Source organism: Leopardus geoffroyi, chromosome D2 (assembly GCF_018350155.1).
Source record: "Leopardus geoffroyi isolate Oge1 chromosome D2, O.geoffroyi_Oge1_pat1.0, whole genome shotgun sequence".
Taxonomy (NCBI): Eukaryota; Metazoa; Chordata; class Mammalia; order Carnivora; family Felidae; genus Leopardus; species Leopardus geoffroyi.
The window spans coordinates 78,708,301-78,766,239 of record NC_059334.1 but is presented as its reverse complement, the minus strand read 5'-3'; the positions used below and the strand labels follow the sequence as shown (position 1 = coordinate 78,766,239).

At 51.6% G+C, this 57,939-nt stretch overlaps 1 protein-coding gene across 2 annotated transcripts; it reads right to left on the bottom strand.

Moving 5' to 3' along the window:
• Nucleotides 1–5,209: 5,209 nt before the first annotated feature.
• On the bottom strand, nt 5,210–51,679 carry BTBD16 (BTB domain containing 16). 2 transcript variants are annotated; one of them, XM_045439736.1, is made up of 16 exons: nt 51,029–51,679; nt 50,492–50,567; nt 48,567–48,715; nt 45,041–45,114; nt 42,722–42,865; nt 38,981–39,070; nt 36,997–37,111; nt 33,178–33,247; nt 31,875–32,005; nt 24,213–24,332; nt 12,442–12,533; nt 11,477–11,559; nt 9,165–9,242; nt 7,924–8,022; nt 6,438–6,611; nt 5,210–5,358 (listed from the first exon to the last, which is right to left on the bottom strand). In XM_045439736.1, the coding sequence occupies exons 2-16, from the start codon at nt 50,507–50,509 to the stop codon at nt 5,290–5,292; spliced, it is 1,506 nt and encodes a 501-aa protein (XP_045295692.1). In that variant the 5' UTR covers nt 50,510–50,567; nt 51,029–51,679; the 3' UTR covers nt 5,210–5,289. The 2 variants fall into 2 exon arrangements, with proteins under 2 accessions (XP_045295692.1, XP_045295693.1); XM_045439737.1 differs by lacking the exon at nt 9,165–9,242.
• Between the last annotated feature and the right edge of the window lie 6,260 nt (nt 51,680–57,939).

The window sequence follows — 57,939 nt, the reverse complement described above, 5'->3', positions numbered from 1 at the left end:
CTCTCTGACCCTCCCCCGTTCATGCTCTGTCTCTGTCTCAAAAATAAATAAATGTTAAAAACAAAATTAAAAAAAAATAAAAATAAAATTCTGGTCTAAGTTCTCATGAAGAGAAGAGCTTGTAAGATCATCCCGGAAATTTTTTTTTTGGCTCAAGACCCACGCTCCCCAAGTTCAGAGATTTTTCTGACGTGAACACTGTAGACGTTCAAAGGACCAGCGCCTGACGTAGGCTGTGCAAAAGATCACTTTCAGCCACTAAGCAAGGGGGACTCCGCAAGGTGAAGTTTTGGGGTGCGAATTTCTGCGGCGAAAATCCCGGTTCCCCTTTTGGAGGCAGACCTCGCCCCCTAGTGGAAAGGGGTGGCGCCTCCTGAAAAGTCGTTTCTTTCACAGGACAGGAAATTTGGTTGTGAAACTAAAATCAGCGAGGCGAAATAGATTCACAGGTCTGGTGGAACTGTCAGATTTTCCCCACCGGGCAAGGAAGGCAGTCGGTTGTGTGTGTGGTGCCTCGGGGAACCCTGTGGTGGGAAGGACACCCTCAGGGTGGAGTCTCTGGGCGCAGGAGGGGGGGGGGGGCGTGCGCGGGAGGGGGGGGCAGACGTCCTGCGTTTGGACCTCCCAAGAAGCCTCTTCAAGCGCAGGTTCCTAGGCGTCCCCTGGACTGCAACGTCAGCCTCTGCAGCTGGGGTCTGGCCACCTCCTCTTGCACCAGCTCCCAGGGGATTCAGGTGAGGCCTTCCATCCAAGAGCCCTGGACTGGGAGACCCGCCTGCTCCCACCAGTGGGCCGCCTCCGCCCCCCCACCCCCACGCCCCGTCCTCCACCTGCAAGGATACTGCCCGCCCTCCAAGGCCCATGTATGTGCTACCTTCTCAGTGCGATCACCCTCACCCCGTCCCAAAGCCCCGGTCAGAATCACATGGCCTTTCACATGGGACACCGCCCTACGCGGCATGGTCCTGCATGCCCCGGATGTTCAGGGCACCGTTTTATTGAGAATAAGGTAGGCGTTCATTCAATACTTGAATTAAGTACCCTCAAACATTTCGCCTCTTCTCATTGGTCATGGAGGGAAGTGGAAACACATCGGCCCTGTGGCCAGCCCTGAGTGGCCCCCAGCTCTGTCACTCTGGGGAGCCTTGGACCCCTAAGTGCCTTACTCTCTGGGGCTCAGCTTCCACTCTTACCAGATGTGGAAGGTACAGCTAACTCATGAAGGGTTAGGAGAATTCCATGAGAAGGTGGGTGGCAAGTGCCTAATGGGTCAGAGGTGCTTGGTAAGCATCTGCCAACCAGAACTGTCCCTCCAGCTCGCTGGGCCTCGGTTTCCCCCACTGTACAATGGGCAGGTAGAAATGACATCCAAGGGCCCCTCTTGTTGCCAGTCAAGTGCTTCTTCCTCCTGCCCTTCTGTTGTTGGTCCTGGAGGCAGGAGATTCCTACCCTTTCATTGGGGGGCTGCCTTCCTCCTACATCCCGGGCTTTTGGACCCTCACGGCTTGGCTATGAACCTCAGGGAGATAGTTTTGGCATTCCTGCTTTGCGAGTTTTCTCGAACTCTTGGGGGGTCCGGGATCACGAGTTTGCACGTTCCGCAGGGCTAAGCTGGCACTGTTGCACCGTTTAGATGGTGGGCGATCATCCCTGTCTCAGCAGTGTTTCCAAACAGCCTCTTCTCTCTTGGACATCTGCAGACTCACACTCGCTTCTCAGAAGGTTTTAGTTCTCACGTTCGCTGTTATCCCACAGGACTCTGGAAAAGCGCCAGGAGGCCACTCTTTTTCTAGAGCCAGTATCATCACGCCCCCACACGGCTGCACAGGGGCCGGCGTAACGGGGCTGTCACACGCAGCAGTGGCACAGGCTCGGGGTCCCAAGAGGAACCGGCGAGGCTCACTGAGGGTAAGTGACAGGTGACTTTTAAAGTGACAGGCGACTTGTACAACTCAGCACAGTTTGGAGGTGACGCAAATGACACCATTCGCTGTCTTCTTCCCCAAATACTCGCTCCTTGGTTAAGGAAATCATTCTGTTTCATCCTTAAGAATAAAATCAAGGTTCTAAGGAAGAAGCGCGGCATAGTCCCATTTTGAACGGGAAAAAAAACGCCACAAAAACTGTAAGTGCGCCTACAACTGATTCCCAAAGGTTGCCTGCCAGACTTGGGAGTGATGGAGATAACAAAAAATAAAATCTAATACAATAATAATAAGTTACATAATAATTTGACAATAAATAACATTTTAAAACAAATAAATAACTTTATAATAAACATAATAAAATCCCGGCGGACTTTATTTTCTTCTTGGTATTTTCTTCTTTTTCTTTGACAAGCCTATATTATTAGAAATAACATTTCCTGTTCTAAAAAAAGAAAACTGAAACTATCACGCTTATTTGAAGACAAACCGTACCTCCCTATGAAAACATAAGTGAATCTCTTAAACAAGACGTTGAACACAAGAACGGGAGTGCGCTGTGTGATACTGTCGATTGAATATTGCAACTAAATGGCCAAACTAATTAATGGTGACAGTTGGGGCAGTGTTTACTTTCGAGGCGTAGTGACTGGGAGGGTAGTGAGCAGGGGTGGGGGTGTCTGGGGTGTGGATGATGCTCTTTTGGGTTTTGATCTCGGAGCTGGTTACATGTGCGTGCTCACCGTATGTAATTCATCAAACTGCATCATAGATTTTTAGCATTGGTTTTTTATTTTTTTCAAATATCACATCAGAAGGGCGCCTGGGTGGCTCATTCGGTTGAGCGTCTTACTGCGGCTCAGGTCATGATCTCGCAGTTTGTGAGTTCGAGCCCCACGTCGGGCTCTGTGCTGACAGCTCGGAGCCTGGAGCCTGCTTCAGATTCTGTGTCTCCCCCTCTCGCTGCCCCTCCCCTGCTCCTCTCTGTCTCTCTCTGTCTCTCCATAATAAATAAATGTTAAAAATTTTAAATATTGCATTAAAATATTATTTATCTGAATTTGAGTACTTGGGTGAGAGGGGAGCCCTGCAGGGATGGGAAGAATTATCCATATGGGGTTTTCCAACCACCTACCCCACTGGGGCACACTTACCAACTAATCAAAAGCTTTCCTATCAGGGGCTTGTCTGGAAAGCACACAGTACTCCAGGGATTTCAAACAGAAAGAATATAATACAGAGAACTGATTATGGGGATGAAGGAAGAACTAAGAAGGCAAACAGAGGATGAGATAACCCAGAGACTCGCAGCAGAAGGAAGCGTGCACTGTGGCCTCTTGGCCTGAAGGGACACAGAACCAGAAGCAGGGCCATTTCATGGACGCTGGGACCATGGCAGGAGGCAGGCAGAAGCCGCGAAAGAGACACAGCTGCTGCTGGAAAACGCCTGGCTTCTCCTAGTCTCTTGTCCTTCAAGCCTCTGTCACTACTTCCCATGGGCAGGACTTGGCCAGAAGCAAGCTGGTGAGGGAGATGGGCCAGGACTTGCAGACGGGGGGCAGGGATACCCCTGGAAAATGGATCCAACTCCCAGTTCTCTGCTCCAAGTCTCCCACCTTCCCACCAGCCTCCCTCCCTCCCTCCCAGGTCACTCTGCATGGGGCATCGGTCCTCTGCTGGGAAGGAGGTCCCTTCGGCCCATGTCTGATACTAAGGTGATCATTAGACAAAATTTGCCCACCTTGGTATCTGCACAGCATCAAGGATGCTCCGTCACTTTCCCAAAGACACTGGATAACATGCTGCAGTGGGTACACTTGAGATGACTCCTTGTATAACCCCCTTCCCTTGAATGTGGGTAGAACATGTAACTCACTTCTAGTCCAGACAACATGGGTAAGATGGTTGGATGTCACTCCCAAGATTACCTTGGTATAAGACTGTGTCTTAACGGCACAAGCAACACTCTCCTGTTGGCCTTGAAGGACAAGCAGCCATGCTTTGAAATGTCTATGGAGAAAGACTCCCAGCAGGGGACTGCAGGGGGGCCACCAGGACCTGGGTGACCTTCTCCCAACAGCCAGTGAACAGCCAGGCCCTCAGTGATGCAGCTACAAGAAAATGAATCTGCCAACACCGTCATGAACTTGGATGTGGGCTCTCCCCCGGTCATGTCTTCAGATGAGAACACAGCCCAGCTGCCACTAGACTGCAGACTTGTGAGACCCTGAGCAGGGGACCCAGCAAAGCTGCCTGGACTCCTGACCCACAGCAGTTGTCAAACAATACCTGTGTGTTGTTTTTAGCCACTGAATTTGTGGTCCTTTGTTACGCTGCAACAGAAAACGAATCTGCAAAGTGGGGAGAAAGGCTCTCTACCTCACTTTCTCCAAACCAGTGAGCACCATTTGAAAAGGCAGATGGGAAATAAGTCACTCTGTACATTGTAACGGCTCCCTTCCCTTCCTGCCGCCTGTTCTGGCTGAACCAAAGCTGCAAGGACAGTGGTCTGGTGTGTGCTGTGTAGCAGGCAGAGACGCACAAGTGCTCCCAACCGGAGTTCGGTGTCACTGCTGATGCGCCCGTCGCAGTGTTCCAGCTCAAGCAGCAAGTTAGGGCTGACCTCCAGCTGCTCTGAGGTCAAGGATGGTGAATGGACTCACGTCTCGTACTTTCCATCCACAAATGATACAAATATGGTGCTCTGGTTTGAAGGTCTCCCCAGAACCCCTATGTTGAATCTTAACCCCCAAAGGTGATGGGTATTTGGAAAGTGATTAGGTCGTGATGGCCCCATTCTAACCATTATAAAGTGACCCCACGGGGCGCCTGAGGGGCTCAGTCGGTTAAACATCTGACTCTTGGCTCCGGCTCAGGTCACGATCTCATGGTTTGTGAGTTCGAGCCCCACATGGGGCTCTGTGCTGACAGGGCAGAGCCTGCTTGGGATTCTCTATCCTCTCTCTCTCTCTCTCTCTCGAAATAAAGAAAAAAAAAAAAAAAAAAAAAAACGTGGCCCCAGAGGCCCCCTCGCCCCTTCCACCATGTGAGGGCCCAGCGAGGAGGCAGCCGTCTGTGAACCAGGAAGCAAGTTATCACCAGCCCCCACCCTGAATGTGCCAGCATCTTGATGTTGGACACCCCGCAGAACTGTGCGCAGTAAACGTCTGCTGTTTGTGAGCCCCCCGGCCTGCGGTTCTCTGTCACAGCAGCCCGACAGGGGGCCCAAGTTCTGCTGAGATCGCTCGCTGCCCACTAGGAAAGTCACCTGAATGCTTGAGCAGTCCCTTTAACGCCGTTTTATTTTCTTTTATGTAGACCCTGGCGAAAGAAAGAAAAATCCCACACGTTCTTCTGGAAACTGTCAAGACATTGGGAAGATGAATGAAAAACTTGCATAGATTGGAAGGCCCACGGTGTGGATTTTCAAGGCCTAGAAGATGAAACGGAAGAAAGCAAACGGGGCTTTTAGGATGAACACGATTGCTCTCTTGAGGGGGGGGGGGGAAGGCCTTAACAGTGGTGTAAGCAGCCATTCCCAACTCTGGCTGCACATTAGAACCGCCTAGGGAAGGTCTGTAAAGCAAACTTTAAAACATTTAAGTATGAATGACTTAGATACAATAAAGTGCACACATCTTAAGGGTTTGGCTCGGTGGATTTTCACGAGTACACCTGGGTGACTGCCATGCCAATCACCACAGAGAACATTTCAGGCACCCCCCGAAACCGTCACGTTCCCTCCTGGCCAATATCCTGGCGCCCCGCCCTCCCTGCCCCCACCTCCACAAGGGGAAATTGCGGTTCTGATTTCTGACATTGCAGAGAATAACTTGGGAAGCTTTAAACAACACTGATGTCGGGCCCCACTGCAGAATACATCGCCTCAGGAGCTGGGTGGCATGCAGGCCCGTGGACCTCGCGAGCAGCCCAGCGTGCTGATTTCTGATGCGCAGCCGGACGGGGAAGGACCCCCTGGCTTAAAGCTGAGTCCCACTCCCTGCGGGGCACCCAGGGCGGCCTCTGGACCTCCTGAAATTCACGCTCAGAGTTCCTCCTAGGACTACAGACAGGCTCTCTGGCAGACTTTGCATTTTACCCGTCAGGAGCCAGGCCAGGTACAGAATCCGCCTGGATGCTTGCGCCGGCCACTGAGGCAGGTGGGCCAGGCCACGGATCTTGGGGCACGTCACAGGGGATGTCCAGGCAACAGCGGAAGCGATGGTGGCAGGCACACTCCACCAAACCTCCCCTCCTCCCAAAACAGGACCCTTTGACATTTACAAACTGGATCTGGCGTGATAGTGATAGCTTTCCACAGCCTCAGCTTTTTATTCTAGGTTTCTCTTGAGCGTGACGTGGAGCTGTGACCATCTTTTAAGAAAGCGAGCAAGCTTCCCCTGTGGACCACTGGAGATGGAAAGCCAGTGATCACCCAAAAAAAGGAGTGGTGGAGAGAAAGTGCAAAAAAAAAGACATAAAAGAGAAAAGAAGTCAAAGGCAAACACTCACGTGACTTTTGCAGGACGGCTTGGAGAACCCAAACTTCTGGGTGATCTGGTTGGTCCTGAACTCCTGCCACTGGCCGTCCACCAGGGTCTGGGCTCTGATCTCGTACTTCACCAGGCGTTCTGCCCGCAGGCTGATGGGGCCGTGCTCGCAGACCACGTCACTGTGCCTCACTCTCTGCAAGGAGGGTGACCCACCTCAGGTGGAACTGAAACTGGGGTGACCCAGAGTTAGCAAAACGTGGTCTGTCGACTCTCCCGTGTAAGGTGTGCGGAGAGCAAGGGGGTGCTCCCCGCAGCCCCACCTCCTGAGAACGGCTGCCACTGCTGAGTCAGCTCGCAAACCACCCCCCCCAGACCACCGGCAGACAGACTGGGGTCTGGCGAGCCCAGAAAAATGCCACTAAGTCAGGCTGTACCGAATTGGAAGGTCTTCACTATCGCCTTGCCAGGATTTAAAAACCAATGGAGTGTGCACACGGGTATTTCGAGGGGTGTTGTTACATAATTCATCTCCTGCATCCAGTAAATTCCATCATGTAGGGAAATGCCTGAGTCACTGAAGACAAGAACTGACCCAAGGAAGAGATGTGACTCACTCAAGGGCATGGAAGGAGGTAGCGGCGAAGCTGGGGCTGAAGCTCAGGTTTCTGCAGGCGTGCATGTATCCATTTACCTGCTCACAATACAAACGCACCTCCCCGTGTTCCGGGTACTGTGATTAGTGGTGATAACAAAAAGACTAATGAGATACGGTTTCTCAAGGAGCTTGATGCCTTAGAGACAAGGCAAATCCTAAGGGGGACATAGCGGTCCCTGATGATAGTGGTCACTGTCATTGTCGGCATCATCATATAGTGCCTCATGCGTCAGGCCCTGTTCCACATGCTTTGCACAAATGAACACAGTAATATTGCCCACAACCAAGTCAGGTAGGTCCTATTACCTTCCCCATCTCAAGGCCCAGGAAGCCAGACATGGGGAGGCTCACGGGCTTGTCAACATCATGCGGCTCACCAGGCAGCTTGACTTCGACTCTGCTCTAAAACACAGCACTCCTGCAAAAGCCTGTAGCAGGATCACCGAGGCGAATCCCTCTGTCCTCCTGAATTCACCGGTGTCCTGTCCACCGCCCTGCTTTGCCTCTCTAAACAAGACTGTTACCTCTTCCCTCCACTGAAGAATGATCATCTGCAAAGCATCGCCCATCACGCAGGAACAGAGGAAGAACTGGGCCCCAAACGTAGAGTCGGAGTCTAGAACGGAACCCCAACTTTGCCAATAGGGGCCATGTGGACCCTCAAACCTCCCAAGGTTGTAAAAATCAAATGGCCTCACAGGTATGAGCATAATTAGCAGTAGGCTTATAACACATTTCATATTCATCATTAGCTAATGATTGATCAATTATTATTAATTTCATATGAATTGACTCTGGATGTAAAAGACTGTTTCAGAGACACAACTTTCCTGTGCGCTGTCCTTCTTACCTGCATGTAAAAACTGTAAGAGGTAGTATCATGTCTGACTCCCTTTATCTCAAAGAAGAATCCGTATATGGCAATCACTTCCGAATGAGTTGTATACTCCTAAGTTGGGAAGGATAAACAAACAACAAAGTGACAGGGAAAGAAACCTTCTGTCTTCAAAGGCAAGAGGACACAGGAAAAACAAATTCTAGCTGAAACAAAAGCGACTAATTTGACACACAAAAGTGACTAATTAAAACACAACAGCAATTTTAGCTCAGGAAGGGCCAAACAAACTGTAGTGACTTCACAAACCCCAAGGGTTGTACTCAGTGATGATCTTAACTGCTCTGCACATCCTCTAGTGGGGAGAAGGATGAGTTAGGCATGTTCTTAGATAATCTGTGGCCTGCAGACCTATGAAGCAAAGCATTTGCTCCAGTTTGGATGGGCCTAAGAGATACTCCATATTCATGGTATTGCAAGGTGTCCTCCTGGCCCCTGCGGTGTGCGGTCTGTCCACTTAGGCAGGTGTAGGCAAGCGAGGTGTAGACCCAGCCCATCCAGGCCTGACCCAGAGGGGAGTCTCTGATGATAGATTCAGAGCCCCGAGTCCCTGAAACACAACTTCTTTTGAGATCACTACTGGAGTGGCTTTCAACAACTGAGTACAGCAATTGCTTGGAGAACTGTGCCCATCCCAGGGAACCCAAGACAGAATGCAGCCACTAGCCCTGCATACACCCCTGGTGGCTGAGTGCCCACATACCTTGCAGCCAAGTTCCCTGACCCACTCTGCTTTGATTTGGGGGACCCATGAAAATACCCGCCCAGAATAGCTTCCCCTTTGTAACTGCCAGCACAGGCTTGGAGTGGAATCTCTCCCGGAACTGTTGGCAAGTCTTGATGTTTGCGGGGAAGAGAACGACCAATTCATCCCAGCTTGCCCAGGCCTTTCCTGGTTTCAGAACTGAAAGTCCTGCTTCCCAGGGAAACTCCTCCATCCCCGAAAAACGAGGAGAGTTGGTCCCCCTCAAGGAGAAATTTTGGATGTGCACATCAGATAAATGAATGGCCTGTTCCAGGCCCCTGTCTTGCGAATTGTTTTTCCCAGGGTGTGGTGGGAACATGCAGAAGAGACATGACTATTTTCTTTTCTTCCCTGGCCTTCCTAACAGAGGTAAGAAGCGATTATACAAATGTCCTTAACCAAGCATGGGAGAAAACGGTCCTTCCCCTTGCTTGGGCCCAGGGGTCTGTACCTGGTTAAAGAGCAGCCCGAATCTCACAGCCTGGGTGGTAAGATCTTTAACGTGGGCCATGTCACCCCCACTCTCCAGCTGAAAGACAGGTGCACAGAGTTCACTGGCAATCTGACCCTGGGACACGAGCATCTCTCCCCATCTCTGCGTCGGTTCATTGATCCCACAACCCCCACCGTGCTTGATAGATAGCTCTGTCTCTGGATCCCACACTTGGCCATGAATCCAGTCTGCAGTATTTGTCGACGCCGACTATGTGCCAGGTACTGTGCTTAATGCTTTCAGAGAACGAGAGATGAGAACAAGAAAAATTCCTGAGAATTTTCCCCGGGTAAATAAAATGTGCACATAAATAGCCTGATTGTGATGCAGAGAACGATCACGCCCATAAAGTCACAAGCGTCATCCCACATGGCGGGCTCCATGACATGGCGGGATCCCACAAGGGGCAAAAGGAAGGAGGTGGGCCAGGTCAGAAGAACATGAAGAGGGTGTGTGTGGGGGTGGGAGGAGGGGACCTTCCTGAGGAGTCCAGCCCCAAGGACTGTTTCCCGCCTCCACTGTGCTCTGTTAGAGCATAGTTCTGAGTTACGTCCCAGAGAGGCTCGGTTCCATGGAGTCATTATCTGTTGTGCAGGGGCACTGGGTGCTGTGGTTTGTACATTACAATAGGTATTTGTTGGGCTGAATTGAATTTTAACTAGTGACTCATAAATCTTCGGAACTCAAACACTGCCCTACTTCATCTCTAAAAATGCACAATTGGAAACACAAGAACTACAACAGTTGGCAGAGGACAATTCACAAAGGGGGAAATGCCACTTGGAAAAATATCCGTATTTCCTAGTAATAAAGGGAATGCATATTGAGAAATGAGATTTCGTCGTTTGCCTCTCATTTGACCCAAATGATCCGAGATAAAAACGCCCAATTTGCCGAGCATGTACGAAGTGAGGCAAGCTCATTCATTACGGGGGGAAGAGCGTTTTGGTCCCAAACTGTTACTACGTATCAAGAACAAAAATGAACATTCCTTTTCTGGGCCAGTATTTTCTGTTCTTGACAATCTCCTGCAAGAAAGTAATTCTAAGGATAGTAAAATAAACCATCACGTGCAAATATGTTCAGCCTACAGCCATGTCTAATAGTTAACAATTAGGAGCGTGGCAAATTTTCTGCACTAAAAGAGAGGCAAAGTAGTGTTGTTTATATAGCAGATGATCTTGGTGGAAGAGTTTGCGGCCAGTAAAACACAACGAGATCTTAGTAGTGGTTGTAGGTTGTCTTTGGGTGATGGGTCTGAGGTGAGGGGTATGTCTTTTCTTTCATTCAGTTTCTCTGCATTTAAAAAATGTCATGGGAATCCAAGCTGGTGAAGCCACTCTGGAAGACGGTATGGAGGTTCCTCAAAAAACTAAAAATAGAACTACCCTATGACCCAGCAATAGCACTACTAGGCATTTATCCACGGGATACAGGTGTGCTCTTTCGAAGGGACACATGCACCCGCATGTTTATAGCAGCACTATCAACAACAGCCAAAGTATGGAAAGAGCCCGAATGTCCATCGATGGATGAATGGATAAAGAAGATGTGATTTATACACACAATGGAGTATTACCCGGCAATCAAAGAGAATGAGATCTTGCCATTTGCAACTACGTGGATGGAACTGGAGGGTATTCTGCTAAGTGAAATTAGTCAGAGAAAGACAAAAATCATAGGACTTCACTCATATGAGGACTTTAAGAGACAAGACAGATGAACATAAGGGAAGGGAAACAAAAAGAATATAAAAACAGGGAGGGGGACAAAGCATAAGAGACTCACAAATATGGAGAACAAACTGAGGGTTACTGGAGGGAGGGTGAGAGGGGGGAGGGGCTACATGGGTCAGGGGCACTAAGGAATCTACTCCTGAAGTCATTGTTGCACTGGATGCTAACTAATTTGGATGTAAATTAAAAAAAAAAATAAAATTAATAAAAAAAATTTCAGTAACAAGCACAGGTTATGTGTGTGTCCATGGGGGAGGGGGGGGCTGGGTCAGGAGGGCGGGGCAGCCGGTGGTCCCAGACCCTGCCTCACTCCCCAGGTCAACAGTGCACATGCCTGAAGCGCCTGGCTCCGCCCAAGCCTCCTCCCTCCACCCCCGCCAGGCTTGAATCTCTCCACTCCCCTGAAGGAGGAGCCAGAAACATCCCGACCTCAAAGGCTCAGAGGTTTCAAATGCAAAACACGTCTCCAGAGAAAGCCAGGTCAGAAAAGCAATAAATTTCAATAATTGTTTCCTTGCTGAGCTGGCAACTCACTGCGTGGTAATGGTTGGCTGTAACCCGGATCAGCCAGGACTCCGGGAAGAAGTTAATGTGCCTTAACTCCTCCAGATTTTTGCCTTGGAAGAAACACAAAGAGAACATTTTTATAGATTTATTCATAACAGAGCTGCAGAAGTCTGATTTGCAGAGAGAAAAAGGAGGAAGTCAAGGGTTGAGGATTAGAGGGCCTGGCCAGGGCCCCCCGGGGGTCACAAGGTGCGTGGAGCCCAAATGGACCGGCACAGAGCACTTCCCCCCAGAGTGTTCATGGCCCCCTGGCCGAAATCCTGCCCAGGAAGGGAGGGCTGAGTTCGGATCATCAGTGTCTTTGGGAGCGTCTAGAAGCAACTTGGACGAAACTACCTGGGGTCCATCAACCATTCCTGGGTTTTAAAGCTATGCGTTTTATCTGGATAATTGGAAATGGCTTTGAAAAATTTCCCAAATGTGCTTTCATTCGCAAAGGTCTGGGAGGGGGGGGGCACCCGGGCAGCCCCAAAACCCACTCCCCAGGGGGCTTCCTCCTCTTTCCAAGTCACAGATGCCTTCCCCCAGGCCCAGCGCAGGAGGCTGAGAAAGCCAGGTCTGGCTCACAGACCGGGAGTCTCCTCCCCAACCACGGAGCAAGTGACCTGGAGGGGACGCCGCTCTAAGATGCAGGGCACGTGGCTAGATGACAATAACACAGCCCTTGGAGGCTGCACATACTTTCACAATCCATAAGTCCCTTCATCCAATATCATATTTCACGGAAGCTCTGACTATCCCCCATTTTACAGACCGGGACACTGAGACCAGGCAGTTATGTGACTTTCCCAAAGTCACACAACTTGGAGGTGACCATGCCATATCCCAGCTGATTCCTTTGGAAAGGCCTGCGGGGTCTTTCCTGGGAGTTGCTGAGGGTGGGGCGGGTCCCCAAGGGCCTTCCCAGATGCACTCACTCAGGCAGGGCTTACCTTTGATGATGCCGTGCAGGCGCAGGCAAAGGAAAAGTGGCACCAAGCTCTGTCCCGTGTCCTGATCCAGAAAGGGATACTTCCTGGAGAAGCTGAGCAGAGGTGCAAAGAAGAACAAGAGACTGTCATTAAACCTCCTTTCTGGAATTGGCGAGGGCTAGCGAGAGTCATGTCAAAGAGACTACTGGTTTCACCAGTCAGGGGTAGATGTGCTTGGTTCTCTCTGGATGGGTGAGGCGTGCAGAAGCAGAGGGCAGCTGGGACAGCCTGGGTGAAGGCTGACCCCACAGGTGATAACGAGACACTGGTCCTAGTCCCTTGCCATCCGTTGCCACGCTACGTACAGAGCAGGTGCACAGCACATACCGATGAAGTAAGTGACTGGCGGTAACATATGTTCCTTTACGGAGGGTTTCAAGATACATTTTCTCACTTGAGTCTCACAAACTTCTTGCGGGCCAGACAGGGCAGGTGTCATGGGCTCCATTTTGCAGATGAAAAAACAAAGGCTCAATTAGGACTTGAACGCAGGACTTTGTACTCCTCCTCTACACAAGCTGCCCTTTCAATAGTGGCCAACTTAGGTCCTTCAAAAGTGCCTTCTGGTAGGGTTAAAAAGAAGGAAAGCGGGTGACGAATTTCAGTAGCTGTTCTGCAGTTACCGTCGGTACTAAGCTCCAGTTAATTTCCATCCATGCTGAAGGTCAGGGCTGGGTTGAGATCAGATTCCCTTTGCGAACACGCGTACACGCAGACACACATCCACCATTCTTGTTTTGCAACAACTTGTTTCGTAAAAGGGTCACGTTTCATCAATGGGGACAACGGGAGTAATTTTTCCGAGTCCCTTTGGAAACGCAAAGTCATTCCCTCAAGGCAGACCCGTATGAGACCAGCCAAGGGCGCCCGCAGATTATTTTTCCATGAATCAAGAGTGATGTTCAAATCACACCCTGTCTCAGCCAGACTGAACGCACCATTGGCCCCGTGTCCCGCTGGAGGTGCCCACCAGCCTGCTAAGGACCATTTGCTTTCAGAAGTCCTAGGAATTTCTGGGACCCTCCGTGTCCGCGGTCCCAGGAGCTAGTTTAGGGACGCTGAGGCGCGTGGGGTGGGAGAGGGGCAACAAGACAAACGAGTTGATTCAATTCAGTGATTATTTGTTAGATGCCACTGGGTGCCAGTCTCTGGTGGTAGACAGATCAGGCGTAAATAAAGGAATGCTGATGCTTTCAGGCACAGTACAGTTCTACTGATCCCGGAACCCGCCCTCCGTCAGCCTGCACACATGTAGCTGGGCTAGTGTAGGCCAGGCCGGTACCCAGAGAACGTGATGTCTTAGCTGGACGGATAACACTCGCTTGTTCCCTTTCCTGCCTCTCTCTCACCATTTAACGGAGGAACAAGCTAGGGGACATCATACTGGGTGTAGGTGTCACGGAGGGAAGAAGGGGCCAAGCTGGCACAGCCCCTCCAGCCGAGTGCTCTAGGGAATGAGCCTGCGTCCCCGGCAAGGGCACCTACGTTCTGGTACTGCCCTAAGAAGGGAGGACTTGCTGGAGTTGCCGGTTAGAGACACTTTCAGCCCAGAAAGCCGAACAGTTGAGGACAGCACGTCCCCTGCGACTCAGAAGCCCCCAGGCACCAACTCTGCCGCTTTGTGGGACGGCTGCTGGGAGGGTACAGGAAGCCAAGCCGCAGAGTCTCCCTGGAAGAGGCGCTCGGACCCGACAGCCCATCAGCCAGGAACTCTCCCGACAGACCTCCCTTCCCAGAGGGTTCGGGAAAGAGCTTTGTGGAGACAGGTGATTGGACTTTAAGATCCCTCTGGGTCACAGGAAAGTGGCACCGATGGTGGCTGACTTATGAGCAGTCATGAGTCTGCTCATCCGTTGTCTAATCATGCTTCCGTGAGCTTGGACTAGCTTCCGGTCCTGGACCAGCTGGCCATCAGTCACGTGACTGAGCCTCCCCGAGCTCCAATCTCCTTCTCTGTCAAGTGGGGACAACGGCCATGTGAGCCTCCATGGGTATCAAGAAAGAGTAAAGGTGATGGTGCTGGGCACAGCTTCCAGTGCCCCACAAGCACTCCGTGCCTCATGATTACCACCACTGTCCTCTTGTCCCTGGGAAAGTGACCTGGACTCAAGCTGTCCAAGGGCATGGAGTTGCTTTTGGTGGCATTCATTGTCACTGCCAGCCTCTGAATTGCCCAAGCCTTGGGCCATCTCAGAGGAAGAAGGTGGTGGCTTCAGCTGTTGATTTTCTAAAATCCGAAAGCATCGGAGGGATGTGGTCCAGCACCTTGAACCAATGCACACAGCCCTGCCCTTGGAGACGGGTGAGGCCGACTGTTGCAGAGCCAGGACTCTACCTAGGCCTCCTGAGAACAGCTCAGTGCGTTTTCCATCGAACCCGGCTCCTCTCCACCGTCTGAAGGCAGAGGCATCCTCTACTCTCTGGCCCGATGATGGGCTCATTACCCCAACCCAATGTGACAGGAAGCTAACACAAAGCTGGGGGGCCTCTTTGCCCGGCTCTGTTGGTGGGATCAAATGCTGGCCTGGCTTCCCCTGGCACTCAATGCCATCCGTGCAAAGATCCCTTTGGGTTTAGCACTGACTTTTCTGGAACGAACGTCAGGCCATGGTGTCTGCCTCCTACCGGTCTTCAAGAAACCCTTGGGGCATGACCCCTTTGGGGAGGACAGTTCATAGGTCCCTGAGACTGAAAGACATGCCCAGGTTGGCTCTGGGTCCTGCTTTCAAGGGCCCCGGGGACAACCCCCCCCCCCCAGACTTCCTGAAAGGCAATGCCCAGGACAAGTGTCCCTCTGACTGGCACCAGTCGTAATTTTAGAGCTGCTTTTAGCCACAACCTTCTCACTTCCCCCATCCTGTCATCCGTCGGAGTCATTTATCCTTCCTGTGTGTCTGACTCAGGGCCCCATGACCCCAGCACCTCAAATTTTAGCCTTAAAATATCCACTTTGGAATTCCGACACATGATATTCCATGAATGAGCCTTGGAGACTTTACGCTCAGGGACATAAGCCCAACACGGAAGAACAAATTCTATGTGATTGCACTTACATGAGGTTCCTAGAGGAGTTGAATTTATAGAAGCAGAAGGAGTACTGTGCTTGCCAGGGGCAGGGGGACAGGGGAATGGAGATCCGTTAATTGTTCAACGGATAAAGTTCCAGTTTGGAAAGATAAAAACATTCTGGAGATGGAAGGCAGGGATGGTTGCACCACAGTGTGAATGTACTTAATTGCCACTCAATGACACACATAAAAGTAGTTAAAATGGCAAATTCTATCTTTTTTTTTAATTAAAAAAATTTTTTTTTTTTAATTTTTTTTTTCAACGTTTATTTATTTTTGGGACAGAGAGAGACAGAGTATGAACGGGGGAGGGGCAGAGAGAGAGGGAGACACAGAATCGGAAACAGGCTCCAGGCTCTGAGCCATCAGCCCAGAGCCGGACGCGGGGCTCGAACTCACGGACTGTGAGATCGTGACCTGGCTGAAGTCGGACGCTTAACCGACTGCGCCACCCAGGCGCCCCTAATTAAAAAATTTTTAATGTTTTTTTTTTTTTTTTTGAGAGAGAGAGTGCCAGTGGGGGAGGGGCAGAGAGAGAGGGAGACACAGAATCCGAAGCAGGCTCCAGCCTCTCAGTTGTCAGCACAGAGCCCGACGTGGGGCTCGAACTCATGAACTGCGAGATCATGACCTGAACCAAAGTCGGAGGCTTAACCGACGGACGGAGCCACCCGGCGCCCCTAACAAGGCCGATTTTATCTTAATACTTTACTATCATAAAAAAGAATTAGGATTAAAACATTACTTCATTTCTGTGAAAAAATATTTGAAATAGTAGTTTTAAATTTTAAGGTGAAGCGTGAAAAAAAAACTGCACTCTTTGAGGCAATACCTCGTGAGGAGAAGGGCACACCGCTTTTTTCCAGCCGTCCCTCAGTATAGACCTGGGTGCCTTCAGAAAGCCAGCAACCACGAGCCCATCCTCTAGCCTCTTAACCCCACGGTGCAGTAAATGAAACGCTTCTGATGGCTGCTCCCACTGTCACCTATCAGATGTCACTGCCTTTCAGCGCCTCCCGCCAAGGGCCTTTTCTTCGAGTCCAAACGAACTTGCACCTGATACATGGGTCTTGCTAACGTCCCTGCAGAAAGGTTAGGTTCTCCTCCAAAGACTTCCAGCCGGCTTGTGGCAGGAGCGGGACCCAGACTCAGGGCCACCATCTGCTAACATGCATCTTATTCACTGAACGTATTGTCTGTCTCTGCTTCCGAGGTCATAAACGCCGCGAAGCTGGGGCTTGGCATCTGTTTTGTTTGCTCTTGTCCTCTCGGCGCCTCTCGCAGGGCCTGGCGCTCAGCCGGCTTGCAATTTGTTGAGTGAATGAATTGGATGAGGAATCGATCCCGCCAACTCAACGGCCTCCGTCCTGCCATCCCCTCCCTCCATGCGCCCATGTGTCTGTTCAAGGAACGCCAGCTGTCCCGCCCCAGCGCATGCACGCACACGTGCACACACGCACACGCACACACACACACACACACACACACACGTGTGCACACAGACCAGGCTGCTCCAGGCTGGGTTTCCTGTGCTATGGGCCCCCCTGCTGTTGCCACGCTTATTTGCTGGGTCAAGTCCTACTAGACATTCATTGAGACCCAGTTCGATGTCATCTTGACAAGAAAGTCCGTCCTAACCTTTGCCCAACGGCAGAACTGGGTCTAGAAATCCTGTGTAACGATAACCTTAGCTGCCCTCTGGAGGGACCTCTTGCATTGGACGCTCTACACTTCTTGGGCTCCTTCCACGTCTCTACTCTCATTGAAGATGACACACTGGGTCCGCCCCGTTTGGGTGGCAAGCCAAGAAGCCATGTGGCCGAAGTGAAAAGTTAGTAAGGAATGGGGGTAATATTTAGGGACCTTGAAAAGAAAGGAGATTCAGCTTCCAGAAAGCCAGACTCTAGGGGAGCAGGGGCAATGTGGTCAGGGCAAAAGAAGAAATTTAAAAAAGGCAAGAAACACCAAAGTCCAGCGACGGGAAACCCCGTTGTCCCCAAATATACCTATCCCCCTCTATAGGGCTTGGCTAATCTGAGACCAAACAATTTAATGGCGCTCATGTCCGTGACTCATGGGATATTTCAAAATGAATGTTCCGGTTAAGAGATGAGAGTTCTCACACCAGGGGTGCCCGGTTTCATGATGACTCTGTTGCCACATTTCAAATGCCACTAATTAATCACAGTAGATGCATGGCTTCTGGCCGCCCCAGCACATGGGGTCACAAAGCGTCTCCCTGGAGACATCAGCAGGCTCAGGGGTCAGGGGCGCAGGCCGTGGCATGGTGGCTCTCCTCCAGGGCTCCCCTCACAGGGTCTGGGGGGAACATGGTGCTGGGTTTGTCAGGTCAGTGCCCACCCACCCAGTCAGCACACGTTCTTGTTCCCTCTGCACACAGGAGCTCAGAGGAGGAATCTGTCCCGTGTGCAAGTGAGATCTGGGAAGGCTTCCCGGAGGAATCCTCGGCTAGTGCTGTCAAGGTTGGATCAGATTTGGACAGGCCCCAGGAAGGAGGGGAGACTCAGCAGCAGCGGCCAGGGAAATCTAGGCGTTGGAATCGTGCAGAAACTGGCTTCACTGACTGTTTTCAGTGACCTCCTTCAGGAAAGGTTGTAAGCCCATTGCTGGGACCCATCCTTGTGTCTAAGAAGGACCCACTTAGTGATTAACAAATCAGTTAAGGGCCAGAATTACAATCTGGAGAACCTTAAAATAAAGGGATGTGGGGGTGCCTGGGTAGCTCAGTCGGTTAAGTGTCCATTTCTTGGTTTCAGCTCAGGTCATGATCTCACAGTTTCATGGGTTCGAGCCCCACGTTGAGCTCTGTGCTGGCAGCGTGGAGCCTGTTTGAGATTCTCTCTCTCTCCCTCTCTTCTGCCCCTACCCCACTCGTGTTGTCTCTCTCTCTCAAAATAAATAAATGACTTAAAAAAATAGAATAAAAGGACGTGTCCAAAGATCTAGAAGACCCTCCACCAATTCATTGCAGAAGGACCCTGAGCAAGTCCCTTGCCTTCCCTGGCTGTTCCTCCCTGGACGGATTTTATAGATACGCTATTGAGTGAAAGGGAAGGCAGACATTAAGACGTGTATATTGTAAGATTCTGTTTATGCAAAGTTCAAAAGCAGCCAAGACATCTTGAAAGTAAAGGAAGCCTGGATGTTGTTTTCCTTTTTCTGGGAAAGGTGGGGACTGAGATAAGACATTTTAGGTGACTGGTCGAGTCTGTCCCTCAGTCTGGGCCCTGCTGACACAGATGTGTGAGCTTTGCGGAAATCCACCTAAGGTCTGTGCACTTTTCTGTATGTATTTTATACTTTGGTTAAAAATGTACCTTTGGGGCGCCTGGGTGGTTCAGTCGGTTAAGTGTCTGACTCTTGATTTCCGCTCAGGTCATGATCTCACAGGTCGTGGGATTGAGCGCCCCCTCCGGCTATGTGCTAACAGCTGGGAACCTGCTGTCTCCCTCTCTCTGCTCCCCACCTTCTCGCTCAAAATAAATACATAAACTTAAAAAAAAAATGCAGTTTTAAAAAAGTGAAAAACTTGCCTGCCTCTGGCCCTACTCCAATTGATGAGTTTTTACAGTTTTCCTGGACTTCTCAGACTGCTAACTGGAAAGAAATGATGACTTCTCCTCTGTGGATGGAGTCTGTGTGAGCTTTGCTTACATTTTTTGTTTTTCCTACAAGGAAATGTTAAATTTAATTCTGGCCGGTCTATTTGTTTTTCTAAATTAACCACTGCCAGAAAACAGACTGTGGGGGCCAAGGGGCGTGTGCGTGCATGTGTGTGTGTGTGTGTGTGTGTGTGTGTGTGAATGCTCCCCTCCTATGCCGTTATACTCAGCCATGAAAAGAAGTTGCAAAGTGTTTGTACGTGTCTGGCTAGGTAGAGAAACTTCCCCTTCAGCTTTCTGTCAGGGTCTGTGGCATAGAATGCATGTTCTAGAACTACCGGTAGAATGAATAAAAACTTGAAAAAAAAATCAAAGAATGAAAGAAACTGGGAGAATAAACAAGGCTTGGACCTATGTCTTTATTTGCAGGCATTGCTGGTACTGGGGTCGACTGTTCAAATACCTTCACTCCTAGCATGCTTTCCAGACCTTGCTAAGACAGATAAGAAAAGGGGCATCTGATCTATTTAAAAAAATTTTTTTTAAGTTTATTTATTTATCTTGAGAGAGACAGAGAGCTCGAGCAAGGGAGGGGCAGAGACAGAGGGAGAATCCCGAGCCGGCTCCATGCTGTGAGGGCAGAGTCTGATGCAGGGCTCGAGCTTTTGAAACCGTGAGTTCATGACCTGAGCTGAAATCAAGAGCTGGATGCTTAGCCGACTGAGCCACCCAGGCGCCCCTACTTTTACTCAATTACCGTTCCAAACCCTCCGATGCGGGCGCCAGGCCGGCCAGGGCCACAGGCACGGCTGCAGCGTGGCCTTGTTTCCAGTGGCTCACAGGGCCCCACTAGCTTGTGTTCGGGCCACTTGTCCCACTGCTGCACGTTACAAAAGTACGGTCCCATTTGGGAAGTCCCCATATTGTGGTGGCCTCAAGATGTCCACTCTGACCGCTGGGAGATCCCTCATAGATCACTCTGTCATTTACATTCTTTCATCAATACACGTAACTTTAAAAACTGGGCCAAAGACTCAGCTTCCTTGATTCTCATTCCGAAGCCTATGTACTGTCTCCCAGGGGGTCTACTCCTCTGCCTCATCTTTTAGCGTCCCTGGCATGTCCCGTGGCCACAGAGACCTGACCAGCTGTTCCCCTTGGTGCCTCATTGAGCCGTGAAGGTCAGCTCCCCTGGTGACCCGACTCTGGCCCACGCTGGCTGTGACTCCCGGCAGCCTCCCTCCTCCACTGAGAGCAGAAGTGCCTTCTCGCAGCTCCAGCCTTCAGGCCACCAGCTCCTCTGGGCCAGCAGCCCCAAGACCCTGCCCTGCTGTGGGGCAGCCCCGGGGATCTGCAGGAAGGGATAGTAAACACGGAACAAGGCACCCAGTACCCACTGCCATGTCCGGGGTAGACATCACTAACCAACCGAGACGTTATTTCTCCCCGAGCCTACAGAAAGCCTTGGAACCCTTCCTTGTCTAGAACACCAAGCAGGCACCCGCCATCAGTCATCTGTCTACAGACCCTGTTACAGACAAGGTGTTCTCTGAATTTTGCATCAGCATATTACAACCCACTTCTGTGAGGGGAACCAAGCCACACAAAAATGATTGCTGGGGGCGCCTGGGTGGCTCAGTCGGTTGAGCGTCTGACTTCAGCTCAGGTCATGATCTCGCGGTCTGTGAGTTCGAGCCCCAGGTCGGGCTCTGTGCCGACAGCTCGGAGCCTGGAGCCTGCTTCGGATTCTGTGTCTCCCCCTCTGTCTTCCCCTCCCCTGCTCATGCTCTGTCTCTCAATAATAAATAAATGTTAAAAAAAAAAAAAAGCGATTGCTGGAAACTCATCCTCCTTCAGAAGCTCTTCCATGCACAGCACGGTGCCAGACAAGCTAGGGGTGTGATAAAGGCCCACAGACCCTTCCTTGAAGCTGCTCATGATGTCCCCGGGGGACATCAGTGGTCGTCAGGCTCTCAGGGGTCAGAGAGGCTCTCAGGGGAGGCCCCACCGTGGACAGACTGGCAGCGGGGGCAGAACGGGTGGGAGTTACATTAGCAGGAGAGGCAAGTGCTGATCCCTAGGCTGAGTCTGGAGACTCAGGGGACACACATTTGGGAGGTGGAGGCCATGGATGAGGGAACACCTTAAAGGTGCCACTGTTCTAGGGCAGAAGAGCGAGCTGGGATGAGAGGAGAGTCGCCCACAATCCTAAAAATGGGCACGTGGTCCTCAGAGTCGGGGGTGCGCCTGGACAGCTGCAGGGGAAGAGCCCCGAGGCCCAGACCATCTGTCTGTTCTCCCTGGGGCACCAAGCTTGCTGGCGAGGCAGCGGGAGGGAAGGCAGGCGCACAGGCTGCTGGGAGTCCCCCGCTGTGCTGCAGTCAGAGAACACGGGGGGCCCCCCAGTAGAAGATACTGGGACCAAAGGGAAACTCACAAACGGTTTCCGACAAGGAACAATGTAGCATCGGGGGCTTGGGAAATGCCAGGCGTGGGAGGTGCGAGGTCAAGAGGCAACCAGCGTAGGTTCAAGAGGAATGGAAAAGCTAATGATGGTGAGGAGGAGCCCTGGGACTCCAGCTCAGGAAAACCGTGCGCACCCTACTCTCAGCGGGGGGCCACCCCCCCTGAGCGCCTCATTCCCTCTGTTTCTACCGCATTAAAAACAGTTTGCACATTCCAGCTCATTTCCTACCTCCCGGTTCTAAGACATTCCCAGTATGAAAGTTAATGTGGAGCCAAAGAGCAAGTTTTCCTGGTTGTACATGACTCACTGGAAAAAGTGTCTCTTGGGCTATTAAAAGAGTGGGGGGTGGTTAGTAAAACATTTGCGCTCAAAGCAAATTATATAGAAACTAAGCAAAGCGCATATCATCCTGGCACTGAATACCGCTTTCCCCAAATAACGAGACAGGAAAAATGGGCTCTTTAGTTAACATGGTGCACAGATGTTCCAGAAAAGGATTCACTGCTTCAGAACAATGCAAACGGAGCTTGGCTTGATCAGGTCAAGCCACTGACCAATAGGTGGAAGATGTGTTTATCTGCTAAAGTCACACGTGCAAAAGGAATGGGGCCTCTTCGCTCCCTTGAACACGCCTTATGGTGCCTGGAAACCCCATTCCTGCTGAGGTGGGGAGCCGATGCCTAAACCCGACAATGAAAGTGATGCCGTCCGTCACTTCCTCCAGGCAGACCCCCTGCGGCCCGCCTGGGACTGTCTGTAGCTACAGGGCCACCACACTCCACAGCCAGCTTGCGTGATGTGAGCATACATACAAAGTGTTTTTTTTTTTTTTGTTTTGTTTTAACGTTTATTTATTTTTGAGACAGAGAGAGAGACAGAGCATGAACGGGGGAGGAGCAGAGAGAGAGGGAGACACAGAATCGGAAGCAGACTCCAGGCTCTGAGCCATCAGCCCAGAGCCCGATGCGGGGCTCGAACTCATGGACCGTGAGATCGTGACCTGAGCTGAAGTCGGACGCTTAACCGACTGAGCCACCCAGGCGCCCCCATACAAGGTTCAAATCGAAGCTTCATAAAGAGGCATGAAAGGGAGCCCATAAACTACCAGTTTCGCCCTGCCCCCCACCCCGCTCCCCTGTGCCCAGGCTGCCACTGCTAATGGGGGCACTCTTGATAGGACAGATAGAAAACACTCACAGCAGAGGGCAGCACGGGGAGGGGAAGGCGCACTCCAAGTCCCCTGCTAACAACAACACTGAACCTACAGGCAGCCTCAGGATCTTTCTGAACACAGCGCCCAGGGAGCTATTACTGAACCAGCTGAGTGGACACAAGAGAGGATATCCAATCGGCCATTCTAGGAATGGGCAGCAAAGTGTCTTGGGATTTCCGCAGGCCGAGTTCAAGTCAGACCCCGTCCCTTACCACGTGTGTGATCTCTGACAGGATAGTTCATTTCCACCTCAGTTTAGTCATCTGTAAAATGGGAATGACAAAGCAAGCCCCGGAGTCTTTTACAGATGAAATGAGATTACGAATAGAACGTGCTGTCATCGGGGCGCCTGGGTGGCTCAGTCGGTTAAGCACCTGACTTTCGCTCCGGTCACGATCTCGCGGTTCATGGGTTCAAGCCCCACATCGGGCTCTGCGCTGACAGCTGGGAGCCCGGAGCCTGCTTTGAATTGATTCTGTGTCTCCCTTTCTCTCTGCCCCTCCCCTGCTCATGCTCTCTCTCACTCTCTCGCTCACAAAAATAAACATTTTAAAAAAGAAAGCGCGTATCGGAATTAGTAAGCATAATTAAACGGTGTCCATTAAACTGTAGTTATTTTTTACTGAAATTTTGAGATACGCAATTATTAGAACTTATAAGTTTAGAGAGGATAAGAAACTTGAGTTAATTCTATGAAACTTTTGTACATTCAAATGCTTTTTCATTTGTTCAGAAAATTCAGAATTTTATATGCTGTTGTGAAATATGTGAGGACAACCTGGTCTAATTTAGGTACCTTTTTTAAAGTTTATTTATTTATTTACTTAGAGAGAGAGAGAGTGCAAGTGAGTGGGGGAGGGTCAGAGAGGAAGAGAGAGAATCCCAAGCAGGCTCTACACTGTCAGCGCAGGGCCCGATGCAGGGCTCAAACCCAAAAACCGTGAGATCATGACCTGAGTGGAAATCAAGAGTCAGACCCTTAACCAACTGATCCACCAGGCGTCCCTAGGTACATTTAAAATATGATGTTTTTAAGGTCAGTGTGGTTTGGTAATACATTTTTCTAAATAAAAGGAGTACCTCGTATAGCATGTCTTTTGCTGGACAGAACGTGTTCAGAAGCACATGAGTATCTCTTATGATTGCACCTACATGTTATTCACGTTTTCAAGTACGTGAGCCGTTTCCAGCGGCTCAAGGATACCCCAAAATCTTAGGCCCCATAAAGAAAATTGCATTCTGTGCACTCTAGATGATGATGCTATCCAAAAATCATGTCATTGACGCTTTTCCTCCATGATATTATGAGTACAGAGACCCAGCGTATGTGCGTTTCATCAATCAACACGAAGTCATGTTACCTGGTAAAAAATGCCAGCACCGTTTCCTGCACAGGAACAGTCTGCACTTTGGGGTTCAGTTGCAAGAAGACCCACAAAAGTAGCGTTTTCAGAAGATGAAACTCATTAAAAGTGAACAACCTGGCCGAAATAAGAGAAGACATTTCAGGAAGAGCAAAATCTCACACGATTTGTAAGAAAACGGCAAGTTAAAAGTGAGTTGAGGTCTGAGGCAATACCACCCCCGAGTCTGTCGGTCACTTCAGCCAGAGAGAGATGAAGTGACCTTCTCAGGGTCACTGGGACAGTGAATGGCAGCGCTGGGATGTGACCCTCAGCAGCCTGACGCCCACCTGCTGTGCCACCAAAGCCACGGGCAGCATTTAATGAGCCCTTACCACAGACAGGTGTGTGAGAGACGTGTTTGGATGTTTCTTTCATTTAATTCCACACGGCAATCCCGCAAAGTTGCGATACATTCCTTATATGGATATGTGAATTCAGACTGGCCCTGTGTTTACTTAAAATTTTAATATTTTGTTCAGCGTGGGTTTTGAGGGGGGGAGGGGTGAAGGGAAAGGGAGAGAGAGAGCATCGCAAGCAGGCTGCATGCCCAGCATGGAGCCCGACTCAAGGCTCCATCCCGGAACCATGAGATCATAACCTGAGCTGAAATAAACAGTCAGATGCTTAGCCGACCGAGCCACCCAGGCGCCCCATTCATTCATTGTGTTTTTTTGCATTACTGTCGATTTTGAAGTATCGCACTACAATATACTTTACCTGAAGACTGAGGGTTGTTTTGTGTCCCCTTAAATTTTGCACCCGAGGTTAGTGCCTCACTCATCACCTTCTAGTCCCAGCCCCGACTGAGGGCTAAATAGCTTATCCAAGGTCACAGGATCCTGGGGTCAGACCTGGCGTGGCTCCGTTCGGCCCCACGCTGGCTGTGGGCCCTCCTGCAGGCTGCTGGGCGGTCCCCCAGCCACTACGCCCTCATCTGCAGATAGTGGTGACAGCCAACGCTCAAAGTCTACGTGAGTGACAATGCTGAGTTTTCCTGTCGCTGCGGTAACAAGCTATGAACCAAGTGGCTTAAAACAACACGCATGTATTATCTTACGGTTGTGGAGGTCAGAAGAATAAAAATCGATCTCACTGAGCTAAGATCCCGGGGTGGGCCGCCTTCTTTCTGGAGGCTCTATGGAAAATCATTTCCTTGCTTTTTCCAGCTTCCAGAGGCCACCCACATCCCATGGCCTGTGGCTCCTTCCTCCACCCTCAAGCCAACAGCACAGTGCCTTCCAATCAATCTCCTTCTGGTTCTAATCCTCCTGCTTCCCTCTTCCATGTGGAAGGAGCCTTGTGATTATCCTGGGCCCACCTGGGTAACCCAGGACGCCCTCCCCAGCTGAAGGTCATCCATCCGCAATGTTTTTCCTCTTTGCCATGCAACCTGACAGATTCACAAGCTCTGGGGGTTGGGATGTCGACATCATCGAGCTGACCACACACGTACAGCTCGCTGAGTGCAGCGCCTGGCACCTAGGAGCGTGCTAGTGAGTGGCCACTGGGACTCGTAAGTGGCAGGGCCAGGTCCTGGCTGCAGAACCCACGCTTGGCCTGCAGCGGCATGAGACTTCTTATCAAGAAACAAGTGGTGAGAAGGAGCGAGTGTCGCTCCCCACGGTGTCAACTCTGTAAAGGAAGGGTGTTTCCCAAAGAGGTTCTCTAAACAGCCTCCAACAACTTGATTATCTGAGAAGTCATTTCGGTGTTTCTTAAACCCCTCGATATTTCCGGTCTTGACCACAGGAACGGCACACTGGCTTCGAAACCTGTCACGGCCTCTGCACCCGCAACTTTGAGTGGTCTTGGTGGGTGGGACCCAAGCTAAGTAGGGACTCTAAAGAACAATGGAAATGTCACCCACCCACCTTTGACACTATTTCTGATCACAGAATGTCTCTTTGCTCTGTTTTCAGGTTACCTACAGATGCCTGGGCTTTGACTCTGGCCAGACAGGACCAAATGTGTCACTGTCTGGGCAATGACAGTGAGGCAGGAGGGCGGATGTCACAGCCACTTGATATGATGATGTGCCCACAAAGAACTCCACAGGGACACCAACCACCTCTGGGCTGGGGAGCTACATGATTCCCGGTGCAGAATCCAAGCCCAAGGTTCCCAAGCCCAGAAGGTTCTTTGGGACCTCTCCAAAGAGGAACAGGCAGCAACACAGGAGGAGTAACTGGGGCTCCGTGAATCAGGATTCTGGTTTTACTTTCATTGTGAATGGTAATTGTTCAAATAAAGCCCTGTCTTTAGGCCAAGTACCAGTAAAGTATTGGCTCCTGCTCAGGACACTCAAACATATTTTCATTTACATAAGAGCCCTGATGGCCTCAATCAAAACAGAACTTACAGAGTTCTTAAACTTCCCTCGGGGAACATCTGGGCTGTTCTCCCTGTGTTTACTGGGGCTCACTAATAGCCATTGGGAGGCAACTGGCATTTGTTCTTTTTTTTTTTTTTTTTTTTTTAATTTTTTTTTTTTCAACGTTTATTTATTTTTGGGACAGAGAGAGACAGAGCATGAACGGGGGAGGGGCAGAGAGAGAGGGAGACACAGAATCGGAAACAGGCTCCAGGCTCTGAGCCATCAGCCCAGAGCCCGACGCGGGGCTCGAACTCCCGGACCGCGAGATCGTGACCTGGCTGAAATCGGACGCTTAACCGACTGCGCCACCCAGGTGCCCCTGGCATTTGTTCTTTAAGAGAAGAATGCTTCTAACAAGGCACTGTTTGTCTTTTTTTTTTTTTTTTTTGAGAAAATTGTATGTAAATAATAAAGGCCCCCCTTTGAGTATAGAGAACGCCGTCTCAACGCAAACAAGAAACCACGAACAAGGGTACCCACGGCAGCATCGATTGCCACGACAAAAAATGAAGCAAAATAAATCAAAAGGCCATTAAGAAGGGAATGAAAAATTGCTATCTATTCATTCTATGGAACCCTGTACAACATCAAATTTAAAATGCTAATCAGATAGGTAAGTATCAATACGGAGAGAACACATCACATCATGTTAATGAGTAAAGTAAGCGGCAGAACATTAAAGTCACTATGAGAACATTTATTTGAAGTTTAAGCCTTTGCAAAATGTTATTTATGGACACACATATATGTAGTAAGAATATAATCACACAGATGAGTTCACGCGAGCCCATGACAACGGTCTGATTGTCTTTAGGGAGGGAGGGAGGGAGGCAGAGAGAATGGAAGGAGAATAAGGCTGGGGAGGGTGCACAGTCGAGTCCTGCTTTATTGGTAATGTTTTCTTTCTTATGACAAAATGTCACTGTTCATTTTGGGAAGTGGGCCCAACTGTGTTTTCTATGATCTTCCTACATTTAAAAGTTTTTTCTACAATGAAAAATAGATCCATCAATATCCTTATTGATCTTGATTATCAATAAGGAGAAATGGGTTAGGCTGGTAATGACCTGGGGTTTTGAGGCCGCCCGGACCTGCATTCAAATCCCATTTCTCACGCTGCATGGAGGGAGCCTGGGTCAATCTTTGCATTTCCCGTAATCTCCATTCCACAGGTAAGAAAGCAGGTAACAGTACCCACCTCACTGGGTGGCTACAGGAATTAGGCTGATAACCCACTCAGAGTGCTCTGTATGCAACAAGTGCTCAATAGTTAGTAGGTATTGTTGCGATTAGCCAGAGAACCACCAGCTTCAGGAAGTATTACCTTTTTTTTAAAAAAAAATTTTTTTTTTTTAACGTTTAATTTATTTTTGAGACAGAGAGAGACAGAGCATGAACGGGGGAGGGGCAGAGAGAGAGGGAGACACAGAATTGGAAGCAGGCTCCAGGCTCTGAGCCACCAGCCCAGAGCCCGACGCGGGGCTCGAACTCACGGACTGCGAGATCGTGACCTGAGCTGAAGTCGGACGCTTAACCGACTGAGCCACCCAGGCACCCCTACTTTTTTTTTTTTTTTAATGTTTTACTTTTTTGAGAGAGAGAGAGAGAGAGAGAGAGAGAGAGAGAGTGCAAGTGATGAAGGGGCAGAGAGAGAGGGAGACACAGAATCCGAAGCAGGCTCCAGGCTCTGAGCTGTCTGCACAGAGTTTGACGCGGGGCTCGAACTCACAAACTGCGAGATCATGACCTGAGCCGAAGTCAGACACTTAACCTAAGACTCAGCCCCCCAGGCACCCCAGGAACTATCACGTTTGAGAGCCATGCCCCGTGGCGTTCCAGATGTTAGCGGGAAAGCTGTTGGACAGGCCTGATGTGGAGGACAGCGGGGGCTTCTCTTGGGAATTCTTGAGCCCTCAAGACGTGTGGTGTCCTCGACAGGAAGCCAGGGAGAAGCGGGCACACCCCCGTTGCAGGGACGGCAGGGCAGCCGTCCTGCTGATAGGAACCAGACAGCTTGCCAAGTTTTCCACGTTCCTGAGTCTACAAGGAGCTTGGCTTCCAGAAAACTCGGAATGAAGCTTTCATAATATTAGAGTTAGTGGAACAGGGTAACCTAGTGGTGACCTCTAAAGACAAAATGAACTGAAAACCCAAGGCCCAGGCAAAGAAATTAAAACCAGAGGCCCTGGAGGCTAGTAAACCGGTGTGTATTTTATGCGAGGCCATTTATAAAATGGAGAGCAAAACCCAAAGGGAGCTGAGGTCAAAGGGACTTCAGAAAGGGAAGGTGAACAGCCCAGAAGTTGAAGCACCTGCTGAGAAGGATGTTGTTCCGATGATGCTTAGAAACTCAAACACCAGGGGGTGGGCCACAGTGTACCTTCCTGGGCCCCGGGGATGCGCCATCCCCGACCTCAAGGGTTGGCGTGGCCACATGGCTGCTCTGGCGTCACGTGACTTGCCAGGACGACCCAGATCTGGTGGCGTTCCGGTTGCCGGGAAGCCTGGTCTCTGTGACGAATGAGGAGACGTTGCAGCATGGAGGGTGTGAGCCTGGACCTTGGAGCCTGAGTCCCAGGTTGGAGCCCAGCCCTGCCTTTTACTGTCCCTCTTATCTTAGGGGCAGTAACTACCTATCGCATAGGGTTGTGGTGGTTGAAAGGCACAGCGCACAGGGCTGCGCACATACCCCAGTGTGCTCGGTAACAGCGAACTCGTCCAAAGGTTTGTTCTTCATTAGCTGCGGTCCAAAGTGCCAGATCCACCAGCCAACAAGTGCGCCCAGATGAGGAACCTGAGCCTGGGTGAATGTCTAACAATCCCGCCGGGCACGGGGTGCGGCCAGGCCCTGTCTTCCAGCACCTTCTGTTCCCCACCTCCCTCCAGCTTTAAAGCAGGCGGTCACTGGACATCAACAGGGCGGGTGAGGAGAATGTGCCCCGGGGAACACGAGCACGAGTCTGGGAGCTGTTAGCCCGGTCTCTCCAAGGCACACGGGCCCCATGACATGCTCAAGGCCACACAGGGTCTCCTCCAGCTGCCGGGATGGCTCTGGGTTGTGTGGACACAGCTCCTGGGGGAGGGGCCCGAGGAGCAGGACCCAGTTCCCAGCTCCGTCATGTCTCTCCAAGCTTGTGAGTCTAGACGCTTGACGTGGAAGGTGCTTGACCTCTTTTCCTGCCTAGTGGACATTTTGTAAGGCCTGTTCCATCACCAAGGTTCTGGCTGTGGTCAGACAACTTTTCCCTTTTCATGGTCAAATACTACCAGGGTGCGACAGCTCAGTCTTTCCAAGGGAGGGACAGTGTTACGAAAAGTCTAAGGGATGCCTTGTTTACCTTTTCCTCCACGGTTGTGTAACCTTTCCTCTGCCGGAGGTTGGGGAAAAGCATCAGGGAGTAGGGCAGAATGACACCAGGAGTGCCTCCCCGCCCGGGGCCCCAGAAGTGTTCCTGGACTGGGTTCCTGAGGTCTTCCTGCTAATATGGTCTCCTTCCACACCAGAACTCTGTTCTACCAACCACATTTCTCTGTAAGTGCGAGGGCATCACAAGCCACTTAGTAAATTCAAACCAACAGTGGAACGAATCTTTGCAGATCTAATTTCTGATATCAGAACGCTTTCCGCCACACGACCACGAGTAAACATTCCATTTCTAACATACGGCTAAAATGTGTAGTGGAATTTACGTCTCACTTTTGAAACCTACCCAAAGGGAATACAATCTCGGTACCTTGGCAATGGGTATCGAGAATCTTTTCAAGAGTCCCAAAGCGTCACGGCAAGTAAATGCAATATGTGATCCTAAACCAGATCCTGCACTGGGGGGAGAAATGTTATAAAGGACGGCGCTGGGCTAATCATGTCAAGGCATTAACATCAATGCTAAATTCCCTGAAGTTGATAACTGCATTGTGATTACATTAAAAGGTTCTTTCTGTTAGGAAATAAACACTGAAGCATTTAGGAGACAGGGTACATGATGTGTGCAACTTGCTTTCAGAGGGTTCAGGAAAAACTATGTGGGTACACAGTTACACCTACAGATGCAGATCATCAAACAAACAGCAGAAACTGAACAAGATAGGGTAAAGGGTATAGAAATATTCTTTATACTGTTCTTGCCATCTTGATTTGTTAGCAATTATTTTCAAATAGAATATTTTTTAGAATGCTTTTTACCTGTGACAAAACCAGAAAGCCCTGCTGACTTAATAATGTCACTTCTAGAAATTTCATGTGGGAAGATAATCTGGGATGAAGACAGAAGGAGGTACATTGAAGGAGGTCACCCAGGTGCTATTTTCATATTGATAAAACACTGGAAATAAACCTAAAAGGCCAAGCACTGGGGACGTTTCTAGGAACTGGGCTGGAGGGGAGCAGACTGGTGGGTACCAAGGAGCTGGGCAGGGCTGAGATCCAAGGTAGCCCCCGTGGCTGGTGAGATGTGGGCATGCCAAAAGCTCTTTGGCTAGAGATGTTCTTGGAGGGGGTCAAGAGCTGACACAACACCCTGAGTCAGAGGTCCCTGCAGTGGTCCAGACAACAGATGACGGAGATCTCTGGCTGGTGCCTGTGGAGAGAAGCCCTTAGAGACGGGCTGGGTCTGAAAGTGCTACTGACGCAGTCGGGGCGGAGGGTCACGTGATGTTCAGAAGGCCCCCCCCCCAAGATTCCGGTTTGATCAGCCGCTAAAGGAACACAGGGTGGGGGCCCCCAGGGTTGGGTTTTAGCTCGAGCGTCAAACAGAGAGTCTGGTGTCTGGGTCACATCTGTTCAGGAGAGGGCTCAGGGCTAAAGGCAGGAATCAATTTAGGACGAGAGTGCTTATTTTCTGCTTTCTGCGTTTCCCTGTTTTCCATTTTCCACAGTGGGTGTATATTAATGTTGTCAGGATTTTTTAACATTATGTAGGCAATTACTGAATGAACCACCATGTGGGTCACGGGACAGCGGGCACCCAGAAGGTCCTCACCCCAGTGAAGGAGCGTGAAGGGATCTTGTCCCCATCCCTACCCACAGTGCCCCGCGTTTCAGCCCCCACCCCGGCCAGCTGTTCAGGATGGTGGGGAGTTTGGGATGGAGGACGTGTAGGACACCTGGCCTGGCCAGCAGGGGTGTGGATGCACCCTGCTGGAGCACCCCCCTCCCAGGACCGGCCCTGCTGCCCCAGGCAGGGTGGTGGGGGCTCCTGGTACCCCCCACCCCCAGCACAGCACCCCTGGGCACCAGCTCTGACCTGGGGGACCGCAGCACTCTGTGAAGCAGCTCCTGCGGGATTTTCCGGAGGTGGATCTGTGTCCCTACCAGAGGGACCAAGTTCATTTCCAGCCACTTCTCGCAGGCAGTGGTGAGCTGCTCTTCCTTGTACTGCGAAGGCAAGAAAAGCCAAGGATAGATAAAGCGATCCCTGAACTCTTGGCGCCCTCTGCTGGCCTGTGACGATGCTGCCTGGTGGTCCGACCACAGGACTTGCGCACTGAAATCTCTGGGCTGAAGTCAGTCACGGATCATGGAAGGGCCTGCAGGGTGTACCCCAGATGGAGTGCTGAGGCTGGTGGGGGGCACATACCCTGACATCAAAGTCCAAAGGAAGTGGGAAGGTTCTCCCAGGGCCAGGGACCTTGGCAGGGTCTCAGTACGCTTTGCACGTCCTGGGGGCTACAGTCCTTCCCAGGCCAAGAGTGGCCGGAAAAGAAAATGTTGACCAGAATGCAAAGACACTGCCCACAGAGTGACTTTCTAGTTACTGATGGACGGTGGGGACACTTATTGCCTTTGACAAAATAGGCACTTAGCACATTCTTAGCTGCCATCACGAGAGCACTGGGACCAGCCGATCATGAGTGAACCAGACGTCACGGTCAGACGGGCCTGTTTCACGGGGTGAGTGCCCATCCAGGTCAACGGTAGCCTCACAGAGGAAGGCAGGGATCAGATGGCCTGGGGTTCGAGCCCAGCACAGCCACTTAGAAGCTGTCACCCTGATCAGGATGGATCAGGTGGCGTTCTCCTCTGAGAATGAGACCATTAGATTACATCATTTATTCCCGATACTGACCGTCTGCTATTCTGGTGAGAAAGGCTGTGCTCGTATTTTTTCCCCCTTAGTTTTTAAGTTTTTGTTGACATTTATTATTGTTATTATTATTATTATTTAATTTTTGGCTTTAAAATGTCCTTTTGTTTTTAAATTTTTTAACACTTTATTTATTTATTTATTTATTTACTTATTTATTTATATTTTGAGAGAGTGAGCAAGGCGCAGAAAGAATCCCACACGGGGCAGAGAGAATGCGGAGCCCGAAGCAGGGCTCGAGCTCACCTGAAGTAGGGCTCGAACTCACGTACCAGGAGTTCATGACCCGAGCCAAAGTCGGATGCTTAACCGACTGAGCCACCCAGGCGCCCCTAAGATGTGGCTTCAAAATAAAATTATTTTTCATAATTGTTTGGAGCTGGGCCTGGCGGGTAAAATCCTAGAGGCTGGGGTGCTCCCAAAAGTCCCCAGGTGCCGTATGCTCTGTCCAGGTTGCTCTCACCTTGCAGCCGGCCAGGTAGAAGCTCTTGATGGTGCTTGGCGTGAGTCCCTTCATCATCACGGCCACACACCTGCAGAGAGAGAAATGCTGTTCCTGGAGGGTCTTGAGGCTGCTTTCAGAGAAGGGGCAGCCCCAGAGGTTTCATTCAACTCCAGGATGGTGGGAGAGCTGGAAACCGAGTGTTTGCCAGAGGTGCGAGTCCTGCCGGCCACCAGGCATGGTGTTCTTTAGGTGCTGGCTCTTACCAGCGACAAACGGGAACAGAATTAGCTGGGCTTGGAGTTAAGGCACAGAAGTTAGTGTTCTAAGAAGCTGACACCCTGACTCGTGCTCCCCCTTTCTCACGGTCAGACTCATTGGCCAGGCTGAACTGGAATGGCCAGGCTTCCCCAGACCAGGGGACACCAAGCAAGCCTGAAACACGCTCATACGTGCATGCACGTGACAGCCCTGAGCCCAGCTGGGCCAGTGCGCATATCTGATGCACGAAATCAAGGAACCGTACCAGGTGGAACCGACACGCACACTCCGCATCCCCCGAAGGGGAATGGCTTCTGCTACGTGTGATTCAGACCAGGGCAGCCATCTGGGTGATTCTGCCCTTGGCTGGGAGCTCAGCCAAGATGACCTTTGAGGTCTTGTTCACCACCTGGATTTGTGATGCTATCAGAGTGACCCACACGACATTTCTGTTCCCCTATACAAACACACCCACATGCACCCACGTACCACACACACACACACACACATATACACACACTGAGGCTTGTGCTGCCACATTGTGGCCAAATGTACCATCAGCCTCTTGAAGGCAGGTGACAGCCAGCCCAGCTGTGTGCCAGGCCAACCGGGATCTGACCTGTAAGATCTGGCCACAGCTATCTGGAGAATCTTGAGCAAGGTCCATATGCCCCCGTGCAATGACTGGTCTGGCTCATTATCCCCAAAGCCCTTGCTGCTCTGACCTTGAACCAAGTTGGGGCGGAGGAAGGAAAATGAAGAACCTGTCATTCTTGGCTTAGCCCCTAATAGCCAGGGCTAGGGTTCCAATCGTAAGATGGGCCCCCAATAGCCAGGCTAGGGTTCCAAGGAAGCTGGGCCTGAGGTAGGGCAGCCAAGGCTGACAGACAGCGGCTGGAATCCCTGCTCCGTGCGGGAGGCTGGCCTTCCGGCTTTGGGACCAGAGATATTAGGGCACTAGGAAAGAGCTGCTCAGAAGTGTCCTGAGCAAGGAAGCTGGGACTTAGCAGTTTTATGAAGGCTGTATGGCACGGAAGATGGGTGGTATATACAATACGAGGGAAATCTCAGCAAACCCCGACGATCAGCCATCACCTGCAGTCTAGACTGGACTCCTTAGTCAGCCCCAGACCCTACACAAGCCGGCACCTACACCTGCTGGTCTCCCACCTCCCGCCACCCACCGTCCAGGTCAGGCCATGCCGACATGCTGGAGCACCTTTTCAAGACTCTGGTCCCCTCAGTGTGCCCTCGGTTGTCACGTCCAGGCCCCCGAGAGCCTGCATCCCTCATAAGGCTTCTTGATACTCTTGATCGAGCATCTGGCCTGAGTCATTTCAGGTGCCCCAGAAATGAGACCCCTGCTCAAAAGTGTCTTTGGGGTTGAATCTGGCTGTGTGGACTCTACGAAAGTGGATTGAAACCTGCAAGATCCTTGGGAGAGATCCTACCCCTGCCCTCTACAGAGCAGCTGATGTCCTCTCTTGTCTTGGATGGGAAGTTCATCCATCCATCCATTTCCTCAAAAGAGGATACTGAGGCATAGAGCAGAACAAGCTTGGTGGACCATCCCTGCCCTAAATCCCCTCTCTATGTTGAATCCCAGAAGGTATTAGGAAATCAAAGACTACAAGACGCCAGCTCGATGTCCGGGACGTGACTGCAGGAGGCACACATCCCCGAAAAAGCCCAAGGGAAGGGACAGAATAGTCTAGAAGAGTGAATCCCATCAGCAATTTTCCACTCGGTTCACCTACCCTTTCGTAAGTTACTGGAATGGAGCAGTATTAGGGGATATGGAAAAGGGGGAGGTTCTAAGAACTGTTCTTGTTAATCACTGGGCCCCGTTTACTTGAAATTAATCACACATAACACAAAATGTTCCATCTGGGAATCCCCATCCTTCATTCTACTTTACTCATTTCCTGTGCCCTGGAGACCGTAGGGCAAGAAGCTTCAGAGGGCAGGGCCCTTGCCCCTCTGGTCCTGGTGTCCTGGAGACGCCCAAGACGTCGTTCTTTTTTTTTTTTTTATTTTATTTTTATTTTTTTTATTTTTATTAAAAAAAAAAAATTTTTTTTCCAATGTTTATTTATTTTTGGGACAGAGAGAGACAGAGCATGAACGGGGGAGGGGCAGAGAGAGAGGGAGACACAGAATCGGAAACAGGCTCCAGGCTCTGAGCCATCAGCCCAGAGCCCGACGCGGGGCTCGAACTCACGGACCGCGAGATCGTGACCTGGCTGAAGTCGGACGCTTAACCGACTGCGCCACCCAGGCGCCCCCCAAGACGTCGTTCTTAAAGGAGCAGATGAGTGAACGAAGGTGACGGAATGAGCTGGCAGGTGACTGGCCCCAAGCAAACCTCCCCTCACCAAATGCCACTGAAAGTCAGTGAACCCCTGAACGAGCAAGCGACACTACCTCCTCAGCACAGCAAAGCCGAAAAGGACAGTGTTAGGGGTACAGGTTCCGAGACCCCTGGCCTCCTGCATGTTCTGGCGGCCCTACTGTGGTCTTGTGCAAGTTACTCACCTCGTGAGGCCTCAGTTTTCTTGTCTGTGAAGTGGACATAATGATATACCACTTCCCTGCAGGGAGGATAAAGTGAGGTCACCCTCGCCAAAAGCTGAGAACCATGTCTGACCGGGGCAAAGGCCCCACCTCAAAGCCCTTCGTGCTGACATCCCCTCACCCTGAACAAAGTCCCGCGAAGTACTCAGGATGAATGTAATGAGCCCCATTTCACATCTGAGAACACTGAGGCCCAGGGAGACCAAAGAGCGGCTTATAGCAGGGCTCAGCACAGGCCCTGCTGCTCACGTCCTAGGCTGCTTCTGGCTTTGCGGAAAAAGTCTAATGAAAACTGGGAGCCTCTGAATGTCAGCCCCCAAGGCCGCATTGCACTCTTCTGCTTTCGGTACCCACACGTTCTCTTGGTGCCCGTGAACCCAGGCAACCCTTGGCAGGATGAGCAGGCTTTCACATTCGATGTCCATCCACTGTGAACGCCCCCTGGTTTCCCCTGCTCGGCCCCCCTGACAGGCAGCCCAGGTGGGTCAGTGGGGTCTGAATCCCCAAGAGACAGGCTCTGCCCCCGGTGGGCAGCTGACTTTGATCTTTGCCTTTTTCTCTCTTCTGAAAGATCTACCGTGACTGTGTGTAACATTTGTAAGAATAAAAATATTCCAGGGGCGTTTGGGTGGCTCAGTCAGTTAAGCGTCTGACTTCAGCTCAGGTCATGATCTCACATGACCCGCATCGGGCTCTGTGCGGACAGCTCAGAGCCTGGAGCCCGCTTCAGATTCTGTGTCTCCCTCTCTCTCTGCCCCTCCCCACTAGCACTCTGTCTCTCAAAGATAAATAGAAAACTTTAAGAAAAAGACTGGGTTTTTTTGAAGAATACTGAAAGAGACGGGTGGATTCGTGCCTCGGTCCCTCTGCAGACTCACAGCTCTGTGCCAAGAAACCCGGATGTTCTAGCCCGTGGATAGGGGCCATTCTATGAATGGGCCAGGGGGGCCCCCCTCTACCTTGCCCAGGGCTGGGCCTGGCCCGAGCCTTGCTATGTTTCCTTACCTTTGAAACAGGCTGCTGAACTGGAGAACGTGTGCGGAAGCCAGCACGGCCAGCACGTCGTTGACGTTGATCTCCACCTGGCTCAGGTAGAGGCTCTTCAGGGCCATGGCGAAGGCTGGGAGGCAGCATCCAAGAGAGAAAGCCGTCAGCCCGGGGCTCTGGACCCCGCGTCCCTCCCTTGCAGGTGCCCTCCTGGCTGGATGCTCAAGGGTCCCCTGGCTGTGTCGGCAGAGACGCCCTTAGAGGAAACGCACGTGCTCGGACCTGAGCACAGCTACAGCCCGGGCTCCCAGCCTCCACCAAGGAAGATGAAGCCAAAGAAAAGTGAGCTCCTGCTGAAAGAATGCGATTTTTTTTTTCTAATATGAAATTTATTGTCAACTTGGCTTCCATACAACACCCAGGGCTCATCCCAACAGGTGCCCTCCTCAATGCCCATCACCCATCACCCACTTTCCCCTCCCCCCCCTCCCCCCATCAACCCTCAGTTTGTTCTCAGTATTTAAGAGTCTCTTATGGTTTGCCTCCCTCCCTCTCTGTAACTTTTTTTTTCCCCTTCCCCTCCCCCATGGTCTTCTGTTAAGTTTCTCAGGATCCACATAAGAGTGAAAACATATGGTATCTGTCTTTCTCTGCCTGACTTATTTCACTTAGCATAATAAGTTCCATCCACATTGCTACAAAGGGCCAGATTTCATTCTTTCTCATTGCCAAGTAGTATTCCATTGTATATATAAACCACATCTTCTTTATCCATTTGTCAGTTGATGGACATTTAGGTTCTTTCCATAATTTGGCTATTGTTGGAAGTGCTGCTATAAACATTGGGGTACAAGTGCCCTATGCATCAGCACTCCTGTATCCCTTGGGGAAATTCCTAGCAGTGCTATTGCTGGGTCAGAGGGTAGATCTATTTTTAATTGTGTGAGGAACCTCCATACTGTTTTCCAGAGAGGCTGCACCAGTTTGCACTGAAAGAATGCTATTCTAAACCCATCCCGGGGTCTGCGCCTCAGGGGTTCTCTGCTAACCTGGGCTCCATAGCCTGTGCAGGGAGGTGACTGCCCAAATATGTACAGAACGCTGTGTGCGCGTGGCTGTGCTTTTTTCCTCAGGAAAATCTTGTCCTCAGAGTCTGGGGTCTCCCAAAAAGTTAAGGATGCCTGGAGGGGCACCTGGGTGGCTCAGTTGGTTGAGTGTTCGACTTCAGCTCAGGTCATCATCTCACGGTCTGTGAGTTCGAGCCCCGCATCAGGCTCTGTGCTGATGGCTTGGAGCCTGGAGCCTGCTTCAGATTCTCTGTCTCCCTCTCTGTGCCCCTCCCCACTTGTCCTCTGTCTCTCAAAAATAAATAAATGTAAAAAAAAAAAAAAAATTAAAAAAAAAAAGGATGCCTGGAAAGAGCCCGGATATTTTCATATCTAAGAACTAAGGTCCGGGGACCAGGGAACAGAGGAACTGGGCTATTCCAAATTTTCTCTGATCCCAGTCAGCACTATGTGGGAGCCAATGCACTCCGAGGACAACTGGTCTACCCGGTGCTTCTGTGGATGGCTTCCTGACCTGCACGTTTGCAGACCATGACAGCATGTGACAGCACACGTGCTTCATTAAGACTGAAGTCCATTTCCAGGTGGCCAGGGTGCAGTGGGAGAGGGTGAGCTCTCTGCTGCTGGCAGCCAGCCAGGGATGGGAGTTGGTGGGAAGGGGCACACAAAGTGCTCCCTGAGGGAGGACGCACCTGAGCCTCCCTGCCTTTGGGTCTAATGAGCCTGCGACTTCCTTTCTCCTCTGCACTCTCCACACCTCTTTTCCAGGGATGAGCACCTCTCTTTAGCTGCATTCCACCGTCTCTGCTCTGCTCAGCTAGTTTTAATCAGGAAGTACTGAACACTGCCACTCATCTGTGGTTCTGTTTGTTTTTAAAACCGGGGGGCCGTTTGTTCAATGGCATTCTTAGCCTAAGACAACAGGGGTACATTACCAACTTTAGTGACCACGGGGTCATTGATCTTCAAGGAAATGATCATCTTCTTCGTGGGGGGTCTTTCCTTGATCTTCCCAGGCAGCTGAGCTGGTAAGGGAAAAAGAAGAGGGATGTAGGGACCTGATAGCTGCAGCAAATTGTGCCGGGTACAGGGGGGAGGTCCCACGGCCCTTTTGCAACCATGACCTTGGCATCTATCACACCAGGTCTTGTTTCTGTTTGCTGGTTTAGAAGATGTATTTCTGAAGTGATCATTTATTTAGAAATAGTGGAAGAAGTATAACAAGTTGTAAAAATCGTTCAGAGTTCCCGTGCACTCGTTGGCTACCTTGCCCCCGGCTCTTAAACAGCCACTGTGACGGTCAAAGCTGGGAAACCGTTGCTCTCACTGCACGAGTTATTTTTTACTAGCTCCTCCCGAGCTCACTCTCTCTCCCTGCCTCCTCCCTTTCTCTCTTTAGTCTGGGAGCAGTTTGAGGGCAAGGGGTGGGCCACTGTCATCTCTGCACCCAAGCACCCAGCCCAGACCTGGCACAAGATGGGATCACAGTGACCCCCTGCTAAAGAATGAGTGTGGGAAGCAGGCACCCACCCAGTGGCTGCTGAAGCTTTGCCCCACAGGTGTCCAAAGAGAGGACCCCTGCCACCTAAGGCTTCCAGGAGGCAGGGGAGGGGCAGCCCGATTCACTGCCAGCCTCCCCCAGCCGCTCAGACTTATTCTAAGACGTGAGTTACAACACACGCCGCTCTCAGCTCTGCAGCGGCATCCCACACCCTTGGTACCAAGCTGAAGCCCCTCCAGTGGCCCCAAGACGACCAGTCTCCGGCTCAGAGGACCCCAAACCTGCCTCTTTGTGGCTTGTTCCACAGAAGAGTCGCGGGGCTCCATCCCTTCCCCATCAGGCACCCTCCTGCCTCCATATGTAACGTAGCACCCCACCCTCACCTTCCCCCAAACTGGCTTTACTTTTCCTCCTAGACTCACTGTTACCACCACCTGCGATTACGTCACGTGCCTGCTGGTTTTTCATCCGCGGGGCTGGCACACCGGACGGTTTACTCGCCACTCCATCCCCGGGACCCGACACAGTCTTGCCCACACGGGTCCCCAGTAAATGAGTGGATTCCATCCCCAGAATCCTAAGCCTAGTGAGCTCAAGGTTGTAGGTGATGAAAAATGACACGAGTCAGGATCCAAAAAAGGATGTCACGCTGTTCAACTACGAAGACCGCGGAGAGAAAGGGAGAATAAAGATCCATTTTCCTCAGACGTGCAAGGCCCCGTCGAGCCTCCCCTCACCACGCTCACGGCACCTGGCTCTGTTCAGGCTCCATTTGGCAAGTATTTATTGAGCCTTGTTCTCTTCTCTGAATCATTTTTCTCCAGATTTCAGCGCCGCCTCTCGCCTGCACGCTGCATTCTGTCCACCTCCACTGGGGGCACTGGCTGGGATGGCTGCACGGGTGCCGGGCACCGACGAGGCACTCCGGAAGTGGCAGTTCGTATCATCATGGGTCATGCTATTTATTGGGCTTTATCATCATTTTGGGTTGGCTTGTCTGTCCCCCAACCTCCTGACAGAGTTCCGAGGACCATGCTTAGGAGGGGTTAAGCACTTGACATTTGTTGAAGGAAGGAAGGAATATCATTGGCTGGGTCAGAGCCAGTGGAAGACAGAACTTCAACTTTCCCTCTGTTTTATGTAGAACCTCAAAATCGAATAGGAAAGTCATAGCTGAATCGTGTGCTTCTGAGGTTCTCTGAAACCAAGGTGGTTCCTTTTCAGGAAAAGAGCACTGTTTCTTCCTTGGGGTTCTTCCTAGAGAAGAAGCATGTCCTGCCAAAGCACAGCTAATCCGGGACTCTCGGTGGGACAAAAATGGGCAGCTGGGGGCGCCTGGGTGGCTCAGTCGGTTAAAGCGTCCGACTCTTGATTTTGGCTTGGGTCGTGATCTCGTGGTTCGTGAGGTTGAGCCCCGCATCAGGCTCTGCACTCACATGCTCTCTTTCTAATTATTATTTTTTTTTAAAGTGAGCAGCTAGGACAGCTGTGTGTGGCCAGTACAGGGGTGCTCGCAGGGGGCTGCCTCTCCACACAGGCCACCACTCCAGGATGCAGTGTGGGTGTTCTCAGGAACCCGAAGCAGGGGTCATGAGACCAGCCGTGTACTGTGAGATGCGTCCTGCTTTCCCAGGTGCACAAAGGCCGGTAGCCGTGTCCACTGAGCATCATGTGAACATGGTCCCCAGGGCCTGGTGCACATGCTCGTGCCTGGGAAGAGACCCCGGAAAGTTGTGACAGTCCGGGCAGTGGGGATTCATCTCTGCACCTTCCCTGACGCCCCCCAGTCAGGCCCAGCCTCTAGCAGGGGGCTTGTCTTCACAGGGCCCAGTCTTGTCAGCGAGATCATTCTAGACGTATCAAAGACCACAGCATTAATAGTCATTCCATTTTCTGTTTCCAATTCTTTCTTTTTTTTAGTGTATTTATTTTAGAGAAAGAGCCTAAGCAGGGGAGGGGCAGAGAGAGAGAGAGAGAGAGAGAGAATCCCAAGCAGGCTCCACACTGTCAGCGCAGAGTCCCACACGGGGTTCGAACTCCCAGACCATGAGATCATGACCTGAGCGAAAGTCGGACGCTTAACCGACAGAGCCACCCAGGCGCCCACGTTCTCTTGCTTTTCAACGCACTCATGTCTGGGTCTCCGTGGTCTTTCCCCGGGTGCCTCGTGAGTGTTCTGACTCGGACACAGGGGACACGGAAGGAGGACTCAGTCCCTTTCTCGAAGACACTGGGACAGACACTTGGGAAGAGTAGGGAAGATTGTGAGTGCGCGTGAGGGACGTCACCGTCCTGGGGGAATGCCGCAGCCTGCTCTCAGCTCCCAGCTCTGCGAGGAAGGACTGAGTCAGAGGCCTCCTGGCCAGGCCCTCTCTCCAGGCTCAGGGTGTGGCAGCAGCTGGGGGCTCAGCCAGGCTGTCTGGCCGGAGAATAACAGCACTTTGCTGCCACATCCTGGAAGTTGCAGTCCTGTCCTGACTGGCATGCTGGCTGCCTTTGGAAACCTTGAACTTTTCCATGGTCCCTGCTTATGAGTCGTCCTGAAGCGATGCCAAACTTTATCGCCCAAAGAAGGCAGTGCATCTGGAGAAGGACTTAGGGGACACAGAAGGGGAGCCTGGGGACTACAAGGGTTGAAAAGGACAAAAAGAAAGAAAGAGATGGCCTGAATACGTTATGGAATGACGTGAAGTTAGGAAAAGAGAAAGCAAAGGAAACATAACATCGACGTACGACATGTAAACCTCTAACCAGCATATCGGGCCAGATGTGACAACTATGCCTTCCTTCCAGAAGTCTCATCAGGAGACTCCACACCACCGTTTGTTCTTCTCAAAGAAGCAGGGAGAGTCTCCACCTCAGCTGGCAGGACTGGGTTGTTACGAGAAAAATAACTGACCTTCACTGAGTGCTCAATATATGCCAGGCATTGTTCTAGAACTTCACAGGTATTACCTTCTTCTCTAGGCTTCAAAGGAACATAGTGAGAACTATTTATTATTCCCATTTTATAGCCAGAGACTGAGGTTAAATCCTGTGATGAGGTCACACCACGGGCCTTGCTCTTATCTGCCAGAGTGGCCTTGGTCTCGAAACAGATGACCAAACTCAAAGCTGGGGAGCCTCAGACCAGAGGGCATTTGGGGCTCAGTGCTGGGTGCCAGGGAGAAGATACCTCGCAGAAGACTCTCCAGTTCCTTTGTGGGCCTCTTGGTGCTCTGAGCCAGCGCCATCAGGTAGAGCTTGCTCAAGGTCTCGGACTGGAAAAGCTGGGGCTGATGGAGTTCCCATCTGGAGCCCAGACATTCGAGAATCACGTCTGAGGAGAGAACACAGTGCTGAGTAAATGCTTCCACGGCGTCCCTACCAAGAGACGTGTCAATCCCCCCACCTTCCATTCAGTCACAGTCACTGAGCAGATGGGCAGCGGCTTTGCTGGGCCCTCCAGGAAGAAAACAAAAAGGCAGCGTGGGCCTCGGGGCACTTGCCCCAGGGGGATATAATAAGCAGAATTACAAGGCAACACAGAAAGAGAGAAGTGGCTAAGAGCAGCTGACCAACAGCTGTAGGACTCCAGAGGGACATGCGCTTTCCTCTACTTGGGGAATTGGAAAGGCTTCATGGGGAAGGGACACTGGTTGGGATATTCTTGGGGGCCTCCCCATAACTTCCCATTACGGTATGTCTCACCCTTGGCACTGATCATATTTGGGGTCAGATAATTCTCTCCCGGGAGGCTGTCCGGTTCACTGTAGGTTATTTCACATCCTTGGCTTCTACCCACTGGGTGCCAGTAGCACCCTCCCCCGCCTAAGTTGTGACAACCCAAAATGTCTCCCGACATTGGCAAATATCCCCTGCGAAGCGATCTCACTACCCAGTCCCCTGTTGAAGCTACTGGGTATGGGTGCTTAATTTTCACCCACTTGAAAGGCGACAGCAAAGTGCAGCTCAAAGTCCCATCACCAGGAGGCAGAGTCCTCATGAGCCTCCCTTGGAATGGGGACCACTGGAAAACCCCGCTACAGGGGCGGGACAAGATTATAAGGTAAAGGAAGCTTTTGCAAACTGTAGGGGGCTTTATGCAAGGGGCTTTATCTCATGCTTATAGTATAGGTGATTAAAAAGAGAAAGGCTTTGGGGCGCCTGGGTGGCTCAGTTGTTTGAGCGTCCGACTTCGGCTCAGGTCACGATCTCACGGCACGTGAGTTCGAACCCCGCGTCGGGCTCTGTGCTGACGGCTCAGAGCCTGGAGCCTGCTTCGGGTTCTGTATCTCCCTCTCTCCCTGCCCCTCTCCTGCTCACACTGTCTCTCTCTCAAAAATAAACATTTCAAAACATTAAAAAAAATTAAAAAATTGAAAAAGAGAGAGACCTTGATGGGAGGACAGATGGGAAGACCCAAGGATACCCGGCCAGGTGAGGCATGAGAGGCTGTGGGCAGGAGGCCTCTGCAGGCTGGACTCCTGTTAGCACAGAGATGATGAAAGCTCAGGTCTAGACGGGACCTCGAGGGCCATGAGCCCCCATCGACTTGTTTCTTGACCTTGCCGTTATCTTGACTGTGTGAGCTTGGGCACCTGTTTCCTCTCCTGTCACTAACATTGTCACTCACCAACTTTATGGTATTGTTTTGTGCTGCGGTTCAGAATGTGGGCTCGCGTCTCAAATCTTGGGTCACCTTGGGAAACGGTCTGGTGGTGCTGGGCTAGAAAGAATCCGACTCTGTTTTGGGTGATTTCAGGCAGGAGCAGACTTGTGGATAAAGCGTGTGCCCTCACCGGACACCCACTTTTGCTTTCACGATGGCCCATGCCTAGCAGGCATCACACTTCACCCCAGAACTCTTTTCTCTGAGCCAGGAGATGGCCCCAGACTACTCCTCAGGGCCTCAAGTCAACCAGAACCCAGAGGTGAGAAGAAATCGATTGGCCTGTCCTGGGGCAGGAGCCTGGCTCTGACCTCAGGCAGCTTTCGTGTGGGGTGGGCTTTATCTAAAAAAAACCAAAAACTCCTTTAAGGACCTGACCTGTCCAGGCCTGATGAGGCTCAGTGAGCCTTTTCCCAGCTGGACAGACCTAGCCTGGTTCTTGATTCTAAATCAGAAAAAGTCCTCTTGGACCCGTGCAAATGTGATGTCCAGGTCATGACTGGTTGGAGCTGAAAGGGACAGAGAAGAAAGAACTGTCCATCCTTGATGGAGTTTCTGTTTAGTCTACTGATCCAAAGCCTATTTATTTACACCGGCATGTCTGTCTCGACTGTGACCAATTAGCATATGAAAATATGTTTGCCAAGCCTGGTTTCACGCATCATTTCACGGCGCATTTGACAAATATTTACAGAGCCTATGTGACATTAGACAGTGTGCAATGGCAGAAACTGAAACTCAGAGACCAGGAACCTGGCCTATCAGTGGGTTTCCTTCCGTAGAAACCACTTGGCCCTGAACGCAGCAGAATTCTGATGGAGTCCACTGGCGACAAGCACTCACCTGCCTCCCTGCTTTGGACGGGCTTGTTCTTCGAGGTCTCAGAGAAAATTTTCTGAATTTGTGAAACGCATAACCTCAAGGGAAAAGGCAAACAAAAAATTCTGGAGTTAATACTGACGGTTTTCTCCAGCTGCAACATGTATCGTTCTAGTGTGAGTGTCCTCAAAGCACCTATTAAGCTGTCTTATCATATCTTGGCCCTCAAGAGTTTCCTTAGGTCACCATTTGACTGCCGGTTTGGCAAACGATAAGCTTTGTCTGATGGCTGGCTCCGAATTTCGATTCCTGTTTTCAGTTTGCGGGGAGGCTTTACCACGAAGGTATTTGAGGTTATATCTGGTTGCCTGCATGACTCCTCTTTCGCTGAGGGTCTAAAATAATGTCCAGTAGCATAGAGTAGGTACTCAACAAATATCTGCTAGAGAAAGGGAGGGAGGGTTCTGGGCATTTCTGGGAAGTCACTTACCAATAACTTACCAAGTTACTTACCAATACTTCTGTTTAGGGGTCATGCATGCCCCAGTCTCAATGTCTCCAAAAACCAAACTCAGGTTTTACCCCAAACCAGCCCTGCTCCTTCTCCGGCAAATGGCACCACCAGCCTCTAGCTGTCCAGGCCCGCGTACTAAATGTTGTCACATCTGATTGCTTGCCTAGATCTGACAAACATCTTGTGAATTCATCCCTCTCTCTTTCCCCTTATTGCTGTGAGTTTCGCCCAAGCCATGATTATCACCCTGTAATCACCGCCAGTCTCCAGGGAGCTCCCCTCGGGTGTAGAGCTGAGGCTGCAGCCTGAGAACCACGTGAAACGCACATCTACTCTTGCCTGTCGCCTACCGGGAGTCCTTCAGTGTCTCCCCAGGGCTCTCGGGGAAAGCCCACGCTCCTCAGCATGGCTAAGAAGGCCAACCAGCCAAAGGGCGCCTGATGACCGCATATGGTCAGTGTCACTTTTGCCATGCTGTTTTTCCAATGGTTCCAAGAACCCTCGTGGGCCAGGGTTCACGGAGGGGGCTTGGGTGGGGGAACCTGCGTCCAGAATAATATTGACCACATGCTGCCCTTTCCAAGTGGGGAAGTTGGCTTCCAGTGACTCAGCCCCAGGAAGGCAGTGAGAGCTTGAGGTATTTATCCAACAGGAGTAGTGGACCTGACCCAAGCCAGCCTCGATCCTTCTGGTGGCTTTGGTCACACGTCTGGGAAGCGCTGGTCAAGGTCAGGGGTTCAGACTGTGATCTCAAAGTGAGGCAACGGACTTTGGAAACTGTGGGCAATGCCCATGAGCTCACCTACTCTCACAGACATCACTGTCGTCGGCTGAGCCAGACAACAGAAATAACCACGTTGCCTTTGCCTGGTGTCATGGGTGCTTGCCAAGGTATACCATTTACCATGTGGGCTCCGCAAATTTCAAGGGCTAGGTTGATTTTAGGACCATTGGAAAGTTAATGGAATAAATGGCATGAGTTGTCCTCGTCACCCTTTGGGACTAGACAGCCCGGGATGAAGTAGCACACGGAAATTCTGGAGACACGCCATTAGGCTGGGGACTCAGTTCCCGCAGTCGTGATGAAGAAATAAGAGAGGAAGAAGGGGAAATTCTCTACAGATCTTATGGACATAAGGACTTCTTGCGGTGAGCCACTCAAAAGGCTTTTGGCTTAATACTTGCAAAACTCCTGACGTCCTGCCCCTTGACTTTGAGTCTGGCCACGCGTCTTGCCTTGGTGTTAGTGTACGTGATGTAGCTGAAGGTCTGGAAAGCACTTGTGCACCTGGGCTTGCCTCTTGTCCTCTGTCATCACCAGCACGAGAACACGCCCTGGTGAGTCCACTGTCTCCGGAGGAAGTCGAGAGGCTCATGGAGAAGAGCCCGACCGCCCATGTGAGCTGAGCCTCGGTCAACTGACCGCCGGGTACATGAGTGATGAGCCTTCCCGGAGTGCCTCCTTGCCCCACCTGGCCTCTGGACCCACAGCTTCCTCGCATCACCAAGGAGAGAGGCCCGCCGTGTCGCTTGTGTGTAGTAGGCATGGTGTCTTGCTTTGGGGAAGGTGGTACAAGGCAGAATGAAAAATGGGGCTGCTGGCTGGCAGAGCACAGGGCTGAACACCCCAGAATGAAATCACCAGGACCAGTAACCAAAACGGTTGCTCGGGCTATCGAGATAAAACTCCATTAATGGATCATCTAGCACGTGCTAGGACCGTGCTCGGCCTGTTCAGTGAACTGTCTGATTTAACACTCAAGATAACTTTTCAAGGAAGATGCTGTGGTCACCATTTCACAGATGAGGAAACAGGCTCAGAGAGGTTAAGCCACTGGCTGAAGGTCACACAGCTTAGTAAATGGAAGAGAAGGAATTCTAACCCTGTCTGATAGGCTGTTTCTCGTAGTCCTAAAACCCAGCAGCAACTGCCATCACCCTCAGGTTTCTGTGCCCTGCCTCTCAGGCCACCACCTGAAGCTCAGCTCAGCGATCGCACAGACCAAGTTCTGGAGACTTCTGCTCCTGCTGCCCGGCTGCCCTCGTCGGTTTTCAGGATCAGTTTGCTTATATTCCCAGGCCCAGCTCCACTGCCTGCTTCCCCAGCCTGGCCTTGGCACTGAGGAACACAAGGGCCTGTGACTCTAAGACTTCTTCAAACGCCTACCCAAACAAAATATGAAATAAATACAAAATAAGTTCAAGATAGCTGAAGGCTAACGCCAAACACAGCAACGCACAGCACTCGATTTTTCTAAGCCGGGGTCATCAGAGAATCGAGGCACCAAACACAGATGGATCTGATTTATCCAAATGTGTGTAACGTATGGTCACCTGTGAGGGGCTGGGGTATTGGAGCAGGGCTGGCCGGGGGGTCTAGAAAGGGAGGATTTGGCCACTCGCTCGGCGAAGGTGGAACAAACAGCTCTTCTGTGCCAGGTGCCGCCCAGGGGTACAGGCCACACTCGGGAAGTTTCGACCGTGTGCTCAGAAGGCAGGTACTGTCAGCCCAGGGAGGGTAGTGGCCCACTTATGTCCAAAGCACCAGGGAAGCGAAGTAGTCCCTCTGCAGTAGGGTCCAGCTCCATGTCCCAGGCCAGGCCGGAAAGAACTTGTCACATGGAGAAGTAACGCTCCCAGCCTGCTGTGAGAACACCTTGGGAACGAGGGAGGAGCCTCCTTCTCACACATGGGGAGCCAGGACCCGGTGGAAATGCCCATTCATGAGTTTGGGTCAGACCCGCAGCCAAGACTAGCTCAGTCTCCTTTGTCAACAGCCCCGTTGATAAACACAACAGAATCCTTTTAGGGTCCAAAGCTCCCAATATAAAAGAAAAATCTAGAAAAGAAAAAGAAAAAGGCCCGTCTCTGTCCGTGCTTTTGTCACACCGACAGACCTCCTCCGAGGAAGTAGTCCGTCCTGAAGGATGGTCCCAACGGCAGCCCAGATAACCCAGCGACCCACCTGTGGGGCACTTCTCAGAAACGCAGTTCCCCCACAGGGCATTCCCGGCCACGGGCCTTCGATCTCCCTACCTGTCTGGGTTCTTCAGAGCCTCATCAAGGTCCACGCTCAAAGCCTTGCACCTCTGCGAAAGCCCCAGCAGGTCTCCGGAGAAGGGCTTTGAGGGAAAACGCCACCGGTTTGTTGAGCCAACCATCCGGCGTTCCAGCCGAGCTCTGCGCTGCTGTCGGAAGCAAAGGAAGGGAGAAAATCCTTTTTTAACCTCACTCACGCGCCAGGTTTTCCAAATTGTGCAGCAGAAGGGAAGTCAAGACACATGTGACGACACTGGTCAACTTTCAAACGTGGCCAGGAGCCATCCTCTCCAGGCAAACACCGCATTCAGGAGACAGAAGATTTCCAGGTACCAAGTCATTGGGAATTTTAGAATCTAGGCCAGTAGGTGCCAGAGGCAACGGGGAGAGAGATGCTTTCTTTGCAGGTAGCTCTGAAGAACCCGCAAGCAAGGACAGGATGATGTGTCCAGAAACTTCCTTAAATGCTCATCCTCACGCGGGATTCTGAGAGGTTAACAAACTGAGGGGATCCTAGGTAGGGACTGCTTTTTATTGTGGCAAAATACACAAAACAGAACATTCACCATTTTACGGCATACACCTCGGTAGCAGTTGGTCCGTTTACGAGGCCACGCGGCGCCCCCTGCTATCCAGTTCAGAACATGTGCATTCCCCCAAAAGGAAATCTCGTACCCATTAAGCCGTCACTCCAACTTCCCCTCCCCCAGCTGCTGGCAACCGTTCATCTGCTTTCTGCTTCTGTGCATCCGCTATTCTGAATATTTACACAAGTGGAATCATACACTGTGTGGGCTTTTAGGCTTGGCTTCTCTCGTAGTGTTTTCAGTGTCCATCCCTGTTGTAGCAGGTGTCAGAATTTCACTCCCCGAATGGGAATAATATTCCGTCGTACGTAGAGACTGCATTGTGTTTATCCATTCGTCACCTGATGGGCACTTGAGTTGTTTCCCCCTTTTGGTGACTGTGAACGATGCTGCTGTGACCATTTGTGTGCAAGTTTCTGTTTGAACACCTGTTTTCAATTCTTTTGGGTGTGTGCTCAGGAATGGACGGCTGGGCCACTGGGAAGAGACTTTTACTGAGACATTTCCTTGAGGTCCTAGGGCTTCAGCAGTTTCCTTTATTTAAAAGAATTTTTTTTTAATGTTTATTCATTTTTGAGAGAGAGAGAGAGAGAGAGAGAGAGAGAGAGAGAGAGAGAGAGAGGGAGGGAGACACAGAATCCGAAGCAGGCTCCAGGCTCTGAGCTGCCAGCACAGAGCCCGATGTGGGGCTTGAACTCACGAACCGTGAGATCGTGACCGGAACCGAAGTCGGACGCTTAACTGACTGAGCGACCCTTTCAGCAGTTTCCTTAGGGGAGCACTAGAATATTTGGAATATAACCTTAGACGTGGTGGCTCAAGAAACCTCGCCAGGAAAAGTGGACCATGAGGGACCCCCCAGGAATGGATACAGTTGTTCCTAAGCCACGCCAGTCACCAGCAGGGTGGGGGGTGGGGAGACCAGGGGCCATGGGATGGAGAATTTAAGGTCAAATCTTGTTATCGCCACTAGCGGGTTGTATGGCCTTAAGGCAAGTCATTTAACCTTTGAGTCTCTTGGTTTCCATATGATAACGGTGATGGTGATGATGTTAACACGGTCAGATGAAGTTTGGGAAGTACGCTCTAGTGCCTGGAAATGGTGGGTGATGGGAAAGGGTGGAGTGGGGATCTAGAGGCAGTCCCGTGCAGCGTCAGACGGGAACAGTGGCCGGCTCGGGCAGCGGGACTGCTCTGACAGCGGGGTCAGCCGGTAAAGCTGTGGGTCCTCGGTGGCGCGACCCATCCCCTTGTGGCGACGTTGGCGGCACAGCCGTGAGCACATGCCTCCGCTGCTCCCCACCGCCCGCCCCCTTGGGAAATTCGTCTACTCACCGGATTCAGCATTTTCATGAGCGGTAGTGGCAATGACCCTCGGGGGTGCGGGGCGTGGTGGGGGGGGAAGAAACACCTGGGAGACAAAAGAGGTGAGGTTTCCATTTTCAAGAACTTTCCCAAGGGTCTCTTCTAAACAGGAGATTAGCCCGGAGATTCTGTATTCTGCCACAAGAGTAATCACGGGGAAACTTGGAGGGTGGGTTATTCAGCAAATCAAGAGAACAATCTAGGACTTTTTAAAGGCCGCCAGGAGACTGACAAAGTTCTGCTGTTGTGCTGGCAACGTGGCTCCAATAAGGCCAAAGGGGAGAGAACCCACAGTTCTTCGCCCTTAACTAAGGGATAGGAACCGAAGGAGGTCTGTAAGTAGGCTGGTCACAGAATTTGCTATTTGTGCTGGTCCCTCGGGTTCCAGGCCTTCCTGGACCCCCCCCCCCCAGCCCCGAAGCCCCTCCCTACCAAGCCCGGGCAGTGCCGGTCACTAGGGACCCCCTCCTTCTCTAACGGGGATGGAAAAGCACCAGCCATACTCACCGCTCTCAAGCCCCCTCGCCGCCACGGGTGTGTTTACCGGAGAAGCTTGTGGAACAGAGACACTCTCGTTGCACCGGTCTCTGAACTACAGGCTTGCTGCGGGCCGTTCACCTTCCGACTCTGAATCCCGAGAGCGCTCATGACATCTGGGGCTCACCCTTCTCTTCTTAGGGGCCGAGGTGCTTTGGCGGGGAGAGCTTGCCCTTGGTTTCCGGGTCGTGGGCGCCATGGCAACGTCAGGGAAGGTTCCGAGCACTTCCTGTTCCAGGCCTGGTTGAGCACAGCTGGGGGCTGTGGGGGTGGTGCTCACCGAGGGGCTCTGGGAAGGGTGGCAGGTCCCAGGCCATGCTCCTCAGGGGAGCGGAGCTGTCCCTGTTTCCACGTCTCTTTACAGCAGCCGGGGTAACCCGGAAGATCCGCTAAGAGGGCCCCCGTGAAGAGTCCACCCCCAAGGCCTCAGGCCTCGTCTGTCAGAGGAGAAGATTGCACTGGAAGCTTCTCAGATCCCTCCCAGATTTGGCATTCTGGGGTGCTCTGTTTTCTAGCTCGAGTGTCCAGGAGTGTCTCGACAAAAATATTTAAATAACAAGTGGAGAGTCTCGGGGTGCCTGGGAGGGCTCGGTCAGTTGAGCGTCTGACTCCTGGTCTCGGCTCAGGTCATGAGCTTGCGGTTCGTGGGTTCGAGCCCCAAGTCGGGCTCCACGCTGACAGTATGGAGCCTGCTTGGGATTCTCTCTCTCCCTCTCTCTCTCCGCCCCTACTGCCCTCGCATGCGCGCACACACTCTCTCTCTCCAAATAAATTTAAAAAATTGGAGAGTTTTACATTATTAAAACCATGCCTGATGATTTGTTGATACATGATTTTTTTTAATGTTTTATTTATTTTTGAGAGAGGGAGAAGGAGGGGCAGAGAGGGGGACAGAGGATCCGAAGTGGGTTCCACACGGACACTAGGGAGCCCAATGCAGGGCTTGAACTCCTCCTCATGAATCATGAGATCATGGCCTGAGCTGAAGTTGGACGCTCAACTGACTGAGCCGCCCAGGTGACCCTCTTGATAGATGATTTTTAATCAGCTGTCTCCGGCAACGAAGAACTGCCTAAAAGGGACAAAGTCAAGAGCTTTCATTCCGGGGGCCGTGGCAGAATCTTGCAGTGCACTCCGTGACCTCGTCTGCAAAGCCCCGGCCGGAAGCCAGGAGGTGGGGTGGCGGGGCCACATCCGTCATGCCTGGGGATCTCGGTCCATCAAAGTCCTGGACCTCCACCCCAGGGCTCACAGAAGTCCCAGCTACAGTAAGAGCAGCCTGGAGGCAGCGCAGCTCGTAAGACCCGAGACCTGTTTCCTCCAGGGTCTTCACGTGCGGCCTTTCCTGAGTCATGCAAACTATAAAGTGAAACAGGAAAGTAACTGATCTGCCTACTTGTAATGGAGTTCTAGAACTATATAAAACTCTCCACAAATAGAAGGCACCTCTAAATGTCCCTCCCTCCTCACCCTCAGATCTGTGATTCTACCTCCCCTGACGCCCACATTCTGCTCGGGAGAGTAGTTGGTTTCTGTGGGGTGTTCTCCGGTGCCTTACCCACTCCTGTATCCCCACAGGACCCAGCAACCAAACTCAGCCCTTAGGAAGTGCTCAAAAGACATCTCTTGACTCGGTAAATGGATGTACCAGTCCCTACCCACTGCTCTGCCTATGCACATGGGTGAGCACTGTGTGTGTGTGTGTGTGTGTGTGTGTGTGTGTGTGTGTATACACGTGTTCACGTATGCATGTGTGTATCTGTTTCTGTGTGGGTCACCATCTCAGGTCAGCAGATATCTGTGCACAAGTGGACAGATTTCTGCTTTGCCGCTTCTCTTCCTTCACCCCAAACTTTTCTCAGCTACCTGTCCCTGGAATGTAAGTCCCACGTAAGGTTTCAGTGAAAGAGTTTGAAATACCTTGTCCTGGACCATCTTGTCCATCATGGGCAAGCCTAGAAACACCCTCCAGGCACCCCTTCTGGGGCACAGCTGGGAGCTGGCCCTTGGGCGCTCTCTAGTGGCCACTCTAGGGAAGTGTCCCAGAGTGCCATACTCCCCAGCGCCCCTAAGCAGGACCCTGGCTTTGGTTGTGTCTGTCACCCCCCACAGGCCTTCAGCTCATCTCCAAAGCCCTCTGCACATACAACCCCATAGAGCTCTGTCAGGCTGAGCTATTAGCCAAAGGCAAAGACAACTAATACAAAGAAATGGAAACAGCTCCCAGCAAGTTTCTCTGAAGGCCTCTTCCCGGTGGTGCCCTGTGTGCTGGGATATATGCCCCATGGGCCCAGCCAAGCCAGACACCCCAAGAGCAAAGGCCTTTGGGGGCTCAGACATCGAACCCCAAAGAGCACAGCTCTCAGCTAGAACCACCTCGTACCAAGATCTCCCATGCCCGTTACAGGGGGATTCTGGTGGCTTAGCCATTTTCTCGAACACCCCAGGGACAAGTTTCTCCCTAGCTTCCCAGGGAGCCCATTTCAGCCCCCTCCATCCAGTCACCCATGGTGGGGGGAAGTGGGGTACCCAGGAAAGAACATCCAATTCCGACTCTGGCTCTGGGACTAGTTGTGTGTGACCCCTGGACATGACCTTAACCTCCCTAAGTGGAAAGTACACCCCGAGGCCTGGAGTCCTGGCCGTTTGGAGTGTCTTGACCTCAGAGCCTGAATGCTGGCTCTAAGGAACCTCATTCTAGAAGATTCAGGACCCAGTGGGTCTGTGTGTGCACAGTGGGAGGCTGTGAGTGCCCAAATCAGGATTGCCTGGCTCCCCGGGGTGGGGGGCTCTCTGTGCACCAGGGTCCAGGTTGCTGCAGGTGGGGTGCAGCCTGTGGACCAGACCTCTGGCTGAGGTAGTGTATGAGCCAGAAGACAGGCAGGGGTTTCCACCAAGAAGCAGAGGGTGGGTCCTGCCCTTGAACGGAGTCCTGTATGGCCGGGGTGGGGTGGTGTCAGTGCTAAGTGAGGAGCCCTAGACTGGGTCAGACCCTGGCCACTGACTTGCTGTGGGGCCTCGGGGAAGCCTTCTTCTCTCTGGCTCATCTGCTCAACAAAGCTCAGACAAAACAACCGCTCAGCTCTATCCCGGCCCATCCTAGTATTCCCAGACTTCCGGGAGGGTGGGTGGGGGTGATGACAAACTGGGTGGCCTAGGGCTTGCCCCATTCACACATTTAAACAAAGTTTGAGCATCAGGTTTGTGCTGGGGGTTGGGGCTAAAAGGGGAGCAAAGTAGAGGATGAGAACCACCTGTGCACTTTCAAATCCTCCCCCAACCTGGAATGTTCTTTATTTAGCCATCTTCTCTAAATTTATTTTATCGATGAAATAACACATTGGTATGCTGGTTTATTTCTAACGCACATGAGCACATGAGATTAACTATATAACTATTTCAAAAAGTTGTCTGTGAGCTGCCCGCTCACCCCCCCCCCCCCCCCCCCCCGCAATCATCTTTTGTGCGCAGACGCTTTGCTTTGGGAGGTTTACCTCTGCCCTTACGACAGTACAGCGCGATGGACAAGTCAAGGGTCAAGCTCGGTGAGCTGCAGGAGTTCATGGCAGGGGCAGCCGACTACAGAAACATGTCTTTTTATCCTGATGCTCTGGCATCTTGACGTCTTGCCTACTGACCCAGGAGGGACCGTCCCTCTCAGGGTTAGTCAGTTCCTGGGGATGGTAAAACACGTGTCTATGAGCGAGACTTTTCACTTGCAAAGCAACCAACCCAGAGCCCATATCCCATCACTCCCTTTATTGGACTTTCACACTTAGGACCACTGTCCCGCTATGCAAATCACCCCAGGGCCAGACATTAAACAACTACAGAGAGCCCCAGTGGCCCAGAGCCTACGGAAATGATCCAAACTAGCCGATCCTAAGCCTAGTTACCCCCCTCACCCGTTCCTTCCCTCGGAACCACAGTAAAGGCTCTTGTCCACATCCTACCCTTCCCTTGCTCCCCTGCCTCCTGACCAACTGGGATGCCTCCCTCTGTGGTCTTACCTGGCATGGCGTGCCCTCTCGGGAACTGTGGGTAAGGAACGATGTCTTCAATGGGCACTTGTCTCCCGATCTGACGGCCTCATTATGCCTGAATAATTATAAAACTTACATTTGAAAACACTGACCCAGGCCTGAGGGTTCAGAGAGGGTTTCTTGGAGGACGTGACATCAATAATGAGCCTTAAAGGGGCCCCTAGGTGGCTCGGTTAAGCGTCCAACTTCGGCTCAGGTCATGATCTTATGGTTTGTGAGTTCAAGCCCCGCATCAGGCTCTGTGCTGACAGCTTGGAGCCTGGAGCCTGCTTCAGATTCTGTCTCTCTCTCTCTCTCTCTCTCTCTCTCTCTCTCTGCCCCTCCCCTGCTCATGCTCTGTCTCTCTCTCTTTCTCAAAAATAAATTAAAAATAATCATAATAATGAGCCTTAATGGGGCAGGGGTGGGTGTCCCCGGTAGAGGGGTCAGGAGCTACGGAAGGAATGACCACGCGCTCTGATTGCACTGTAGGGTGGGAATGGGGGAAGGGGCTTTGTTTAGTCCTACCCCTTTGATCTCCAGGTTGTGTTTCCCAGTTCTTGAAAAACCCAAAAGGCACATACGTGAATTCTCTGTGTTCTGCCATTGCTGTTCTGGCCTCGGGGACCTCAGAAGCCCAGCCAGGTGCCACCAGCCTGGGGAGATGTCACGGGTCCACCCACTGCAGAGGGAAACGTGAAGGCGAGGCGGAGCAGAGCCACTCACGCCAGCCTCACAGGGCACACGGGGGGAGCCCCACAGCCATTCCCATCTACTGAACGGCAGGGCTTTCATGGTCCATAGAAATAGCAGCAGAGCCAGTCCAGACTCAAGGCAGGGCCACCAATCGGTCTAATTACAGGATGGATGTGAGCACCCCTACCGGCCCGAGGGCACATCCCCTTTCCGGTACCTTCTCTCCACTCCTTTTTTTTTTTTAATATATTTTTAAAAAATGTTTATTCACTTTTGAGGGAGACACAGAGAGAAACAGCATGAGTGGGGGAGGGACAGACAGAGAGGGAGACAGAATCCGAAGCAGGCTCCAGGCTCCGAGCTGTCAGCACAGAGCCTGATGTGGGGCTTGAACTCATGTACTGCACGAGATCATGCCTCGAGCCGAAGTTGGACACGTAACCCACTGAGCCACCCAGGCGCCCCTCTCCACACTACTTTCGACGGACGTCTTACAAAGGATGCTGTCAGCCTGAGGGACTTGCGGTCATTGGAGAGCTGAGATCCAATCCTGGCTGGCCCTTCTCCTGCCTGAGCTACTCAGTCAAATCCCCAGGTTTCTAACCCCTCTGAGCCTCTGTTTCCTTCCTGTAAAATGGAAATAAAAATAGTTCCCATTCACCAGATTGTTTCAGGGCTAGAGAGCGCAAACCCCGAGGGAGCCCTGTGGGCCTCAGATGTACACAGCTTTCCTCCTGCCAGCCCTTCCCTGCCTGTGCACATACCTCCACCCTGCCTTCGTCGGAACACCCGCCCCCGCCTAGTTCAATTTTTCAAGTGGAATGTCCTGAAAAGCAGAGAGGTTGGCTAAAAAACCTGAGCATCCTCCCAACGCCGACAATTAAGTGAATGAAGCAGCTAGAGAGCCTGAGCCCCCCCTCGGGCCCATCACCTCCTCCACCTGTGTCATGCTCCTGGCGTGGCCTTGGGCCCCTCAGATCTCACACCAAAGGGGCTGAGCGCCAAACCTGAGAGAAGAAGAACCTTCTCCCCCTCTGATGGCAGCCCCCATCCCAGTCATCAGTGACCACCTGCCTCGTTTCTATCCCCCCCCCCACTCTGTCTTCATGGGTGATCTTAGTATCCCCGTCACACCGCCTTCAACTTGACAGCCCTAAGGAAATGCTGACCCAGAAACAAAACGAAAAGGATGTTCAGAGCTCGAGATTTCAACGGACTTGGCAAACCGAAATTCTGAGAGGTGCTGAGCATCTCCAAGGTTGTAATGCTGGCTGCCGGGGGAGCTCTGGACGGCAGGTCAGGTGCTGGCTTCTCGTGGTCGTCCCACTCAGCACAGCAAAATAACTGAAGCCCCTGGCAGCCATCACGTGGGTGAACATGTGCAAGCACGTGTGCGTTGTATCAAGTGAGCAAAGGACGCAAAGCAGCTGATCTCAACCCATAGGGGTTCCCAAGGCCAGGCCCTCTGCACGGTGGCCCTGTGGGTAGGTCTGGTGAAGCAGCCTAGCATGCAGGTGCCTGAGGCCAAGGTAGGGCCAGGCCTTTCCAAGCTAGACCAGGCTGACAGGCAGACAGAGTAGCCTAGCGGTAGATGTATGCCTCAAAAGGTATATACTGAATATGTGTGCGTGTTGGGTGTGTGTGTCGTGGGGGGGAATAGTAAGAAAAAATTTTAATGTTTATTTTTAAGAGAGAGAGAGACAGAGTGCGAGTGGGGGAAGGTCAGAGACAGGGAGACACAGAATCTGAAGCAGGCTCCAGGCTCCGAGCTATTAGCACAGAATCCGACGCGGGGCTTGAACTCACGAGCTGTGAGATCATGACCTGAGCCGAAGTCGGACGCTCAACTGACTGAGCCACCCAGGCGCCTCCCGGGGGGTAAATTTTACTACAACCTCAGTGGAAGCCTATTTGGCAATGGGTTTCCCAAACTTTAAAAATGTGTATAACGTCCAAGAGGGAGAAAAACGGCTTGTGGTATCTGGGAGCTGGCCTGGCCCTCTTGCCGACGCCTTGCTGTTCTCCTGTCGAACGCAAACAATTTTGCCGAAAATCAGTGTCAGACTAGCCGCGCTGTGATGGGTCAAGAGATAACAAGCCCCACCCAGAATCAGTCTGAACAGACAGAACCTGAACATTATTCAAACCCCAAAAAGGACCAAA

What these genes read in the sequence shown, in the direction of transcription:
- BTBD16 (XM_045439736.1), bottom strand. An exon ending in ACTGGAGAGTCTTCTGCGAG is followed by an intron (nt 39,071 to 42,721) that starts GTATCTTCTCCC and finishes TTCCCTTACCAG; the next exon opens with CTCAGCTGCCTGGGAAGATC. An exon ending in AGAGTGCTGCGGTCCCCCAG is followed by an intron (nt 24,333 to 31,874) that starts GTCAGAGCTGGT and finishes TATTTCGGCCAG; the next exon opens with GTTGTTCACTTTTAATGAGT.